General features: G+C 42.1%; 2 protein-coding genes and 1 long non-coding RNA gene across 6 annotated transcripts in view; 2 read left to right on the forward strand and 1 right to left on the reverse strand.

Moving 5' to 3' along the window:
• LOC106578011 (uncharacterized) overlaps window positions 1-4,795 on the reverse strand; it is an 8,846-nt gene extending 4,051 nt beyond the window's left edge. The window contains exons 1-6 of one of the 2 annotated variants that reach the window (XM_014156540.3): window positions 4,397-4,795; window positions 3,326-3,423; window positions 942-2,786; window positions 506-742; window positions 207-431; window positions 1-33 (exon numbers count right to left, since the gene is read on the reverse strand). The exon at window positions 1-33 is cut by the window's left edge and continues 34 nt beyond it. In XM_014156540.3, the coding sequence (XP_014012015.2) occupies window positions 1-33; window positions 207-431; window positions 506-742; window positions 942-2,786; window positions 3,326-3,423; window positions 4,397-4,568 (2,610 nt within the window). In that variant the 5' untranslated portion in view covers window positions 4,569-4,795. Of the gene's footprint in view, window positions 34-206; window positions 432-505; window positions 743-941; window positions 2,787-3,310; window positions 3,424-4,396 lie in introns of both variants that reach the window. The other variant, XM_014156539.3, reaches the window with a different exon arrangement.
• A 24,065-nt stretch (window positions 4,796-28,860) lies between these two features.
• On the forward strand, window positions 28,861-30,649 carry LOC106578036 (uncharacterized). Of its 2 annotated transcripts, none has more exons than XR_001322311.3 (6): window positions 28,861-28,985; window positions 29,511-29,573; window positions 29,695-29,752; window positions 29,833-29,901; window positions 30,003-30,049; window positions 30,264-30,649. It is a non-coding gene; the product is annotated as an uncharacterized LOC106578036 (long non-coding RNA). The 2 variants fall into 2 exon arrangements; XR_001322312.3 differs by having other exon boundaries at window positions 28,868-28,993.
• Window positions 30,650-31,167: 518 nt separating this feature from the next.
• On the forward strand, window positions 31,168-44,669 carry LOC106578008 (uncharacterized). 2 transcript variants are annotated; one of them, XM_014156526.3, is made up of 7 exons: window positions 31,168-31,955; window positions 32,555-32,679; window positions 33,021-34,487; window positions 34,652-34,888; window positions 35,047-35,271; window positions 35,448-35,514; window positions 37,246-44,669. In XM_014156526.3, the coding sequence occupies exons 1-7, from the start codon at window positions 31,784-31,786 to the stop codon at window positions 38,406-38,408; spliced, it is 3,456 nt and encodes a 1,151-aa protein (XP_014012001.3). In that variant the 5' UTR covers window positions 31,168-31,783; the 3' UTR covers window positions 38,409-44,669. The 2 variants fall into 2 exon arrangements, with proteins under 2 accessions (XP_014012001.3, XP_014012003.3); XM_014156528.3 differs by having other exon boundaries at window positions 31,176-31,308.
• The last annotated feature ends 22,544 nt before the right edge of the window (window positions 44,670-67,213 follow it).

A 67,213-nucleotide genomic window follows, 5' to 3' on the forward strand; every position in this document is an offset into this window, starting at 1 on the left:
GAGATGCAAAGCATTCTGGGCAGTCTGAAAAGCCTGTAGATTAGAACAAACAATACAACTGCAATGAAGGACTGTAACTTTATTGTTGAAAAAATGTGTAATTATGGATGTATGACAGTATTATAAAATGTCTTGGCTGAAACATATTGAAGTTAATGGACATTTTGTTTAATTCTTTGAGACCTTCTTTAAAAGTCTCTGCTCACCTTGGTAGAATCTCTGTCATTGGGATGGACGACAATGCGGACAAGGAAGGGAGTTCTGCTCGCTCGGTTCTGTTCATACCTATGGATCTCTTCTAGCAGAACCTGCGTTGCCACGATGTGAGGGAACTGGAGAACCACACCAGTTCCAACTACAGGGAAGGCAACGGAACAGAAGCCCCGGTTCTCACAAGAAGTCAGGATTTTCCTCACACCCTGCCTCAGAGCCTGAGACAGGACCAGAGGTCAAGGGTTAAAGGAGGTTCAAAGGTCATAACACACACACACACAAGCATACACACCTGTACTGCTGGTCCTTGGGGGTTGTTGTCCCAGTGTGCACAGCTGAGGAAGAAGACACGGCCAGAAATGAGACCAGACAGTTCCTCCACCAGAACGTTGTCACCAGGTGCAGTCCGTCTCCCTGATTCCCTCAGAAAAGCTGTCATCAGCGCCGGTCCAGCTGCCTCCATCAAGGCATTACCCACTCGGGAGGAGAGAGGGTCACTACCAACCATGGGGGACACCAGGGCATCCACCTTCAGAGAGATAGAGACAGAAAGACGGACGGACAGAGAGAGCAGGAAAAAGAGATACAGAAATTAAGTAAAAGGGTAAGAGAAAAAGGAAGAGAAAGTGTAAAAGAGAAATGGAACATTGAGTCAGTATGAAGTCAACCTAATTCACAGAATGTTGTTGAATCAAGGCTGTGGCCATGTCAGTGTGTCTCTCTCTCACCTGCTGCTTCTCTATGGTTCCCTGGATGATCTCCACCTGGACACAGACCTCTGGAGCAGCAGTTCCCCTGGCGGAGGTAGCAGTGGTGTCTCTCTGAGGAGCATGTGTAGTGGTAGTGGTGGTCCTGGACTCTACCTCCCACCCTGAAAACTCCCTCTTACCCTGTAACAGCCTATCACAGGCCTCCTGCATGGCTCTCACTGCCTCTCCACTCACATCAATCAGAGTGACCTTGGTAAGGATGCGCTGTTCCCTCCCAAAGTCCCTCACAGCAGAGACTATGGCCTCAGAACACACCTTCAGAGGAACGCCGAATATCCCCGAGCTGATGCAGGGCATGGCCAGGGTCTGGAGCTCCAGGGTCTCTGCCAGATCCAGGGCTGCCTTTACTGTCTTCTCCAGCAGAGGACGCTCATTCCCACCTACGCCGCCCCCTACTGGTCCAACTGCATGCAGCAGCATCATACAAGGCAGCTTCCCTCCTGTGGTCTCTACCACTGTACCTGTGGGTACTCTCCCGATCTGCCTAACCAGATCTATGCTGGCCCGCTGTACCTCAGGCCCCCCCGCCTGGCTCAGAGCTGCAGCCACGCCCCCAGCGTGATCCAGATCCTCATTCGCTGAGTTCACCAGTGCGTCTGCCCATTCCTTAGTGATGTCACCTTGACAAACCACTACCTGCAGCCCCCCCTGGAGGCGATAGCTGGTGGCTGCGACCGTCTCCTCACTTCTTGGTCCAGCGCTTGCTTCGACTGCGACATGGTTCTGTTGAGGGCGTCCCAAGACTCTTACATTGGATTGGTCTCTCAGAAAGGCCCCAATCTCCTCCCTCAGCTCCTGAACCTGCTTCAGGTGGCCCAGCAGCTGCACTCTACACCCAGGACCATACCTGGCTACCACCCTGCGTCTGCTCTGGTTCATCTCCTTCACCTTCTTCTCAAGTTTGGACTTCAGTTCAGCCTGGAAGGCACCTTTGGGCACGTCAATCTTCTCCTCCCCAAACTCCCCCAGCAGATCATTCTCAGCCTGGTCCAGTTTCCCAGAGGAGAGGGAGAACAGACGGAGCTCTGTATCCCCCAGCTCTACCTCCACATGGAGTCCCAACCCCAGCAGACTGCTCAGGTTCCCAGGCCTCCCATACTCCTCCCTCAGGAAGGACAGGAGGTGGAGGGACACCTCAGGCACCATCCGCTCCAGCACCAGAGAGATTGTATCTGTAACTAACTGTCTGGCTGTCCAGACTTCACTTGCTGAACCCTCCAGCACCAGCTGAGATGAGTCCCTGTGCGTGACCTTCACCCCTGGAACAGCCTCACCTACATCCTTCTCTATAACTTTCCCTAGAAGACGGAGCTTGGACTGTCCAAGTTGACAGGTGGTGCTGATCTTCTCCTGCTGCACGGAGCTCAGACCCTGAGCCTGGAAGGCCTCCAGCTCCTTCAGCTTGGCCTGGACCTCGGGCCCCTCCCCAACCACCACCGCAAACCCTTCCCCTGCCTCGCAGTAAACCCTCACATCCTCCGAACCCAGGGTACTTCTCAGCAGCAGAGACTGGAGCATACATGGGTCTACCTCATAGTGACATTGGTACCGCTCATGGAGATGTTTGAACAGTTTCTCTACCTGTGATTTCCATGGTTCCAACCCAACCCTGACTCCACATAACCCAGGTTGGTCTGTATCTCTGACCACTGCCCTCCCATCCTCTGGGTAGAGGTGGACAGAGCAGCCCAGAGAGGACAGCTGCTGATGCAGGTCTCTTCCAGCTCCAGGGCTCTCCTTCAGGTATCGCAGGAGGTAGGAGTCTAGATGGAGTTCATGCTCTAGGCCACCGGGTGGCGATGTCTGGACAGGGAGGGAGGGATGGAATGGTCAGTCAGTCAGAGAAAAAAGGTATTTCCTGGGGAATTCCACTCTTAATGATTATTATGTCTGTATTTATCTACGTTTATTATTCATTTATTATTGTAGGTTGACCGTACAGTTGCGTCTGGATTATCTGATAAATCTAGCAACTGGTTTGGCATTTGTCCATTTAGTTTAGTACAGATTTGTTTTGCTAAAATGTATGTTCTTGTCATTCCTCATATTGTAAATTATGTTACTTATTATAATATCACATAAATCAAACATGCAATAAAATCAGACTTTTTTGACCTCATTTGAAGGGATAATAAAGTTATTACCTGACAGACAGATCCATGATATATGACTAAACCTTATGTTTACTGGGATGTAAATACAACAACAGTCCATTGACATCTGTGTGTTTTAACCGCATGTTATGGAAAAGAAATGTCGTATCTAACAGGTTACGTCACTCAGCCTGTAATCTATACTGTAGTTGTGTCTGTATAGTCTGGGCTCACCGCCTGACTGCTTACTGGGGAGCTTGTCTCCAGGCTGTCTCTCAGAGTGAGGGAGAGAGGTCCTCCAGGCATCTCCAACACATGATGAGCTTTCTGAAGTACCCTCTCCTGGACTGGAAAAGATACAGAGTCATAATGAGTTGTTGTTGTCATGTAGTAGTAAGAACAATAACAGCAACAATAATAATAATATATGTTAACTGTATTCATTAAGCCTTTTAAATTCACTCCAGGACTTGAAGAGTTAAAGGATAAATAGGCTAGAGGGGTAAATTAATACACTGTATGTACAGTACATCTATAGTTATTAATTCATATTAAAAGTTATTAAAACAATGTGTCTTCCTGTTAAGATTGATAAATTACTCTACAGTTAATCAATATGATGAAATATAAAGTAATGCATGTGTCCATGGCTATGTGAAAGTGAAACTTAAGCCCATAACAGATGTATTGCATATATGTCAGTCATCACTAGTTACCGCAGCCACAAAGTCAATGTTGTTTACCTTTATTTAAGTCATTTAAGAACACATTCTTATTTTCAATGACAGCCTAGGAACAGTGGGTTAACTGCCTTGTTCAGGGGCAGAACGACAGTTTTTTACCTTGTCAGCTCGGGTATTCGATCTTGCAACCTTTCGCTCTAACCACTAGGTTACCTACCGCCCCATGGTTAATTCTACATTTTATTTTCTTAATTAAAATCAGATTTTTAAACCTAACCCTAACCTTAACCTTAACCACAATATTAACATTATGCCCAACCCTAACCTTAAATCAAGCAATGTTTTCATGAATGTTGATGATAGCCAACTTTGACATGTGTGGCTGTGGTAACTAGTGAAAACCGCATATCTAACAAACTTTCTGATTCAACAAATCCCCCTAGAAAGTTTAAATAGTGTTTTACCAAAATGTAGGTCTATATAGATAATAATCAAATGGGCCATAGAATAAAACATATATTGAAAAAACAAACTTTGATTTATGAACCGACATTGGCACAGTAGGCTATATTGTGTGTGTATATATATATATATAAGGCTCTCAATATCCTGTCAGTTCGCCTTAACTTTGTCATACCTGTCCGGTAAATAAACGCAATCTTGTAAACTTTGTCACCAACTGATTCTACTGGTCCACAATCTCCGCCACCGGATTTACGTCGAATTTCAAAATACTTTTTTATCTTCTCTTTCTGTGATGTGTCCAGAGTCTGGCACTCGAAGAAAACAGGGTATTTGTAAACGTCCATATTATAAAGTAGCCTGGCTATTAGTCAGTCGATCGAGGAGAATAACTACATTGCTGCCACCACATACACCCACGCTTGGGCACGAATTCATATTCTTTGATCAGATTTGCATAACTTGATGAACTATAGAGATCGCCTAGTCGTCTATTATTGGTTCAGATTTAGTCCGTCCGGCCCGTACGGAAAATCAACGTCTGTGTTCACGCGCTGCTCGTTGTGGGGATTCGGTTGATCTGGCCCGGTCGCCCAGGTTTGCCGATTTTGCACCGGGTGAAAGCTGATTGCATTCGTTTTGGAACAGGGCTGCCTCCTGGCCCGGTTCAAAGCCCACAGTGATGTCGGCTCAAATCAAAAGTGGTGTAATTAAACATGCGGGGTAATGAGAAGGATTTTTTGTTTTCACATGCAAAAGTGATTGCTTTTGATACATATTAACACTTTATCTGCCTTTCCGATGAAAACTAGTTTGAAAATTCAAATATATATTGTATGGAAAATAGATTTTCTATGTTTCCGGATGATACATCATGCAGCAATGTTGACAACATGACCAAGTGACAGATTGCTATTCGATTTGAACCACGCTTGCCGGTTCAAATCGGCTCAGCATAATCGAATCCGCCCAATGGTAGAGGGAAAGGCTCCATACAGTGAGGTGCTCCACTGCCACTGTTGGGCTGACCTGAGAACCATAAATGCATTTTTTTGTTGCCGTATACTGCAGGGTGTATGTTTAGGCTAAGTGATTAGCTATTGAGTCCAATGTTTACCATAGCATATACTGTGGGTGTGTATGTAGGCTACATACACATCATTATTGCTGAATTCAGGTGCTTTTCAGAAATCAGACATTTCTGACTTGCGAGTTGATTGAATGCAGCACATTGAATGAAATAATATCCACAATATTGCTATATTTAAAACAAGCCAGAGAAAGTTGGTTGCAATCTCAGTATATTCCACCAGAAAACACAGAACAAATAATACAACCAATATTATGTTTAATTCAAATATACTAAACAATATTTTGTGAGTAAAAAATTAGAATATATAATCTTTGAAAATTATATCATAAATAGTACTGTTGGAGTTGTCACACATGCAGTTTACCAAAATATATGGAAATGTCTGCTCTACCCAAAGTAGAACGGGGGAAAAGTAAGGAACTTCTGTCACCCTGCAATAAAGAACAAAGTTGGTTAAAGAAAAATGTGATGAATAAAAAAGTATACCAGGTTAAGTTAAGTACCAAAAAAGTTACAACTGTGCCATATAGACTGCAAAATAGTTGGGAATAGATTTTCGATGTACCGATTCCATGGCACATGGTTTATGAACTGATACACAAAACAACTCCACAGTCAATCGATCAATAATATAATAATACTTTTAGCAAAAATGTTTATCTTTGATTTACAATCAGTAGAAACTATGAGAATTGAAAGGTTCAGAACTTTTGTGAAATGCCACATCACTGTAAAAAATATATGGCAAATAGAAACTTGATGGTCTTCAGACGTGGATGAGAGGGGTTGAGTGTAGCTGAAGGATGGGATTAAAACAAACAAAAGATATATATTACACACGCACACAACACACAAAACCCTCAGGTAGCCTAGCGGTTCAGAGTGTTGGGTCAGTAACCCAAAGGTAGCTGGTTTGAATCCCGACCTAGCAAGGTGGAAGAAATCGACAACTTCCCCTATGACATCGATTAAGGCAGTACCTCTCTGATTCAGATGGGTTGGGTTAAATGCGGGGGAAAAAAATGTTGGTTGAATGCATTCAATTGTGCAACACACTAGGTATCCCCTTTGCCTTCTCTCTCTCAGAGAATGGATATAAATGGCCAATTGATTGTACTTTTTCACAAGGGTAATCAATTTTATATTAAAAAAATTATAACTGGAAATAAATCCTGGAATGTGTTGTCAAAACAACCACATAGACTACAGTCGGGAAGCCCGCAATTTGGGAACCAGGAGAAAAATATAAATTGGAGTGGCTGCAGTTTAGAATTATCTCGAAGCCTCTTCCAGAAATGTGTGAAATTCTCAAGTTAATGCACAGGCCGTGTCCGAAATCTGGCTTGCCTACTACTTACTTAAACTGCATACTGTTTACTAATCAAGCATACTATTTAGAATGTACAGTTTAGTCAAAACTAATGCTGTAGGCTAAACGTCTCAGCATAGTAGGCTCAACCTACTGAGAATGCACCATCTAATGCGCATTCACCTAATGGCTTGTCACCTAAAACCCTCACAAACTTTTACAGATGCACAATTGAGAGCATCCTGTCGGGCTGCATCACCACCTGGTACGGCAACTACACCGCCCACAACCGTAGGGCTGTCTAGTGGGTGGTGCGGTCTGCACAACGCATCAACGGGGGGTAAACTACCTGCCCTCCAGGACACCTACAACACCCGATGTCACAGGAAGGACAAAAAGATCATGAAGGACAACAACCACCTGAGCCACTGCCTGTTCACCCCGCTATCATCCAGAAGGTGAGGTCAGTACAGGTGCATCAAAGCTGGGACTGAGAGACTGAAAAAGAGCTTATATCTCAAGGCCATCAGACTGTTAAATAGCCATCACTGGCACAGAGAGGCTGCTGCCTACTTACACAGACTTGAAATCATTGGCACTTTAATAAAATGAAACACTAGTCACTTTTAACAATATCACTTTAATAATGTTTACATATCTTGCATTACTCATCTCATATGTATATACTGTATTCTATACTATTCTAATGTATCTTAGTCTATGCCGCTCTGACATTGCTCGTCCATATATTTATATTCTTAGTTCCATTCCTTACTTAGATTTTTGTGTATTAGGTATTTGTTGTGAAATTGTTAGATATTACTTGTTAGATATTGCTGCACTGTCTGAACTAGAAGCACAAGCATTTCGCTACACCAGCAATAACATCTGCTAAACACGTCTATGTGACCAATACAATTTGATTTGAATTACGTTGATTCCCGCCGTTCGCCCATTTTGGTACATTATAAGTAGACATGCAAGCATAATTGACTGTAGAGCATATAAAGCACCCAAAGGTTACCAGTGGCTGAAAACACAATCATTACTGGATGAAGGAGCGATGAATTTCCTGCCAACGGTGGTCCATTTAAAAATCATTCCTGTCTCCCTCGCCCCTTGCCCTGCAAGTGTATACTCGTCAGACGTCATGAAATGTCATCAGAAGTGTCCACTTAATTTGAGGGCTGAGGGGATAGGGTGTGTCTTTTAAGTGTTTGGACCGCACCCTCGGTCTCAAAACACTATTCTCTTCCTCAATAGTGTGCAGCAAATTAAACTCAGAAAAAATAAAACGTCCTCTCACTGTCAACTGCGTTTATTTTCAGCAAACTTAACATGTGTAAATATTTGTATGAACATAACAAGATTCAACAACTGAGACATAAACTGAACAAGTTTCACAGACATGTGACTAACAGAAATTGAATAATGTGTCCCTGAACAAGGGGGGGGGGGGGGGGGGGGGTTAAAAGTAACAGTCAGTATCTGGTGTGGCCACCAGCTGCATTAAGTACTGCAGTGCATCTCCTCCTCACGGACTGCACCAGATTTGCCAGTTCTTACTGTGAGATGTTATCCCACTCTTCCACCAAGGCACCTGCAAGTTCCCAGACATTTCTGGGGGGAATGGCCCTAGCTCTCACCCTCCGATCCAACAGGTCCCAGATGTGCTCAATGGGATTGAGATCCGGGCTCTTTGCTGGCCATGGCAGAACACTGACATTCCTGTCTTGCAGGAAATCCCGCACAGAACGAGCAGTATGGCTGGTGGCATTGTCATGCTGGAGGGTCATGTCAGGATGAGCCTACAGGAAGGGTACCACATGAGGGAGGAGGATGTCTTCCCTGTAACGCACAGCGTTGAGATTGCCTGCAATGACAACAAGCTCAGTCCGATGATGCTGTGACACACCGCACCAGACCATGACAGACCCTCCACCTCCAAATCGATCCAGCTCCAGAGGACAGACCTCGGTGTAACGCTCATTCCTTCAACAATAAACACGAATCCGACCATCACCCCTGGTGAGACAAAACCGCGACTCGTCAGTGAAGGGCACTTTTTGCCGGTCCTGTCTGTCTTACAACTACAAGCCCTCAGTCCAGCATCTCTCAGCCTATTGCAGACAGTCTGAGCACTGATGGAGGGATTGTGCATTCCTGGTGTAACTCGGGCAGTTGTTGTTGCCATCCTGTACCTGTCCCGCAGGTGTGATGTTTGGGATGTACCGATCCTGTGCAGGTGTTGTTACACGTGGTCTGCCACTGCGAGGACGAACAGCTGTCCATCCTGTGTCCCTGTAGCGCTGTCTTAGGCATCTCACAGTACGGACAATGCAATTTACTGCCCTGGCCACATCTGCAGTCCTCCTTGTAGCATGCCTAAGGCACGTTCACGCAGATGAGCAGAGACCATGGGCATCTTTCTTTTGGTGTTTTCAGAGTCAGTAGAAAGGCCTCTTTAGTGTCCTAAGTTTTCATAACTGGGACCTTAATTGCCTACCGTCTGTAAGCTGTTAGTGTCTTAACGACCGTTCCACAGGTGCATGTTCATTAATTGTTTATGGGAAACAGTATTTAAACCCTTTACAATGAAGATTTGTGAAGTTATTTGGATTTTTACGAATTATCTTTGAAAGACAGGGTCCTGAAAAAGGGACGTTTCTTTTTTTGCTGAGTTTATATATGAAAACCGAAACGAGTATGCCATTCTGGCATTTAAAGCACGTTCAATTTTCAAAGTTGTACATACTATTGTTGTTGGGGTGTGGGGGTTTGCCTTTTAAAATGCCAGTGTTTCCAGGTGCCAGCAGATATATTTAGACGTGTACAGGTTGGCGTACCTGGGGAGGATGAGAGCGGTGAATGTGTCTTCAGTCCAAATTCCAGTGTGGCAACCTGGTTGCCTAATCTTAAGTATGTGTTGTTCAGCCGAACTGCTCTCCTTCTGCCTACGACACCCCTCCCGCAACAATGCACTTTGTTTGTATGCTCTTATTATATCAAGCTAATAATTACTCTGCGAGTGACAGAGCTGAAGATTGTGTTATATTTACAGTGGGGGGAAAAAGTATTTGATCCCCTGCTGATTTTGTACGTTTGCCCACTTACAAAGAAATGATCAGTCTATAATTTTAATAGTAGGTTTATTTGAACAGTGAGAGACAGAATAACAACAACAAAAATCCAGAAAAACGCATGTCAAAAATGTTATAAAATGATTTGCATTTTAATGAGGGAAATAAGTATTTGACCCCTCTGCAAAACATGACTTAGTACTTGGTGGCAAAACCCTTGTTGGCAATCACAGAGGTCAGACGTTTCTTGTAGTTGGCCACCAGGTTTGCACACATCTCAGGAGGGATTTTGTCCCACTCCTCTTTGCAGATCTTCTCCAAGTCATTAAGGTTTCGAGGCTGACGTTTGGCAACTCGAACCTTCAGCTCCATCCACAGATTTTCTATGGGATTAAGGTCTGGAGACTGGCTAGGCACTTAATGTGCTTCTTCTTGAGCCACTCCTTTGTTGCCTTGGCCGTGTGTTTTGGGTCATTGTCATGTTGGAATACCCATCCACGACCCATTTTCAATGCCCTGGCTGAGGGAAGGAGGTTCTCACCCAAGATTTGACAGTACATGGCCCTGTCCATCGTCCCTTTGATGCGGTGAAGTTGTCCTGTCCCCTTAGCAGAAAAACACCCCCAAAGCATAATGTTTCCACCTCCATGTTTGACGGTGGAGATGGTGTTCTTGGGGTCACAGGCAGCATTCCTCCTCCTCCAAACACAGCGAGTTGAGTTGATGTCAAAGAGCTCCATTTTGGTCTCATCTGACCCCAACACTTTCGCCAGTTGTCCTCTGAGTCATTCAGATGTTCATTGGCAAACTTCAGACGGGCATGTATATGTATTCTTGAGCAGGGGGACCTTGCGGGCGCTGCAGGATTTCAGTCCTTCACGGCGTAGTGTGCTACCAATTGTTTTCTTGGTGACTATGGTCCCAGCTGCCTTGAGATCATTGACAAGATCCTCCCGTGTAGTTCTGGCATGATTCCTCACCGTTCTCATGATCATTGCAACTCCACGAGGTGAGATCTTGCATGGAGCCTCAGGCCGAGGGAGATTGACAGTTCTTTTGTGTTTCTTCCATTTGCGAATAATCGCACGAAATATTGTCACCTTCTCACCAAGCTGCTTGGCGATGGTCTTGTAGCCCATTCCAGCCTTGTGTAGGTCTACAATCTTGTCCCTGACATCCTTGGAGAGCTCTTTCGTCTTGGCCATGGTGGAGAGTTTGGAATCTGATTGATTGATTGCTTCTGTGGACAGGTGCCTTTTTTACAGGTAACAAGCTGCGGTTAGGAGCACTCCCTTTAAGAGTGTGCTCCTAATCTCAGCTCGTTACCTGTATAAAAGACACCTGGGAGCCAGAAATCTTTCTGATTGAGAGGGGGTCAAATACTTATTTCCCTCATTAAAATGCAAATCAATTTATAACATTTCTGACATGCATTTTTCTGGATATTTCGTTGTTATTCTGTCTCACTGTTCAAATAAACCTACCATTAAAATTATAGACTGATCATTTCTTTGTCAGTGGACAAACGTACAAAATCAGCAGGGGATCAAATACTTTTTTCCCTCACTGTATATGCAGACCATACAAATCTATTGAATGTACGAACTGAAACTATGCTGCTGCAGAAAAAAGGGTGTCTATTTACAACTTTATTTTCTATCACATATTTTCCATTATCCACCCCTTTTGGTAAAGAACCTGTGATATTATAAATAGTTGATATAGTGTTTGGTAATTATCAGAGGACCTCACCTCTATAAAAAAGTTACCATAGATCGGCTACTTACTCAGCGCTACACTCGTATTTTGTGGCCTAAGCATAAATTGGAGAAAAACACATCGAACTCCACCGCATACTTGTATCTTGAACAAACTGTTCTATGGTATATTAACAATCTTAAATAAGGAAACATGTAGATTTAATATATTTAAAAATTAAACGAGCACTTTAAAGTTGTACATAGTTTACTTTATATATTACTACAGCTCCGCTAGCCTCTCTATGCCTGTAACCTTTCAGTCCTGGAGAGAGTAGTTCAGAACCCTAATCATGTATTTCTCTGAGAGGCAGCCTGGGTTCTCCACCCACAACAACCTCCACAGTTAGCAGTGAGCCCAGAATACACAGACACAACTTTACATTTAGCTCTTGTCCAAATCAACTAGGGTTTAACTACCCTGCTCAAGAGCACATTGACAGACTGATCACCTAGTCGGCTCAGGGATTCAAACACGTTACTGGCCAAATGCGCTTAACCACTAGGATACCTGCCGCTATTGTGAATTTTTCAGTACATATGTGGCAATTATTTATTTCTGAAGGAGCCAGCAAAACTAGTGTATGTGCTCTTGGTCATTTGACACCATTAGACATGCACGTGGTTATTCTTGTAACTGTTATGGCCAACTATGGTTACACCTCTTGGGTTTTTTTCCAGAACAGGGGTTCTCCTTTCAGTGGAGTCAGCAGGATGTCATGTATTGGTTAATCCTGTAGAGTGCCAATGTCTGTTGCTATGGTCCTATATGTTTGAAACTATTTCTGTGACTCTACAGGTTACATGTCCTAATATGAAGGCAATATGATAACGTTGGCTAAATGCCAGAGGTGATGAGCCATTAAGAGGAGTTACTATGAGTATGACGTAAGGAGGACAATTGTATAAAGTATTCTGTGCCAAGACTGGAAGGCAGTTGTATTCATGATCCAGCTCGGCTTTTATAATGAAGTAATACAAAGTCTATTTGAATTCACATGCTCCTGTATTTGTGAAATATGATTGACCAAATATTTCCACGACACCGCCTATAAACTATACTGAACAAAACTATAAACACAACATGCGTCAATTTCAACGATTTTGCTGAGTTGCAGTTCATATAAGAATATCAGTCAACAGGGATGTAGACAAATGTGTGCACAAAACTTGAGAGAAACAAGCTTTTTGTGCGTATCGAAACTTTTCTGGGGTCTTTATTTCAGCTCATGAAACATGGGACCAACACTTTACATGTTGCGTTTATATTTTTGTTTAGTGTACATGCTGAGTCACAGTTCATGCAGTACATGCTGAGTCACATAACCTGTTAGATAAGACATTTATTTTCCATAACATGAGGTCCAAATACACAGACGTCAATGCACTGTTGTTATATTTGCGTCTTAGGAAACATAAAGCTTAGTCATGGATCGTGGATCTTTCTATCAGGTAATATCCCTTCAAATAAGGCCAAAGTAGTCTGATTTTCTTGCATGTTGTGATTTTAAGTGATAATATAATAAGTAGCCTAATATAATAATTTATGAGGAATGACAAGAACATAAATTCTAACTAAAAACAGCTGTCCTTAAAAAAATAGTTAAACGTTAAACTGCAGGTAGCCTAGTGGTTAGAGCATTGGGCCACTAACCGTAAGGTTGCTGGATTGAATCCCTGAGCTGACAAGGTAAAACAAACTGGCGTTCTGCCCCTGAACAAGGCACTTAACCCACTGTTCCCCTGTAGGCTGTCATTGTAAATAAGAATTTGTTATTAACTGACTTGCCTAGTTAAAGGTAAAAAAATACTCGATTTTTTCAGATGACGCAGCTATATGGTCGACCTTCAATAATAAACGTAGATAAGGTGTTTTCTAGTGACATTTATTTGGACACATCCATAAGGAGCTAATGAGGCGCGATTTCGCCTGGCATAGAAAATGTGCTCTCTCGTCAGGACACTGTTGTTCAGAGGAGCTAGCCAACAACACAGCTAACACAATCACTTCAAACTGAAGCTGGAAAGACTGCTAACTAGCTGCATTTAGTTTCGTTTGACCTTTTTTTCAATTGACATTTCTTTGTATACACCGCATGCACAATTATTAGGCAAATTGTATTCCTCTGGATTCATTTTATTGTTGAACAAACGCAATGCTCTCAGTCAATCCAAAATGTTATTGAACCTCAAACCTGAATGTTTAACAAAGGAAAAGTGAGTTTTGTCTTTCTCAGGTAAATATGTAAGTGTGCACAATTATATATATATATATATATATTTTTTTTTTTTGTCATTTAGCAGACACTCTTATCCAGAGCAACTTACAGTAGTGAATGCATACACTTCATACATTTTTTTTTCTTTTTTTTCCCATACTGGTCCCCCGTGGGAAACAAACCCACAACCCTGGCGTTGCAAACACCATGCTCTACCAACTGAGCCACAGTTGGCAACTATTGGTGTGCAGAATTATTAGGCAACTAAATTACAAAAATAATTTCTCTCAGCTCACTTGTTTATTCTCAATTTTTAGAGTAAGTGTAACAGATAAGTAACACAAAATTACAATTATATAACATTTTTGGCCTTTCAAAAATATTCAGTGACCAATATAGCCACCCTTATTTTCAATAACTGCCATGAGCCTTCCATCCATGGAGTCTGTCAGTTTCTTGATCTGTTCACGATCAATTTTTGCTGAAGCAGCAACCACAGCCTCCCAAATGCTGTTCAAAAAGGTGTATTGTCTTCCATCACTGTAAATCTCACATTTGAGAAGGGCCCACAAGTTCTCAATAGGATTTAAGTCAGGTGAGGAAGGGGGCCAGATCATTATTCAGGCATCTTTGAGGCCCTTGCTGGCTAGCCAAGCAGTGGAGTACTTGGATGCATGTGATGGAGCATTGTCCTGCATAAAGATCATGGCCTTCTAGAATGCTGAGGACTTCTTCCTGTACCACTGTTTGACGAAAGAATCTTCCAGAAACTGGCAGTAGGTTTGGGAGTTGAGTTTCAGTCCATCTTCAACCCGATAAGGTCCAACTACCTCATCCTTAATGATAGCAGCCCATACCAGTACCCCTCCTTCACCTTGCTGGCACCTGACTCAAAGTGGTGCCCTGTGTCCATTACTGATCCAGCCACGGGCCCATCCATTTGGTCCATCAAGAGTCACTTTCATTTCATCTCTCCATAAAACCTTTGAAAAATCTGTCTTCAGGTATTTCCTTGCCCAATCTTGACGCTTCAACTTGTGAATCTTATTCAGTGGTGGTCTTGTTTCAGTTTTCTTGACCTTGGCCATGTCTCTGAGCACTTGACACCTTGTACTTCTGAACACTCCAGGTAGGTTGCAGTTCTGGAATACGGTGGCACTGGAGGATAATGGGTTGCTGGTAGTTTGACGTTTAATTCTTCTCAAGTCTTTTGCAGTTAATTTGCGCCTTTTCTTCCCCATGCGTTTTTTGTGCCCCAGTTGACTATTTGCAACAAAACGTTTGAATGTCCGGTGGTCACACCTCAATAGTTTAGCTATTTAAAGAGTGTCGCATCCGTCTGAAAGGCATTTTACATTTTTGGCCCATTTTACCTGAGGTAATGAGGCTGCCTAATAATAATGCACACCTTGATATAAGGTGTTATTCACTTTCGCCACACCCTCCCTCATTACACAAATACATATCACCTGAAAATGATTAAATCCAATAAGCATTCAAGTTTATATGGTTTGGAGTTCGAAAATGTGAATAGAAACAATGATTAGATCAGAATACTCACTTGCCTAATAATTGTGCATGCAGTGTATATCCATAAAAATGATACCAGCCAATTCATGATTTCAACTGGCTGAAAAACACTGCCTGCCTGTCTCATCCTGACTCCTGGCATGTTCACTACTATGGGACAGCTGGAGATCAAATTTGAATATTGAAACAATGTTACAAATGTCGGAGATACAGACAGCAAGGTTATTGCATATCTCCGCTGTTGAAAACTAAATGTCAGTCTAAAAGAAATGCGAGATAACGTCTAGTTGCTTTTTATAGTGGATATCAAGTTTATAAATTGCTTGGCTGTGCTGATGAGACAGTGGATTGCACACTCAGATGAAACAGAGTAAATTGGCATTTTAACGTGTATATTTTGGCCGGTGGTAATTTGTGGAATAGACACCGGCTGGAATGCGGTTCTAACCAACCAGCATTCAGGATTAGACCCCCCCGTTGTATAAAAACACATTAAATAACAGATTGACCCCCCAGAAAATCTAAAGAAAGTTTGTTCCGAAGTGTCTGTCCTATATCTGTGTCACGTGTCGTCGTAGTAGAGAGAATGGGACCAAAGCGCAGACGGAATGTGGATACTCATCTTTTTAATAAAACACGAGCAAAGCATCCACAGGAAAAAACAATAAACAATACTCACGACAGGCTAAACAAAAGCAGTGCTAACAAACAACTACCCACAACCACAAAGAAAAACACACACCTGTTTATAGGACTCCCAATCAGAGGCAACTAGAAACACCTGCCTCCAATTGAGAGTCCAGCACCCAACCTACACATAGAAAACCTACCTAGAACATACACACAACACAAACCCTCTGCCACATCCTGACCAAAACTAATACAATTACTCCCTCTGCTGGTCAGGACGTGACAATCTGAGAGATATACATGTTTCTTGATCTTTCTAAAGTATGTTTTTTTACATTTCTATTCTTGATATGTATTTAAACCCTTATTTTTTTACATTAAATTGTCTCCTAATATACTTCCATTCATTTTTTTCAACTGGTACCTGGGGACATTCAGACGAGTCAAAACAACTGACATGCACGTGTTCAGGGCAGTCTCACCTTTCCACAGTGGGATCATATTAGTGTGCAGCTCAAACCTGTCTGACGCTACAGACAAAAGTTGGCAGATCGGCTGTGCCGACTTCAGACAAGTTCCAAGACGCTTGTGGGGTTGGCTTGCCAGTAAGTGCTGTTGCAGGATCCTATGTCCCCATCAGTGGCCTTCTGTGAGCTTCACGCTGAGACACAATATATTGAATCCTGAGTGTTTGCTAATCATTTTACAGTACTTTAATTCAACATGCTTAGTTCAAGTTGCAACTTGAACTTTGTCTTGTCCAATGACCTTTTAAAAACAGAATAACAAAGTTATCTATTAGGATATTTAGAGTACACAATCTTAATTTAACATAATAATACAAAACATTACAGGAAACACAAAGGTGGTCTTACCTGTTAGACAGTACCCTATCTGGATTAGGAGCAGGCTTACAACTCCTATTGCAATTAATGAATTCCTGAGGTACTATAGTGAAACAGTGGTAATATGATCAGTTGTTCTGTGAATGTTGTGGTGGAGTGTGGGGAATATGAGAAAGGAAAGGAAAGCAACATTGGTTGTCATTGTAAACAATTCCATTTAAATTCCAGTCACTACAGAAAGACAAGCTTCAATGCCATACAACTCTCCTTCCGTGGCCTCCAACTGCTCCTAAATACAAGTAAAACTAAATGCATGCTCTTCAACCGATCGCTGCCTGCACCTGCCCGCCTGTCCTGCATCACTACTCTGGACGGTTCTGACTTAGAATATGTGGACAACTACAAATACCTAGGTGTCTGGTTAGACTGTAAACTCTCCTTCCAGACTCACATCAAACATCTCCAATCCAAAGTTAAATCTAGAATTGGCTTCCTATTTCGCAACAAAGCATCCTTCACTCATGCTGCCAAACATACCCTCGTAAAACTGACCATCCTACCGATCCTCGACTTTGGCGATGTCATTTACAAAATAGCCTCCAATACCCTACTCAACAAACTGGATGCAGTCTATCACAGTGCCATCCGTTTTGTCACCAAAGCCCCATATACTACCCACCACTGCGACCTGTACGCTCTCGTTGGCTGGCCTTCGCTTCATAATCATCGCCAAACCCACTGGCTCCAGGTCATCTACAAGACCCTGCTAGGTAAAGTCCCCCCTTATCTCCGCTCACTGGTCACCATAGCAGCACCCACTTGTAGCACGCGCTCCAGCAGGTATATCTCTCTGGTCACCCCCAAAGCCAATTCCTCATTTGGCCGTCTCTCTTTCCAGTTCTCTGCTGCCAATGATTGGAACGAACTACAAAAATCTCTGAAACTGGAAACGCTTATCTCCCTCACTAGCTTTAAGCACCAGCTGTCAGATCAGCTCACAGATCACTGCACCTGTACATAGCCCATCTATAATTTAGCCCAAACAATTACCTCTTCCCCTACTGTATTTATTTATTTTATTTTGCTCCTTTGCACCCCATTATCTCTTTCTACTTTGCACTTTCTTCTACTACAAATCTACCATTCCAGTGTTTTACTTGCTACATTGTATTTACTTTGCCACCATGGACTTTTTTTGCCATTACCTCCCTTATCTCACCTCATTTGCTCACATTGTACATAGACTTATTTTTTTACTGTATTATTCACTGTATATTTGTTTTACTCCATGTGTAACTCTGTGTTGTTGTATGTTGTCGAACTGCTTTGCTTTATCTTGGCCAGGTCGCAATTGTAAATGAGAACTTGTTCTCAACTTGTCTACCTGGTTAAATAAAGGTGAAATAAATAAAATAAATAAATAAGTAAAAAGACTGTTCTCTCCGCAAGGGGTACTGATGCACCAAGTCTGGAACCAACAGGACCCTGGACAGTTTCTACCCCCAAGCCATAAGACTGATAAATATTTAGTTAAATAGTTAACCAAATAGCTTCTATCTGCAGTGACCCTTTTTGCAACTTCAGTTTATGTTGCCTTAGCAACATGTAGATCATAGGGAATAGGATGCAATTCTGGAGGCACTTCCTAGTCTGCCATTACATTGCATTACGGGCACGTCAGCGTCTGTTACCAATTAAACAAAACAGAGACATTTCACTATTGAAATTAGTGAGGGAAAAAAGTATTTGATCCCTTGCTGATTTTGTACGTTTGCCCACTGACAAAGAAATTATCAGTCTATAATTTTAATGGTAGGTTTATTTGAACAGTGAGAGACAGAATAACAACAAAAAAATCCAGAAAAACGCATGTCAAAAATGTTGTAAATTGATTTGCATTTTAATGAATGAAATAAGTATTTGACTCCCTCTCAATCAGAATGATTTCTGGCTCCCAGGTGTCTTTTATTCAGGTAACGAGCTGAGATTAGAAGCACACTCTTAAAGGGAGTGCTCCTAATCTCACCTTGTTACCTGTATAAAAGACACCTGTCCACAGAAGCAATCAATCAATCAGATTCCAAACTCTCCACCATGGCCAAGACCAAAGAGCTCTCCAAGGATGTCAGGGACAAGATTGTAGACCCACACAAGGCTGGAATGGGCTACAAGACCATCGCCAAGCAGCTTGGTGAGAAGGTGACAACAGTTGGTGCGATTATTCGCAAATGGAAGAAACACAAAAGAACTGTCAATCTCCCTCGGCCTGGGATTCCATGCAAGATCTCACCTCGTACTAAGTCATGTTTTGCAGAGGGGTCAAATATGTATTTCTCTCATTAAAATGCAAGTCAATTTATAACATTTTTTACATGCGTTTTTCAGGATTTTTTTGTTGTTATTCTGTCTCTCACTGTACAAATAAATCTACCATTAAAATTATAGACTGATCATTTCTTTGTCAGTGGGCAAATGAACAAAATCAGCAGGGGATCAAATACTTTTTTCCCTCACTGTACCTATTCAAGCCGAAATCACACGGATAAGACACTGTCAACAGTGTCAAAATTTGCGGGCGAGAATAGAGAGCCACAAAACCTGCCTCATGTTATGTTTGCTCACAAATGTGAGGCGAGTTGTAGCTAATACACCCGAGCAATTTATAAAGAATTTAGCTAGTCTCCCTTCTACATAACAGTATTCTGTCTTGAACAGAGTTCCTCGAGTTTCCCAGCCGTAGCCTGCCTACGCTATACAGTGCATTCGGAAAGTATTCAGATCCCTTCACTTTTTCAACATTTTGTTACGTTACAGCCTTATTCTAAAATGTATTTTATTTTAAATAAATCCCTCAATCTACACACAATACCCCATAATGACAAAGCAGCTAGTGGTGACTTTGCAAATGTATTAAAAAAAAACAACGTAAATATTACATTTACATTTACATTTAAGTCATTTAGCAGACGCTCTTATCCAGAGCGACTTACAAAATGGTGCATTCACCTTATGATATCCAGTGGAACAACCACTTTACAATAGTGCATCTAAATCTTTTAAGGGGGGGGGGGGGGTTAGAAGGATTACTTTATCCTATCCTAGGTATTCCTTAAAGAGGTGGGGTTTCAGGTGTCTCCGGAAGGTGGTGATTGACTCCGCTGTCCTGGCGTCGTGAGGGAGCTTGTTCCACCATTGGGGTGCCAGAGCAGCGAACAGTTTTGACTGGGCTGAGCGGGAACTGTGCTTCCTCAGAGGTAGGGGGGCCAGCAGGCCAGTGGTGGATGAACGCAGTGCCCTTGTTTGGGTGTAGGGCCTGATCAGAGCCTGAAGGTATGGAGGTGCCGTTCCCTTCACAGCTCCGTAGGCAATCACCATGGTCTTGTAGCGGATGCGAGCTTCAACTGGAAGCCAGTGGAGAGAGCGGAGGAGCGGGGTGACGTGAGAGAACTTGGGAAGGTTGAACACCAGACGGGCTGCGGCGTTCTGGATGAGTTGTAGGGGTTTAATGGCACAGGCAGGGAGCCCAGCCAACAGCGAGTTGCAGTAATCCAGACGGGAGATGACAAGTGCCTGGATTAGGACCTGCGCCGCTTCCTGTGTGAGGCAGGGTCGTACTCTGCGAATGTTGTAGAGCACGAACCTACAGGATCGGGTCACCACCTTGATGTTAGTGGAGAACGACAGGGTGTTGTCCAGGATCACGCCAAGGTTCTTAGCACTCTGGGAGGAGGACACAAGGGAGTTGTCAACCGTGATGGCTTTATCATGGAACGGGCAGTCCTTCCCCGGGAGGAAGAGCAGCTCCGTCTTGCCGAGGTTCAGCTTGAGCTGGTGATCCGTCATCCACACTGATATGTCTGACAGACATGCAGAGATGCGATTCGCCGCCTGGTTATCAGAAGGGGGAAAGGAGAAGATTAATTGTGTGTCGTCTGCATAGCAATGATAGGAGAGACCATGTGAGGATATGACAGAGCCAAGTGACTTGGTGTATAGCGAGAATAGGAGAGGGCCTAGAACAGAGCCCTGGGGGACACCAGTGGTGAGAGCGCATGGTGCGGAGACAGATTCTCGCCACGCCACCTGGTAGGAGCGACCTGTCAGGTAGGACGCAATCCAAGCGTGGGCCGCGCCGGAGATGCCCAACTCGGAGAGGGTGGAGAGGAGGATCTGATGGTTCACAGTATCAAAGGCAGCAGATAGGTCTAGAAGGATGAGAGCAGAGGAGAGAGAGTTAGCTTTAGCAGTGCGGAGAGCCTCCGTGACACAGAGAAGAGCAGTCTCAGTTGAATGCCCAGTCTTGAAACCTGACTGATTAGGATCAAGAAGGTCATTCTGAGAGAGATAGCAGGAGAGCTGGCCAAGGACGGCACGTTCAAGAGTTTTGGAGAGAAAAGAAAGAAGGGATACTGGTCTGTAGTTGTTGACATCGGAGGGATCGAGTGTAGGTTTTTTCAGAAGGGGTGCAACTCTCGCTCTCTTGAAGACGGAAGGGACGTAGCCAGCGGTCAAGGATGAGTTGATGAGCGAGGTGAGGAAGGGGAGAAGGTCTCCGGAAATGGTCTGGAGAAGAGAGGAGGGGATAGGCTCAAGTGGGCAGGTTGTTGGGCGGCCGGCCGTCACAAGACGCGAGATTTCATCTGGAGAGAGAGGGGAGAAAGAGGTCAAAGCACAGGGTAGGGCAGTGTGAGCAGGACCAGCGGTGTCGTTTGACTTAGCAAACGAGGATCGGATATCGTCAACCTTCTTTTCAAAATGGTTGACGAAGTCATCCGCAGAGAGGGAGGAGGGGGGGGGAGGGGGAGGAGGATTCAGGAGGGAGGAGAAGGTAGCAAAGAGCTTCCTAGGGTTAGAGGCAGATGCTTGGAATTTAGAGTGGTAGAAAGTGGCTTTAGCAGCAGAGACAGAAGAGGAGAATGTAGAGAGGAGTGAGTGAAAGGATGCCAGGTCCGCAGGGAGGCGAGTTTTCCTCCATTTCCGCTCGGCTGCCCGGAGCCTTGTTCTGTGAGCTCGTAGTGAGTCGTCGAGCCACGGAGCAGGAGGGGAGGACCGAGCCGGCCTGGAGAATAGGGGACAGAGAAAATCAAAGGATGCAGAAAGGGAGGAGAGGAGGGTTGAGGAGGCAGAATCAGGAGATAGGTTGGAGAAGGTTTGAGCAGAGGGAAGAGATGATATGATGGAAGAGGAGAGAGTAGCGGGAGAGAGAGAGCGAAGGTTGGGACGGCGCAATACCATCCGAGTAGGGGCAGAGTGAGAAGTGTTGGATGAGAGCAAGAGGGAAAAGGATACAAGGTAGTGGTCGGAGATTTGGAGGGGAGTTGCAATGAGATTAGTGGAAGAACAGCATCTAGTAAAGATGAGGTCAAGCGTATTGCCTGCCTTGTGAGTAGGGGGGGAAGGTCAGAGGGTGAGGTCAAAAGAGGAGAGGAGTGGAAAGAAGGAGGCAGAGAGGAATGAGTCAAAGGTAGACGTGGGGAGGTTAAAGTCACCCAGAACTGTGAGAGGTGAGCCATCCTCAGGAAAGGAACTTATCAAGGCGTCAAGCTCATTGATGAACTCTCCAAGGGAACCTGGAGGGCGATAAATGATAAGGATGTTAAGCTTGAAAGGGCTGGTAACTGTGACAGCATGGAATTCAAATGAGGAGATAGACAGATGGGTCAGGGGAGAAAGAGAGAATGTCCACTTGGGAGAGATGAGGATTCCAGTGCCACCACCCCGCTGGCTCGATGCTCTAGGGGTATGCGAGAACACGTGGGCAGACGAAGAGAGAGCAGTAGGAGTAGCAGTGTTATCTGTGGTAATCCATGTTTCCGTCAGCGCCAGGAAGTCTAGGGACTGGAGGGTAGCATAGGCTGAGATGAACTCAGCCTTGTTGGCTGCAGACCGGCAGTTCCAGAGGCTGCCGGAGACCTGGAACTCCACGTGGGTCGTGCGCGCTGGGACCACCAGGTTAGAGTGGCAGCGGCCACGCGGTGTGAAGCGTTTGTATGGCCTGTGCAGAGAGGAGAGAACAGGGATAGACAGACACATAGTTGACAAGCTACAGAAGTGTTGTTTCTTGTATTATTGTCTCCTGTGTCTTTAGAGAACTGTTTCACTTTGATATCCTTTTTCTTCTGTCCTGATTTTCTCTTTCTTTTCTTCTGTTAACTAGATATTCTTTGTTGTTCTTCGTTAGCTAGCTAGCTTCTTCCAAAAGAGTCCCTAGCAACTGCTTCGCAACTGGTAAACAATTCAGCTTGCTAAGATAACTACAATTTTATGAAAAATAGTTATTTTTCAAAAGCCTATCTTCTTTGTTTGTTGCTTGTTTTTTCTCCTATTCAGTCTTGCAGTTTTCTTTTGCTTTTTTCCGATGTACTTCACTCTAAAAACCATGTAAATTTCAAATATAACATTTACATAAGTATTCAGGCCCTTTACTCAGTACTTTGTTGAAGAACCTTTGGCAGCGATTACAGCCTCGAGTCGTCTTGGGTATGATGTTACTAGTTTCTCCCATTATTCTCTGCAGATCCTCTCAAGCTCTGTCCTGTATTTGGGGAGTTTCCACCATTATTCTCTGCAGATCCTCTCAAGCTCTGTCAGGTTGGATGGGGAGCATCGCTGCACAGCTATTTTCAGGTCTCTACAGAGATGTTCGATCGGGTTCAAGTCCGGGCTCTGGCTAGTCAACTCAAGGACATTTAGAGACTTGGCCCGAAGCCACTCCTGCATTGTCTTGTCTGTGTGCTTAGGGTCGTTGCTCTGTTGAAAGGTGAACCTTAGCCCCAGACTGATAACCTGCTCCAGAGCGCTCAGGACTTCATCAAGGATCTTTCTGTACTTTGCACCGTTCGCATTTCCCTCGATCCCGGTTCCCAGTCCCTGCCGCTGAAAAACATCCCCACAGCATGATTCTGCCACCACCATGCTTCACCATAGGGATGGTATTGGCAAGGTTTTGAGTGGTGCCTGGTTTCCTTCAGATGTGACACTTGGCATTCAGGCCAAAGAGTTCAATCTTGGTTTTATCAAACCAGAGAATCTTGTTTCTTATGGTCTGAGAGTCCTTTAGGTGCCTTTTGGCAAACTCCAAGTGGGCTGTAATGTGCCTTTTACTGAGGGGTGGCTTTCTTCTGGCCACTCTACAGTAAAGGCCTGATTGGTGTAGTGCTGTAGAGATGATTGTCCTTCTGGAATTTTCTCCTATCTCCACAGAGGAACGCTGGAGCTCTGTCAGAGTGACCATCGGATTCTTGGTCAACTCCCAGACCAAGGCCTTTGCTCAGTTTGGCCAGGTGGCTAGCTCTAGGAAGAGTCTTGGTGGTTCCAAACGTCTTCCATTTAAGAATGATGGAGGCCACTGTGTTCTTGGGGACCTTTAATGCTGCAGAAATGTTTTGCCACAGGTAGACTTCAATTAAGTTGTAGAAACATCTCAAGGATGATCAATGGAAACAGGATTCACCTGAGCTCATTTTCGAGCCTCAATACAAATGGTCTCAATACTTATGTAAATAAGGTATTTCAAATATGGATTATTTGCACTCGTAGCTAAACTTATAAACACTAAATAGACACCTAACTATACAAGTCACAATTCCAGACGTAACAATGCACAGTCTATTTTCAGGCAATTTATCCGCTCACTTTACCAGCATTGCTTTCAGTAGATTTGAAGTGTTTATACTCAAGGCTCATCTGTTTTCTGTCATTCACTGCCATGCATTCTAATTCCAGTGTATACATGTTCGTTCACGTGTGTAAATTACATGTTTTGTTTGATTTGGGCTTAACCAGTTCAAAGAATCTCATCTTTTAGTGTATGTTGTTGGATCTCAGCCTTAAGCCTAAACATACATAGCATATGGTAAAAAATTGCCTTCATGGTGTTGGATTCTGGGGTAAACTTTGAACATTATACTCAGAGTATAGGAACATTAGTTACAAAGGAGACATGAGGGGTGCCATAATGAAGTTTGGTAGGGGCTGAGTGCAGGGAAAACAATCACATGTGACAGTACTGATAAGGGGAGAAACCGTTGAAGGCACTTAGCTCCCTGCTTAGCAAGAAGGATGCAATGTTTAGCGATAAGGAGGAGACTCCACCCACAGTGGGGTATGAATACCACCATGAGGGAAGCCATGTCGGTGTCTGAATTACAGCTGTAACGACCCTTTGGGAAGAATTAAACTTGGTTAAGCTTCTCTAGAGTCCGTGAGTTATTTACTCTGAAAAATAAGAACCTAACAATGGTTCACACATCAGCACAACAGTGTGAGTGGAGTATGGAACCAGATAGTTGCCAAAAGGTTGAACGTACGTATCGTTAGTATAGTAAGAAAATCCATGCGTACATTTTTAGGATTGTAAGAAAAGCCATGCGTACATTTTTAGGATTGTAAGAAAAGCCATGCGTACATTTTTAGGATCGTACGAAAAGCCATGCGTGAAACATGAAACGTAAATGTGAAATTTCATCTGTGAACATACGAACACGATTACGGACTAATATTTTAGGCGTGAACATTTGTTACAATTCTGACGTACAATAATAGCTTTCAGAGTTATGGCAGTTTCATCTCACCAACAAAAAAAACATACACCAAATGGCCTGTGAGGCGTGCTACCAGAACAATCATAACACATCATAAAAAAAAACAGAAGTCAGGGAAACCGGAAAGAGGTATCCTGCACGTTTTCATGTTAAAAGTCTCCATTCTCTATTACTCCTCAGTTGAGTTTACTTCACATTTAGGAAGCTAATGTCATGGATTAGTTTGCCAGCCCAAGTCTAGTTAGAACTAGCTGTATTATGCCGACAACAGTGAAGTTTCCGTCCGCTATGTGTATCTCTACTGCATGGGCATATCTCTGGGTGACGTGGACATCCCCATGCATGCACCTTGTCTATTATTATTCTATGTTTCATTCATCCTGGTGTATACTACTGGTCATAATTGCAGACAAAGCCCAGAGAATGGGATGGTGCAATATTTAATTATTCATATTTTGATGTTTGGTTAATCTATGAACTATGTATGACCACTGGAGTCTTTGCCACTCAAAATACGTTTTTATAGAATATTTAGAAATCTATTTCATCACTCATAATCATACCAAGGCATATTCTGTAAGAGGGGTTAATATGAATTAAAAATAATTTGACATGATTTATATGAATCGGGTCATGAACATATGGACTTTAGGATCGGTGTCCCGCTAGTGGGACAACTTCCGGTGAAACTGGAGGGCGTGTAATTCAAATAAATAATCATAAATATTATGGATTTTAAACATTTATGGACATATAAGTGTCTTATATCGGCTGAAAGCGTAAATTCTTGTTAATCTAACTGCACTCTCCGAATTACAGTAGCTATTACAGCGAAAACATGCCATGCGATTGTTTGAGGACGGCGCCCCACATCAAAATATTTTTCCACCGGCACAGGTTTCATACATTCACATATAACAATTAAACGTTCCCTAACTTTTTGAAAATCATCCTCTGATTTGTCATCCAAAGGGTCCCAGCTATAACATGTATTGTTGTTTTGTTAGATAAAATCCTTCTTTATATCCCAAAAAGTCTGTTTAGTTGGCGCCATCGATTTGAGTAATCCACTTGTTCAACTTGCAGAGAAAGGAATCCGAAAGTCTACCCTTAAACTTTGTTTCAACAAGTCAAAATAAGTTTCGATTTACTCTTCAGATACCCTAAAGTGTAATCATACTATAATATTTATTTCGGAAAGAATAATGTTCAATGGGAATCTGATTTTTGCAGGTACGTAATGTCTTCATGGCGCACGCAAACACGAATTTCCAAGACTGTGTCCCTGTACTAAAACTGTTATTTCTTATTCGATTTTGATGCTACAAGCCTGAACCCTTCAACATAGACTGTGGAAGCCATAGGAATTGCATCCAGGGAGCTATTTTCAATATGACATTTCTCTTGCATTTCTAAGAGGATGGTTGGTTTTTCTTTGGATTTTCTCCTACCATATCTATTGTGTTATACTCTCCTACAATATTTTTACATTTCTACAAACTTCAAAGTGTTTTCTTTCCAATGGTACCAATTATATGCATATCCTGGCTTCAGGGCCTGAGCTACAGGCAGTTTACTTTGGGCACATCATTCAGGCAGGAAGTGGAGAAAAAAGGGGCCTAGCCCTAAGAAGTTTTAAATGTAGGCTAAATCTGGCATAAGCTTATTTCCACACTTTACAATAACTCTGTTGCAGTGGTCTCCGTATGGGCTATTCCCTCCATCGCCACACTGCTACCCAGTTGAAGAGCTTGTGATATTCTAGAGGCATGAAGCCATAGAGTCATTATACTCTAATGTAGGCCTATTTGCCTACTAGCCAAATAAAGTACAGAGCATGTATGATACGTGCAACTCATCATTCCAACATATTTGAACATTTAATTCATCCTTCATTTAGTTCAGTCAGTCAGTATGTCATCCATTCTGTTATTTGTCTGAGTTGCAATAGGAATTAAATCAAAGAGAATAGAACAGTCTTATCCATTTGTTTATTGAAATTCATGTGTGTATTCAAAATTATCTAAATTCTCCAAAGTTCTTTAGGCTATCACTTTAATAATTCAATGTTTAATTTAGGTCTATCAAAATAAAAAAAAATGGCTATAAACTTGTAGGCATTACAATTTAGGCTATAATTTTGTGTACTGGTGTGTTGCAGAATAATTTTAGAACTCTATTTGTGTTTTATAACTGTTTTTATTATAGACCTCCCCTTAAAAAGAGACCCTAACTTACAGGCCTCTAAATACGTTTTCAACAAAATAGTTGAAGAAGCACATGCAATGGCTGATAGGGAAGCAGATCTTGCAATAAGAATAGGCTATAAATAGTCTTGACCATTTGGGACCCCTTGGCTATTTCACTCAGGACAGGTTATAGCCAAGACTTAGTCAATATTTTGTTTTGTCGCATTTGTTTATATGGATAAGGCCTCTGCGTGATGGGGTTGTGCAATGCAAATGGCTATAAGAAGCCTACATACTGAGTGGAATTGGGAAAATACAACAGTCAAAATGCCTAATATAAGGCCTACAGTCCGTGCTCCCAAATACTGGAAAAAGTGTGATTCATTAGGTTACATGATCACCACAGCAGCCCACACGGCTACACAAATAAATTATGCAATTATATGGCCATTAAATAACACACAACTGCATGGCATATTTATATAGTGGAATAGGCCTATCCTAAATCATATTTACTTCATATTTTGCAGCTCAGGTGGTTATTCTATCCAATGTTCTTCTGTCTTTATAGCATCATTCTCACACAAGTCATTTGCTGAAGGCCCAAGCCTATACTACGCCGTCTACTGGTATAACGTCGTTATCGAATGACGTTGTAAAAATAGCTCTAGCATGCGGTCCAAACACTTAAAAGACACATCCTATCCCCTCAGCCCTCAGACACTTCTGATGACGTATCATTACGTTTTATGAGTATACACTTGCAGGGCAAGGAGCGAGGGAGGAAGGAATGATTTTTAAATGGACCCCCCTTGGATGGAAATTCATCACTCGTTCATCCCGCAATGATTGTGTTTTCAGCCACCGGTGGCTTGTGGGTGCTTTATATGGGCTACATTCAATTATGATTGCACATCTACTTATATTAAGTATATCATTATTAATATACGCCTACTGTATGATAGCTAGCAAATTAATTAGCTAACTAATGTTAGCCTGCCTAGCTGGAACTTCTGAAGAAGGAAAATGTTTTATTTCTACAATTCCAAAAGATAACCAAACAAAAACATATGTACTTTTTACGTAGTAGCAAAATGTCTAACTTATTTGCATTCTCCATTGATGTTGTTTTTAAGTTTTCACTGACTTTTCTTAGCGGATGTATAATCATCGCAAATTGAATTATGGGGAGTTTCAGGCCCGGAGTGAACATAATTGTACACTCGCAAAGCCGACTAAAAACGAGGGCTGAGGGGCTTACCTTGCAAACTTCCCTTGCTTGGCTAATCATTTGGACCACCCACCAAGATGGTGACGGGGATTCCACCAAGGGCACAAGGCGAGGGTAAGTGGATGAGGGTGTGTCTTTTAAGTGTTTGGACCGTTGCCCTAGACTTTTTGAGAAGCCTCTGACTGCAGTGTGAAGCTTGGCGCCGGGCTCAATGTGGGCGGAGTCAAGCATGTTTAACCCGAACCCTTCCCGTCTCCTTCAAGGTCATCCAAGTTGAGGTTGAAGTCGAAGGTATCCACATCAACGAAAGCGAATTCTAACCTACATGGATAGAAATGGTAAGATGGTAAGATGCTGGCTATTCAGTATATTATAGTATATTATATTAGTCCTATTTTCTGTTATAACAATAAATAAAGGTATTATTATTTCTGTGCTTGCAGCATGCAAAGCACACTATTGTTATTGCTCATACTTTTTCTTGTTTATTATTCTTGACACTTATTGGGACCTATTTCCTACAGTTTTTACACTACATACACAAGTCATACATCAAATTCCTGCAGAGCTGGATGCTGATGTGACATGCTGTGACTTCTTGGGTTGGGGGGGGGGGGGGTCTTCTACATCCTAAAATATATTCCTGGGGGGGTATTATTATTATTTACTATTATCATTATTGTTATTATCATAACTATCAAACTTAACAAGCTACTCTTTCTTAACATACACTACGCTGTGCACATTGCAATGGAAGCACAGTGTGATTTCACTGAGGTATGTATAAATGATGAGATTCTCATCGCTAGTGGATATAAGTTTTTTGGGATAGCCATCCGATTGTGTGATTTTATTTTTCAAAGGAAAACATGCAGCACATTAGGCGATGGTGGTAACCAAGTTCTCCTGCAGAACTATCCCATGCCGTAAGTCTTTTATGAAAACGTTTCATTTGCATCCTTAAAATCACTTGTTTCACTGTAGCCAGACTGAGCTGAATATATTTTCATATTGAATGTATGTCATGTATGTCATTCACTCACTAAGGTCAGAAGAAGAGAGGTTGAAAAATTGAAAAAGGCTGTGAAAACAAAACACACTGCAGGTAGGAGGTGTCATATGATGAGTGGTATAGTCTTAAAACAATGTTTAAAAACTTAAACCACCCCCTCCAATATATTTCAGGATGATGTAGAAGACTTCCCCCCAAGAAGTCACAGTATGTCACATCAGCATCCAGCTCTGCAGGATCAGGTACTGTATAGGCTATTAGCTAAAGTAAGGTGCATTCTTGTACACACATCCCTAGAGGTTCCCTTACATTACTTAATGACCACCATCTGTTTTCTGTCTAGACGATACAGAAAACAAAATGCACGGCGAACTGGGAGCTGTGAACTGGGTATGTAGTCTACTGTGTGTAATACTGAAGGCTTGATGCTTGGCAAGATATAATAGTTGTAATGACTTGTTGAGTAGTTCTAGATATCACTGAAAACCCCTTTAGTAATAGTGGCTTTTACTTTGCATGGTGGTATTGTGAAAGTGGGGTGTAATTTGACTTGATCACCCAATGAGACAATACTCTTAATATTTATTCTTCCTTTTTCTTCAAGGAAGCAGATGTTCTTCTAAGGGACACCCGAGAGGCAGCAAGGTGGTGTGAACTCCAAACATTTAAAGTCACTGTTTCCCTCCCTAGTGTAATTGGGATGGAGGGGGAAGACCACATTACAACCCTTAAAGAACAACGGTTGTATGATGGCCTGGATCAAGAGGAAAATATTTTCCTCAAGGAACCATTCATGTTCCAGTTCCAGTTCCAGAGAGATTATGAGATATTCTATGTGGAGGCAGTTGACAACAAGAAAATTACTGTCTTCTTGAGGAGCAGGAATGAAGCCATTTTTGAGGAGTGGTCAAGCCTTGTTTTTCTCTGCTGTGTTAATTGTTTCAATTGTTAATTGTGTTATGCTGTTTAGTAAAGATGACATAGAAGTCACCCGAGTCTCTGATCTCTTTACTGGAGCTGGTATAACTTAATGTACAGAGCACATTCAGCTTGTCAGTATGTCTACATGGTATAGTCTGTCTCCATTCTCATGAGGAAAGTAAATAGCATTATAAATCAGGATAGGTAGTAACTGTATATATATATGCTCAATGAAATAATATAATTACAAAGTTATAACATTTATCAACACAATTTTAACAGTACATGACATACATAACAAGTCTGTTCACTGCAACAATATCAGTATCTTGTCTCAAATATAGCATGAAGCAAAAAGTGTAACACATGTGCTGGTACCACTTTATACAATATTTCTTATGATGTTCAAAAATGAAATATGTTTGTATTCAACGTCAAACCTCAGATGGACAAAAAAAACTAAAACGGTGGGCGGGGTCAAACGTCTGATTCCGTCCACATTGAGCCCGGCCCCGATGTTTGACTACGCCCACATTGAGCCAGCCGAACTGCACACTGCAGTCAGGGGTACTTGAACTTTTTTGCGCAACCCTTGACTTTCTTTTTGGGAGAAATGAAACCGGAAGTTGCAAAGCAACACTCACGTCTGGGCTCGAGATACTATGTAACTTCGACTGGCTACTTTCGGTTCATGTCCTTTGCTGATGCCACATTCCTGACAAAAGTTTGTACGTATAAAAAAGATCTGTAAACGAGTAAAGGCAGACATAAAGTAAGAATTTAACGTGTAAATGTTCATTTTTAGTCGTACGTTTACAGATGAAATTTAACGGTTACGTTTCATGTTTCACGCATCGCTTTTCTTACAATCCTAACAATTTCCGTATGGACAATCTACTTGCACCCGCTGCAAAACACTCCTATCTGAGCGCCCGGGACATATTAATCGAATCCCCTCAAGAGTGTCGCAAATCCATGGAAGTTGATTTGGGGATGATCTGGACAGACAAAATCTGGACCAATAATAGACGTCTATTTTTGGGCCACCTCAAGGCCAGGGCGGACCATATCTAAAATTCAAGCAAATATGATCCAAATAGAGGAGTCCGTGCTTGCATGCAGTGTAGTCTACTTATTCTCGATCGACTGATTTGCTCTTTCTATTAGGGTCAACGACAAATAATAGCCAGGCTACTTTATAATATGGAAGTTTTCAAATACCCTGTTTTCTTCGAGTGCCAGACTCTGGACACATCACAGAAAGAGAAGATAAAAAGGTACTTCGGAATTAAACGTAAATCCGGTGGCGGAGATTGTGGACCAGTAGAATCAGTTGGTGACAAAGTTTACAAGATCGCATTTACTTACCAGACAGGTACGAAAATGTTTCGGCTAAGTAATTGAATATGGAGTGCCGTATTACCATTTAGCCTAGTCTTGCCAAAGTCGGTTCATAAGTGAAAGTTTGTTTTTCAATATGTTATTCTACTTGTTTAATATGTATTATTTGAATAGGGCTACACTTGGGTAAAACAATAATATTTAAACATTGCAGTAGGATTTGTTGAATCAGAATGTTTTTCAGACATATACAACAAATAAATATGATATAGGCGTAAGTTTCACTTTACCATAGCCAGGCTACGCTTATGCAGACTGGCATGCGCAAATGCATTACTTTGGCTTTTCATTATATTGATTAATTCTACAGTACTTTATCAATCTAAAAAGGAAGAAACTTGTTGTTTTAATAGCTTGTAAGATTATTTAATAACTTTATAGATATACATACAGTATATTACTTAATAGGTTATAGCACAACTCCTCCAGCCGATGTAGCCAATGCCTTTAACTCTTCGTCCTGGAGTGAATGTAAAAGGCTTAATAAATAGTACTACTTATTATTATTGTTGGTATTGTTATTACTAGTACTACATACAACAACAACTAATTATGATGCTGAAACTCTTTCAGTCCAGGAGAGGGTACTTCAGAAAGCTCATTATGTGTTGGAGATGCCTGGAGGACCTCTCTCACTCACTCTGAGAGACAGCCTGGAGCCTCCACCCACAACAACCTCCCCAGTCAGCAGTCAGGAGGTGAGCCCAGACTATACAGACACACCTATACAGAGTCACATATCACCATGACCACAATGCACTGTTGTTGTATTTGCACTGTTAGCCCACACTTGGATGTTTGCCAGTTTGTGAGGTATAAATGTGTGGTTTTGTAATATTGAGGGAATAGTCATTTTAACTAAATAGAACCATGTTAAAGTAAACTGAAAAATACCACCCCGCTAGAATGGAGAATCATCAGATATCCCAGAAGCAGTTGTACGGTTGAACTGCAATAATAAATAGAAAGATAATAAAATATTGTTGTCATTACCACAGTGAAATTACCCTGCAATGACTCACTTGTTTTCCAAATCTAGAGGTACCACTCCCTCCCAGTCCAGACATCTCCACCTGGTGGTCAAGAATATGTACTCCATCGTCTGAGCACAGGGAAGCAGGAGAAGATCAGCACCACCTGTCATCTGGGACAGGTCCAGCTCCGTCTTCTAGGCGAAGTGATAGAGAAGGATCTAGGTGAGGTTGTTCCAGGGTTGAAGGTGACACGTCTTGACTCAGCTCAGCTGGTTCTGCACGGCTATGCAAATGAAGTCCAGACAGCCAGACAGTTGGTTACAGATAAGATCTCTCTGGTGCTGGAGCGGGTGGTGCCTGAGGTGTCCCCCCACCTCCTGTCCTTCCTGAGAGATGAGTATGGGAGGCCTGGGAACCTGAGCAGTCTGCTGGGGTTGGGACTCCATGTGGAGGTAGAGCTGGGGGACACAGAGCTCCGTCTGTTCTCCCTCTCCTCTGGGGAACTGGACCAGGCTGAGAAAGATCTGCTGGGGGAGTTTGGGGAGGAGAAGATCGACGTGCCCAACGGTGCCCTCCTGGCTGAACTGAAGTCCAAACTTGAGACGAAGGAGATGAACCAGAGCAGACGCAGGGTGGTAGCCAGGTACAGTCCTGGGTGTAGAGTGCAGCTGCTGGGCCACATGAAGGAGGTTCAGGAGCTGAGGGAGGAGATCAGGGCCTTTCTGTTAGACCAGTCCAGTGTGAGAGTCATGAGACACCCTCAACAGAATCAGGATGGCGTAGTCAACGAAGCAGGCACCGGATCAATACGGGAGGAGACGGTCGCAGCCACCAGCTATCGCCTCCGGCTGGGGCTGCATGTAGTGGTTTGTCAGGGTGACATCACCAAGGAACGGGCGGACGCCCTGGTAAATGCATCCAATGAGGACCTGGATCATGCTGGGGGCGTGGCTGCAGCTCTGAGCAAGGCGGGGGGGCCTGAGGTACAGCAGGCCAGCAGGGATCTGGTTAGGCAGATAGGGAGAGTACCCACAGGTACAGTGGTAGAGACCACAGGAGGGAATCTGCCTTGTAAGATGCTGCTGCATGCAGTGGGACCAGTAGGTGGCAGCGTAGGTGGGAATGAGCGTCCTCTGCTGGAGAAGACAGTAAAGGCAGCCCTGGATCTGGCAGAGACCATGGAACTCCAGACTCTGGCCATGCCCTGCATCAGCTCGGGGATATTTGGCGTTCCTCTGAAGGTGTGTTCTGAGGCCATAGTCTCTGCAGTGAGGGACTTTGGGAGGGAACAGCGCATCCTTACCAAGGTCACTCTGATTGATGTGAGTGGAGAGGCAGTGAGAGCCATGCAGGAGGCCTGTGATAGGCTGTTACAGGGTAAGAGGGAGTTTTCTGGGTGGGAGGTAGAGTCCAGCACCACCACTACACATGCTCCTCAGAGAGACACCACTGCTGCCTCCGCCAGGGGAACAGCTGCTCCAGAGGTCTGTGTCCAGGTGGAGGTCATCCAGGGAACCATAGAGAAGCAGGAGGTAAGAGAGAGACACACTGACATGGCCACAGCCTTGATTCAACAACATTCTGTGAATTATGTTGACTTCATACTGACTCAATGTTCCCTTTCTCTTTATTTTCTTTTCTTTTTTCTTTGTCTCGCTCTCTGTCCGTCTGTCTTTCTGTCTCTCTCTCTCTGAAGGTGGATGCTCTGGTGTCACCCATGGTTGGTAGTGACCCTCTCTCCTCCCGAGTGGGTAATGTCTTGTTGGATGCAGCTGGACCGGCGCTGATGACAGCGTTTCTGAGGGAATCAGGGGGACGGACTGCACCTGGTGACAACGTTCTGGTGGAGGGACTGTCTGGTCTCAGCTCTGGCCGTGTCTTCTTCCTCAGCTGTGCACACTGGGACAACAACCCCCAAGGACCAGCAGTACAGGTGTGTCTGCTTGTGTGTGTGTGTGTGTGTGTGTGTGTGTGTGTGTGTGTGTGTGTGTGTGTGTGTGTGTGTGTCTGTGTGTCTGTGTGTGTGTGTGTGTGTGTGTGTGTTGTGACCTTTGATCCTCCATTAACCCTTGACCTCTGGTCCTCTCTCAGGCTCTGAGGCAGGGTGTGAGGAAAATCCTGACCTCTTGTGAGAACCGAGGCTTCCGTTCCGTTGCCTTCCCTGTAGTTGGAACTGGTGTGGTTCTGCAGTTCCCTGACAACGTGGTAGCACAGGTTCTGCTAGAAGAGATCCGTAGGTTTGAGCAGAACCGAGCGAGCAGAACCCCCTTCCATGTCCGCATCATTGTCCATCCAAATGACAGAGATTCTACCAAGGTGAGCAGGGACTTTTGAAGAAGGTCTCACTCAATGCATTGGGGAAAAAATCCTTTAACTTCAATATGTTTCAGCCAGCTATTTTATTATACTGTCATACATCCATAATTACACATTTTTTCAACAATAAAGTTACAGTCCTTCATTGCAGTTGTATTGTTTGTTCTAATCTACAGGCTTTTCAGATTGCCCAGAATGCTTTCCATCTCAGAGGGTTCGTATTAGGCACTCGACCAGAGCAAGGTGAGTTACAACACTTCACCCCCACCTTTAACTTCTATAGGAAAAGTGGGACGTGAGCGTCTCACTCTATTCAACAGCCAGTGGAACCACGCGGCGCGAAATTCAAAACCTCAGAAATGCTATAATTTCAATATTTCAAACATACGACTCTTTTACACCATTTGAAAGATAAGACTCTCGTTAATCTAACCACATTGTCCGATTTCAAAAAGGCTTTACAGCGAAAGCAAAACATTAGATTGTTAGGAGAGTACATAGCCAGAAATAACCACACAGCCATTTTTCAAGTAAGCATATATGTCACAAAAACCAAAAACACAGCTAAATGCAGCACTAACCTTTGATGATCTTCATCAAATGACACTCCTAGGACATTATGTTATACAATACATGCATGTTTTGTTCAATCAAGTTCATATTTATATCAAGAACCAGCTTTTTACATTAGCATGTGATGTTCAGAACTAGCATACCCACCGAAAACTTCCAGTGAATTTACTAAATTACTCATGATAAACGTTGACAAAATACAGAACACTTATTTTAAGAATTATAGATACAGCACTCCTTTATGCAATCGCGGAGTCAGATTTTAAAATAGCTTTTTGGCGAAAGCACATTTTGTAATATTCTGAGTACATAGCTCGGCCATCAAGGCTAGCTATTCAGACACCCGCCAACGTCGGGGCTCAGTAAACTCAGAATTACTATTAGAAAAATTTGATTACCTTTGCTGTTCTTCGTCAGAATGCACTCCCAGGACTTCTACTTCAACAACAAATGTTGTTTTGGTTCCAAATAATCCATAGTTATATCCAAATACCTCCGTTTTGTTCGTGCGTTCAGGTCGCTATCCAAAGGGTAACGCGCGAGCGCATTTCGTGACAAAAAAAATGTTCCTTTACCGTACTTAGAAGCATGTCAAACGCTGTTTAAAATAAATTTTTATGCTATTTTTCTTGTAAAATAGCGATAATATTCCAACCGGACAACGTTGTATTCATTTAAGAGGGAAAGAAAAAAATGGTGATGTCTCGTGAACGCGCATTTCCATTCCCTTTGTCCTCAGGCAGTCCACTAACAAACAGTGCTCCTATACTTTGCCCAGAGACAGGTGACCCCCCAATCCACTTTCTGGCGGCTTTAGGGAGCCAATGGAAGCCTTAGAAAGTGCAACATAACCCCACGGATACTGTAGTTTTGATAGACAAGCAAAAGCAGAACTACAAAATCGCAGACAGGGCACTTCCTGCTTGTAATCTTCTCAGGTTTTTGCCTGCCATATGAGTTCTGTTATACTCCAAATCTACTAATGATATGCATATTCTCGTTTCTGGGCAAGAGTAGTAACCAGTTTAAATCGGGTACGTTTTTTATCCGGCCGTGAAAATACTGCCCCCTAGCCCCAACAGGTTAAATAAAATACATTATTAGTATATGATTGATCCATTTCAAGTTATAATTATGAAGGGAAAAGGAAACCGCACACTGCTCTTGATAGTATCACTGATATTTAATAAGCTTACGTATCGGCCTCACGGTCTTCGTCAGTGCAAAAAGCATGAGTCCGATACGTAAGCTTATTAAATATCAGTGATACTATCAAGAGCAGTGTGCGGTTTCCTTTTCCCTTCATCTTGTTCTACTGTTGCTTTGCACCTGCAACAATGATTGCTCAGATGTGCGAGTGCCTTTGGAATTTTAAGTTATAATTATGAACCCTCCCTATAGATATCAGGATTGTGCTGCTGGGGAAAACCGGAGGAGGTAAAAGCAGTGCTGGAAACACCATCTTCGGACAAGATGATGTGTTCCTCGTAGACAGTTCTTCTACCTCCTCAACACAGAAATGTGAATCACAGACCAAGAACATCAAAGGGAGAAACATCACCCTGATTGACACACCTGGATTCTTTGACACTGACATCCCTGAAGAGGAGCTGAAACCTAAAATAGTCAAATGTATAACAGAGTGTGCTCCGGGGCCACATGCCTTTCTCATCATACTGAAAGTGGAACGGTACACAGTCCACGAGAACGAAACCGTAGCGAAAATTGAGAAATATTTTTCACCAGAGGCCTTCAAATATGCCACAGTCCTTTTCACTCATGGTGACCAGCTCAATGGTTTGACCATTGAGAAGTTTGTGCAACAGAATGCTGAACTGAACAAGCTTGTGGAGAAATGTGGAGGCCGCTATCACGTGATCGACAACAAATACTGGAACACCAATCAGCAGGGTCGGTACAGCAATCAGTATCAAGTAGCAGAGTTACTCAACAACATAGAGAAGATGGTGAGCGATAACGGAGGAGGGTTCTACACCAACGAGATGCTCCAAGAGGCAGAGAGATTAATACAAGCAGAGATAGAGAGTCTTAGGAAGGAGTTAAAAGGCCAGATGTCAGAGGAAGAGATGAGGAAACGGGCCAAGGAAAGAGCGAGGAGGAAACTCCTGATCAAATTGTCAGGGATAGCAACAGGTGCAGTGGTAGGAGCTCTACTTGGGGTTGCAATGGTGATGGGGATCCCACTTCCATTAGCTACAAAACCACTGGTTAATTTAGTCAAACGTCAGATGGTAGCTTCAATGACAATAGGGCCAGCAGTCGTGACAAAGGCAGTACGACCAGTACTTGCATCAAAGAACGGGGCGACCATGGGACTGGGTTCAAAGATAGGTACAGGGGTAGGCATAGCTGCAGGAGTTGTCGTTGGGATGGCCGCAACAGCAGGAGCAATAAGAGGAGGGATAGTAGGAGCTACTGCAGCAGAGGAGGCAGAGACAGTACAGGAGGCAGCAGAGAAAGCAGCCAATGCTGTCTACCATGAAGCTAAGGGTCTTTATGACCAGGCAGGACAACTTCTGCTAAGGTACAGTAACTCTAAGTAGATGAGATATTATTATATATATTTTTTTACCTTTATTTAACTAGGCAAGTCAGTTAAGAACAAATTCTTATTTTCAATGACGGCCTAGGAACAGTGGGTTCGTAGAACAGTGGGGAGTACGTTATCACTCGAATAGCGAATAGAAGCCGCTTTCCTGACAGTATTTATTTTATTTTTTTAACTCATGAGGTAGGCTACTCGGTTATTTCACCTCACACATCAACCACTAAACAGTTGAGCTGCGCGACAGCTGATATTCTGCCCAAACTCTGTATGCTATGGGCTCTCCAACCCTGTTCCTGCAGCTAACAAGTGCTTAATTTGGCCAACCAAGTTAAATCTGTTCGGAAAATTGATAGTAACATGTTTTAACAACGAAAGATAATTCATTAAACTGTTGACAGCCCCTCTCTCAGCTCGCTCCAATAAGGAATGAAGGAGAGATGGAGATGGAAATGCATGGTGGTGAGATAGTCAGTTGCTAAAGTTAATGTGTCACTCTATTAGTTATGAAAGAAAAGCCCTATTACTAGGCTATTCAAAATCATGTACAAATGATCTATAATTGTTGGCTAACTGAATTTGTATAGGATAGACCAATTATGTACCAAAGACATCTTAAATCATTTTTTTAAATGTTTTTCTGACATGCATAATATGTGGTAGGCTATGTGTTGAATAATGGCACAATCATTATTTAAATGCAGGTTTTTTGGGGGGCTTGGCCTCATATATATGAAAATTGTGTATGCATAAGCTCTAATATGTGTGTTTTTGAATTAATCATCACCTTAGCACTGTCCATTTCGTTGTTAGGCTTTGAAACGACATCCACATCCATGTTTTCCATTTAGTTTCAACCTGTCGTTGAACTTCTTTCTTCAAAGTGATCAATCACAGTGAGATGAGTTTTAAAAGCACATACTGTTTTGATGATTTTTTTAAAATGTGATTTTCGATTGCTTTTGTATTGATGTCAGAGTGGTTAGAGGGACAATAGAGTGATCTGATGATAAATTAGTATTCTGATGACCATTAGCGAGTTGGGTACTACCAGACCGCACAAAGGGAGATTACCATGACTCAAAGGTCACATGGAATCTTACTGCGTTCATGACTCATGACAGCCAGTGTGGTGGTAATATAGTCACCACAACAGCCCTAGAAAATGATTCTATATTTTTTCTGGGCCATGACCATCCATAGGTTTATGGTTCACACACCTGAATTTTTTTATTCTTTTTATTTCACCTTTATTTAACCAGGTAGGCCAGTTGAGAACAAGTTCTCATTTACAACTGCGAACTGGCCAAGATAAAGCAAAGCGGTGCAGCACCAACAACAACACAGTTGTTACACATGGAATAAACAAATGTACAGTCAGTAACACAATAGGAAAAAAATCTATATACAGTGTGTGCAAATGAGGTAAGATTAGGGCGGTAAGGCAATAAGTAGGCCGTAGTGGCGAAGTAATTACAATTTAGCAATTAAACACTGGAGTGATAGATGTGCAGAAGATGAATGTGCAGGTAGAGATACTGGGGTGCAAAGGAGAAAAAAAAATACTAATAAATAACAATATGGGGATGAGGTAGTTGGATGGGCTATTTACAGATGGGCTATGTACAGGTGCAGTGATCTGTGAGCTACTCTGACAGCTGATGCTTAAAGCTAGTGAAGGAGATATGAGTCTCCAGCTTCAGTGATTTTTGCAATTCATTTCAGTCATTGGCAGCAGAGAACTGGAAGGAAAGGTGGCCAAAGTAGGAATAGGCTTTGGGGGTGACCAGTGAAATATACTTGCTGGAGCGCGTGCTATGGGTGGGTGCTGCTATGGTGACCAGTGAGCTGAGATAAGGCGAGGCTATACCTAGCAAAGATTTATAGATGATTAGGGATTAGGATTATGGACACATGGGTTTTTTACTCTTTGCCTTCATTGAAATTATTATTACATCAAAGTAATAAAATATGACCTAATCATTGGACACAGATAGTACATTTTCTTAACATTTCTTTTACTTTGCAGTAATGTAATTTCTGTAAAACATGCATATTTCAATTTGATATATTAGAGAGAATACAGTTGAACACAAACCGTCTAAAGTGATTGTTGACCTATTTTATGTGTCACGTGGTTATGCCCATATGTGTACATCCAGTCCTGACATTCTCACGCTATCGAGTGAGTGCTTATATAACCTGATAGTGCATCTGTTTAGGGTAAAGCATGTTGTAAATTACAGTATATTTGATAATATGTTTAATCATTTTCATGTTGTAAATTACAGTATTTGTGTTTGATATTGAACACTAACATAAAATTATGGTCATGACATGTTTGAGAAGTATTATTGAGAACCTACATTAAATTAGAGTGATATTTTTTGTTATTTACTCTGTCAATTTTTAAGTGTGGTATTTCTATAATTACAATTATGTTTTTGTTGTATTATAATATTTGTATAGTTTTTTTTCTCGTAAGTAATAATTCATGTGTATTGATCATTATGGTTGTTGACTGTTTGTTACAGATTTGGTAAACCCAAAAACTAACACATGCATTACATAATTATTTTCTAGAAATGATAGGAGTAATTAAACAGTTGAAGTATATTTAAAATTGTGAAAGTGTATGTCATACCAATGAAATCTCATTCAACCTGTTTTCCGTTTTTGGTGATTATTACAAATAGTAATGTTTAGAACATGTTAAGAAAAGTTTAAGAAAATCAATGTTTGTGCAATATTTTTTATTTCTAAATACTTTCTTGTAATATTTCACTTTTTAAAATATAAAATCAATGCCTAAACAACCCTACGTTCTCTCCCTCCTGACATACATGTATATTAAGCATAGGTGATACTACAATGTAACTACAATGGTTAAATGTCACTATTTTGACATATTGTAATGCGACCATGTTGCTTATATATACAGTTGAAGTCGGAAGTTTACATACACCTTAGCCAAATACATTTAAACTCAGTTTTTCACAATTCCTGACATTTAATCCAAGTAAAAATGCCCTGTCTTAGGTCAGTTAGGATCACCACTTTCTTTTAAGAATGTGAAATGTCAGAATAATAGTAGAGAGAATGATTTATTTCAGCTTTTATTTCTTTCATCACATTCCCAGTGGGTCAGAAGTTTACATACACTCAATTAGTATTTGGTAGCATTGCCTTTAAATTGTTTAACTTGGGTCAAACGTTTCGGGTAGCCTTCCACAAGCTTCCCACAATAATTTGGGTGAATTTTGGCCCATTCCTCCAGACAGAACTGGTGTAACTGAGTCCGGTTTGTAGGCTTCCTTGCTCGCACACACTTTTTTCAGTTCTGCCCACTAATTTTCTATAGGATTGAGGTCAGGGCTTTGTGATGGCCACTCCAATACCTTGACTTTGTTGTCCTTAAGCCATTTTGCCACAACTTTGGAAGTATGCTTGGGGTCATTGTCTATTTGGAAGACCCAATTGTGACCAAGCTTTAACTTCCTGACTAATGTCTTGAGATGTTGCCTCAATATACCCACATCATTTTCCTTGCTCATGAAGCCATCTATTTTGTGAAGTGCATCAGTGCCTCCTGCAGAAAAGAACCCACACAACATGATGCTGCCACCCCCGTGCTTCATGGTTGGGATGGTGTTCTTCGGCTTGCAAGCCTCCCCCTTTTTCCTCCAAACATTATGATGGTCATTATGTCCAAACAGTTCTATTTTTGTTTCATCAGACCAGAGGACATTTCTCCAAAAAGTACTATCTCTGGCTTTTTTATGGAGGTTTTGGAGCAGTGGCTTCCTCTTTGCTGAGCAGCCTTCCAGGTTATGTCGATATTAGACTCGTTTTACTGTGGATATAGATACTTTTGTACCTGTTTCCTCCAGTATCTTCACAAGGTCCTTTGCTGTTGTTCTGGGACTGATTTGCGCTTTTCGCACCAAAGTGCGTTCATCTCTTGGAGACAGAACGCGTCTCCTTCCTGAGCAGTATGACGGCTGCGTGGTCCCATGGTGTTTATACTTGCGTACTATTGTTTGTACAGATGAACGTGGTACCTTCAGGCATTTGGAAATTGCTCCAAAGGATGAACCAGACTTGTGGAGGTCTACAATTTTTTTTCTGAGGTCTTTGCTGATTTCTTTTGATTTTCCCATGATGTCAAGCAAAGAGGTACTGAGTTTGAAGATAGGCCTTGAAATACATCCACAGGTACACCTCCAATTGACTCAAATGATGTCAATTAGCCTATCAGAAGCTTCTAAAGCCATGACATCATTTTCTGAAATTTTCAAAGCTGTTTAAAGGCACAGTCAACTTAGTGTATGTAAACTTCTGACCAACTGGAATTGTGATACAGTGAATTATAAGTGAAATAATCTGTCTGTAAACAATGTTTGGAAAAATGAGTGGTTGAAAAATGAGTTTCAATGACTCCAACCTAAGTGTATGTAAACTTCCGACTTCAACTGTATATATATATATATATATATATATACACACACACACACACACACACCCTTTAGTATTTTCAAAGCTTAAGACTCAAAATATAGATTACATAAATTGGCATTATTTGCTGAAGCTCAGATTCAGAACATTACATGGTTTCAGTTCAAACAATCAATATAAGAGAGAATACAGTAGACTGTTTGTGTTCAAAAGTGATTGATGACCTATTTTATGTGTCACGTGTTTATGCCCATATATGTGCATCCGGTCCTGACGTTTTCATGCTATGGAGTGAGTGCTTATGGAACCTGATTGTGCGTCTCTTTAGGGTAAAGCATGTGTTTGCATTGTCAAGGTGATTGATGTGTAGTGACCTTGTTGAACTGTGGAATGTGTTTGAACATTTGAAAGAGTAGGGTAAAGTTGTAGTGAGTTTATTTCTCTGCTGTTAAGTGATATTGTATATGAGGGGGGTAGGTGTCAAGATTCACCTAACTGTCATGATTTGGGGCTGTACAAATGTTTGATGTATTAGAATAATTGAATATGCTTATGTTATATTAATAGAAGGGGAAGGGTTATAAGACTCCTCCCTCCTTACATTTATAGGGTCCTAGACTACAGATTAACAATATATATATTGATTATATAGTTTTAGAATTGTTCCACAGTTGTCTCTCTCTCTCTCTCTCTCACACATAATGTGTGAATGAAACAGAACTCTGCAGGGGAGTGTGGGAGATAAGAGACTACTCAGACCTTCCACATTAAATCAACTTTGGGGAGGGGACATTTATTGCCTAGCTTTTAGATAAAAACTGAAACTCTATGTTTGTATAGCTATGGATGCAGGGTTTTGGTCTCAGGAGTAAAAAGGTAATGACGTAGTCAGTGACATCACTAAGGCGGGACTTCGGTTTAATAAAACAACTTGAGACCTTTTGTTTGATGCAGAACTTACTCAGAAACATGCATGCTATGTTCCTGTTTGTCAACTTCTGTCTGCAATTGCATTAATAAAGGTTTTTGAATGATTTAATTAAAGATATTGTCATAATGTTAATGTCACCAATGAACCAATGATTGACAAGGAAGGACGTAAGGAACAAACCCTAACATAGGCATTGGTTAGTATAAGTAAAGAGCTGTGAACACTCCGAGCGACAAGACACCTCAAGAGGGATACACCACAGAAGACTCTAAAGAATAAATAAATAAAACATGGATTTGTTAAGTACTGACACGCCCGTGACGACCTTAACATCGGAAGCAGGACCACGGATAAAACATAGAGAAAGGGATGAGTATAAATCAGCAATATATGATGCGCCAAAAAAGTGTTTTCTACATTTGTATAAAACCCAAATTCCTCCCGTAACTGTACTGAAAGATCAAGTGTTGATGTCTAATTGTCACGTTCTGACCAGTAAAGGGGTTATTTGTTATTGTAGTTTGGTCAGGACGTGGCAGGGGGTATTTGTTTTATGTGGTTCGGGGTGTGTGTTTATGTAGAGGGGTGTTTGGTTAGTGTTTTCCGGGATTTTTGGGCTATGTTCTATGTTAGTATATTTCTATGTTCTAGTCTTTTTAGTTGTATGTTTAGTTTATTGATTTGGCCTTCAATTGGAGGCAGCTGTTCCTCGTTGCCTCTGATTGAAGGTCCTATATAGAGGGGTGTGTTTTGTTTGGGTTTTGTGGGAAGTTGTTTTTGCACTGCTGTGTGTAGCCTGCAATACTGTGCATTTGTATGTTTTCTTGTTTTGTTAATTAAGTGTTCTAAATTAAAATTAAAATGAGCACTCAACCTACTGCGCCTTGGTCCATTTCATACGATGGCCGTTACACTAATGGACAACTATGGGGGTATATGTTTGATTACCCTGCCTGTAGAGTGAAACTCTATACCTTAGCCAGAGGAGAAGAATACACAGACCAGACCTTAGGAGTGGACTACAGGGTTGAAGACTGGCATGTGTTTCGCAAGGTGGTGTGTCCTGAACTGAGAGTTATCACAAAGGGTTATAGCTTGTTCACGGGCTACGAGGCCCATTGGGAAGGTGCCCCTGACTCCTCAGGAAGAATATTTCATAGGGTGAAAATACAAAGAAAGAATGGACTTCCATGTGGATGCTTGGAGTTCTATATCAGCAACGAGAAAATACGCAATGGTAACAAGCGTGATGGTGGACTGACTGGTGATTTCAGGTTACGTATGTTTATTCCTATTCAAATTTGGGATATAATGGAATTGAAAATGTTAGAGTTAGTGGATGCTGTTTTTGTACAGAGCCAACGCCGGCAAAGTATTGTTAAACTAAGGAAGTGCATTATACATATGAATCCTAAGGATTATGATTCAAAGGAACCCCAAGAAGGGTCATCCCCAAGAAGGGTCACCCCCTACATGTACTCAGCATGAGGATGTGTTTGATGGGGTGGTCAGTACTATTTTTGTGGATACCATCAAGGCCTCTGTAGCCGCACTTGTAGATGTGGCGATTGGAGAGTATATTAGAGAAAAATGTCCCGGTTGTGTGATCAATCACCCCAGCCAACAACAACATCCGTGTTTATATGACCCACCCAAGTACTACTTCTTCAACCACTTTGAGGAACTGGTGAAAAGACTGGTCCGGTCGTTTTATACCATCAATGGTCAGAGCCCTGGAGTCTATGGGTCTTGTACCATCTATTCCTAGGATTTTTTGGTGTAACAGAGGCTTTCCTACATGAACTGAAGGAGGCAATTTTCATCCATGAGAAACTCAAAGTAATCAGGCATGCACTGGTGGACGACAACAAATACAAGGAAGCTTTGGTGGCTGATGTGGTGACTTTCTGGCTCAATAAACCACAAGAGAACGAGTAACAATATATACTGCTCAAATTTATAAAGGGAACACTTAAACAACACATCCTAGATCTGAATGAAATAAATAATCTTATTAAATACTTTTTTCTTTACATAGTTGAATGTGCTGACAACAAAATCACACAAAAATAATCAATGGAAATCCATAATGGCAGTCAGGCTACCTCTGGCGAGCACATGGAGGGCTGTGCGGCCCCCCAAAGAAATGCCACCCCACACCATGACTGACCCACCGCCAAAACGGTCATGCTGGAGGATGTTGCAGGCAGCAGAACGTTCTCCACGGCGTCTCCAGACTCTGTCACGTGCTCAGTGTGAACCTGCTTTCATCTGTGAAGAACACAGGGCACTAGTGGCGAATTTGCCAATCTTGGTGTTCTCTGGCAAATGCCAAACGTCCTGCACGGTGTTGGGCTGTAAGCACAACCTCCACCTGTGGACGTCGGGCCCTCATACCACCCTCATGGAGTCTGTTTCTGACCGTTTGAGCAGACACATGCACATTTGTGGCCTGCTGGAGGTCATTTTGCAGGGCTCTGGCAGTGCGTCTCCTGCTCCTCCTTGCACAAAGGCGGAGGTAGTGGTCCTGCTGCTGGGTTGTTGCCCTCCTACGGCCTTCTCCACGTCTCCTGATGTACTGGCCTATCTCCTGGTAGCGCCTCCATGCTCTGGACACTACGCTAACAGACACAGCAAACCTTCTTGCCACAGCTCGCATTGATGTGCCATCCTGGATGAGCTGCACTACCTGAGCCACTTGTGTGGGTTGTAGACTCCGTCTCATGCTACCACTAGAGTGAAAGCACCGCCAGCATTCAAAAGTGACCAAAACATCAGCCAGGAAGCATAGGATCTGAGAAGTGGTCTGTGGTCCCCACCTGCAGAACCACTCCTTTATTGGGGGTGTCTTGCTAATTGCCTATAATTTCCACCTGTTGTCTATTCCATTTGCACAACAGCATGTGAAATGTATTGTCAATCAGTGTTGCTTCCTAAGTGGACAGTTTGATTTCACAGAAGTGTGATTGACTTGGAGTTACATTGTGTTGTTGAAGTGTTCCCTTTATTTTTTTGAGCAGTGTATATTTTTTATGTAGATATAAAGCAATGGGTAACTATTTGCATACGATGTTAGAGAGAATAAATCATTTTTTTCTTTTGAGAGAATTTACAAATGTTATGCACCAAATTATTGAAAATAAAGTGAAATATCGCTCTATAAAATATCGCTCTACACAACCCACAATACATGGGTTAATGCAGAGTTTGTGTTAAAAATTGTTTAAATCATGAGTCATGTAAGACATGTAAGACTCTACAATGGTTACAACTTTTTATTTATTTCACCTTTAATTAACCAGGTAGGCAATTCTCATTTACAATTGCGACCTGGCCAAGATAAAGCAAAGCAGTTTGACACATACAACAACACAGAGTTACACATGGAATAAAACAAACATACAGTCAATAATACAGTAGAAAAATAAGTCTATATACAATGTGAGCAAATGAGGTGAGATAAGGTGAGGTAAAGGCAAAAAAATGCCATTGTGGCAAAGTAAACACAATATAGCAAGTAAAACACTGGAATGGTAGATTTGCAGTGGGAGAAAGTGCAAAGTAGAAATATAAATAATGGGGTGCAAATGAGCAAAATAAATAAATAAATATAGTAGGGGAAGAGGTAGTTGTTTGGGCTAAATTATAGATGGGCGATGTACAGGTGCAGTGATCTGTGAGCTGCTCTGACAGCTGGTGCTTAAAGCTAGTGAGGGAGATAAGTGTTTCCAGTTTCAGAGATTTTTGTAGTTCGTTCCAGTCATTGGCAGCAGAGAACTGGAATGAGAGACGGCCAAAGGAGGAATTAGCTTTGGGGGTGACCAGAGAGATATACCTGCTGGAGCGCGTGTTACAGGTGGGTGCTGCTATGTTGACCAGTGAGCGGAGATAAGGGGGGACTTTACCTAGCAGGGTCTTGTAGATGACCTGGAGCCAGTGGGTTTGGCGATGAGTATGAAGCGAGGGCCAGCCAACGAGAGCGTACAGGTCGCAGTGGTGGGTAGTATATGGGGCTTTGGTCACAAAACGAATGGCACTGTGATAGACTGCATCCAGTTTTTTGAGGAGGGTATTGGAGGCTATTTTGTAAATAGCATCGCCGAAGTCGAGGATCGGTAGGATGGTCAGTTTTACGAGGGTATGTTTGGCAGCATGAGTGAAGGATGCTTTGTTGCGAAATAGGAAGCCAATTCTAGATTTAACTTTGGATTGGAGATGTTTGATGTGAGTCTGGAAGGAGAGTTTACAGTCTAACCAGACACCTAGGTATTTGTAGTCCACATATTCTAAGTCAGAACCGTCCAGAGTAGTGATGCTGGACGGGCGGGCAGGTGCAGGCAGCGATTGGTTGAAGAGCATGCATTTAGTTTTACTTGTATTTAAGAGCAGTTGGAGGCCACGGAAGGAGAGTTGTATGGCATTGAAGCTCGTCTGGAGGGTTGTTAACACAGTGTCCAAAGAAGGGCCAGAAGTATACAGAATGGTGTCGTCTGTGTAGAGGTGGATCAGAGACTCACCAGCAGCAAGAGCGACATCATTGATGTATACAGAGAAAAGAGTTGGCCCAAGAATTGAATCCTGTGGCACCCCCATAGAGACTACCAGAGGCCCGGACAACAGGCCATCCGATTTGACACATTGAACTCTATCAGAGAAGTAGTTGGTGAACCAGGCGAGGCAATCATTTGAGAAACCAAGGCTATTGAGTCTGCCGATGAGGATGTGGTGATTGACAGAGTCGAAAGCCTTGGCCAGGTCAATGAATACGGCAGCACAGTATTGTTTCTTATCGATGGCGGTTACGATATCGTTTAGCACCTTGAGCGTGGCTGAGGTGCACCCATGACCAGCTCTGAAACCGGATTGGTATCACGTCTTGTGGATGATTCTGAAGAACTAGAAACATCCTTGTCTAAGATTTTAGTTTATTTGTTTGAACCATCAATTAATTGTAACATGTATCATATTTTTTGTTTATATACATATATAACGTATGTATATGTTTCTAAAATTCAGCGATATAAGTCTGTAAATGTAAACCAAGTATACCATGTGTTGCATGCATGGGTCATTGAGAAAATGGGTACTATTATCTTGCTACGTATCCTGAATTGTATGGATACGTAATACTTAAAAAATGTATGCAAAAATAACATGCAAAAATAAAATGAAATGTTCTCGTTATTTAAACGGGGCTCATTAATGTTATTGTACATCAGAGATTCAAGAAGGATGGCGGAGCAGATTATGAAAAACATTTATTATACCAACTCTAACCAAGGGTCTTATGGGGGGAAGGAGCGGTTCCAGAGAGCTATAGCTGAAGAAACAGGTAGCAGGTTAGGCGATGCTCAAGTGAATGATTGGCTAGCAGAGCAGGATGCTTACACTCTGCATAAACCTGTGCGAAAAAATTTCCACAAAATATAGTTTTTTCTACTCATCCCTTGTCCCAGTTTCAGGCGGATCTATGTGACATGCAGGCCCTTGCAGATAAAAATGATGGAAATCGATACATGCTAACGGTTATAGATATTTTCTCGAAAATAGCATTAGTAAGGGTCTTAAAAAAATAGTGGGGCAGAGGTGACCCAGCCTTTGACTCTATCTTGGAGGAAGGAGGAGCACCCAAGAAAGTGCAGACTGATAGCGGTAAATCATTTTTTAATAATACTTTTCAGAAACTCATGAAGAAGCACAATATCATACATTTTGCCACAGGTTCAGGTTTGAAAGCTTCAGTTGTTGAACGCTTTAACTTCCCTGGGCTAAGCGTCCCACCCTAGTCAACAGCCAGTGGAATCGTGTGGCGCGAAATACAAATACCTCAAAAATGCTATAACTTCAATTTCTCAAACATATGACTATTTTACACCATTTTAAAGACAAGACTCTCATTAATCTAACCACATTGTCCGATTTCAAAAAGGCTTTACAGCGAAAGCAAAACATTAGATTATGTCAGGAGAGTACCCTGCCAAAAATAATCACACAGCCATTTTCAAAGCAAGCATATATGTCACAAAAACCAAAACCACAGCTAAATGCAGCACTAACCTTTGATGATCTTCATCAGATGACACTCCTAGGACATTATGTTATACAATACATGCATGCTTTGTTCAATCAAGTTCATATTTATATCAAAAACCAGCTTTTTACATTAGCATGTGATGTTCAGAACTAGCATACCCACCGCAAACTTCCGGTGAATTTACTAAATTACTCACGATAAACGTTCACAAAATACATAACAATTATTTTAAGAATTATAGATACAGAACTCCTTTATGCAATCGCGGTGTCAGATTTTAAAATAGATTTTCGGCGAAAGCACATTTTGCAAAATTCTGAGTACATAGCCCGGCCATCACGGCAAGCTATTTTGACACCCACCAAGTTTGGGACAACCTAAACTCAGTATTACTATTAGAAAAATTGGATTACCTTTGCTGTTCTTCGTCAGAATGCACTCCCAGGACTTCTACTTCAACAACAAATGCTGTTTTGGTTCCAAATAATCCATAGTTATATTGAAATAGCTCCGTTTTGTTCGTGCATTCAGGTCACTATACGAAGGGTGACGCGCGAGTGCATTTCGTGACAAAAAATTTCTAAATATTCCATTACCGTACTTAGAAGCATGTCAAACGCTGTTTAAAATAAATTTGTATGCTATTTTTCTCGTAAAATTGCGATAATATTCCAACCGGGCAACGTTGTATTCATTCAAAGGCTGAAAGAAAAAATTGAGAATTCTCATGAACGCGCATCTCCAGTGTCACTGTCCCCAGGCTGACCACTCACAAATTCTCCTGCTGTTCTTCGCCCAGAGACAGCAGACACCCCATTCCACTTTCTGGCGCCTTCTGAGAGCCAATGGGAGCCTTAGAAAGTGTCACGTTACAGCACAGATGCTGTATTTTTGATAGAGATGCAACAGAAGGACAACAAATTGTCAGACAGGGCACTTCCTGTATGGAATCTTCTCAGGTTTTGGCCTGCCATATGAGTTCTGTTATACTCACAGACACCATTCAAACAGTTTTAGAAATGTTAGAGTGTTTTCTACCCAAATCTACTAATTATATGCATATTCTCGTTTCTGGGCAGGAGTTTAAATCGGGTACGTTTTTTATCCGGCCGTGCAAATACTGCCCACTAGCCCCTACAGGTTAACAGAACTTTGAAGGAGAGGATGTGGAAATACTTTATGGCTCACCACACCCATAGATATGTGGATATAGTTCAAGATTTAGTAAAGGGTTATAACTACAGCTACCATAAGACATCCACCGAAGTCGGTCCCTCTCCTTGTTCGGGCGGCGTTCGGCGGTCGACTTTGCCGGTCTTCTAGCCATCGCCGCTCCACCTTTCATTTTCCATTTGTTTTGTTTTGGTTTTCCGCACAGCTGGTTCACATTCCCTCATCTGACTAAATATATATTACCCTCTGTTCCCCCCATGTCTGTGTGTGGAATTGTTTGTTTGTTACGTGTGGTTCGCATCAGGCTGGTTTGCGCCGGGTATGTTTCTGACCCGTGTGTTTTGTTTATTGTACCGTTTGTGTACTTTGGGCGTTATCGCTGTTTTCCTTGGGCATGAATAAAGTGCGCCTGTTCTCACCCATCTTTGCTCTCCTGCATCTGATTTACCTTCAACCAGTTGCGCACATCGTGACAAGAGTATAAGGATGAAACCCTCCGAGGTCTCTCCTGAAAACTATTTTCAAATCTTAAAAAATCTGTATTGTTTGTTCCCCCTTCGCCGTAACAAAAAAAATGATTTTAAATTCATAGTGGGGGCCATGGTACGTATATCCAAGTTGAGGGCTGTTTTCGCCAAAAAATATGAGCAAGGTTACAGCGATGAGCTGTTCACAGTTACCGAATGTCTACCACGTACACCTCCTGTCAACAGTTTAAAAGATTATGATAAGGGGGTTATAGAGGGTTCCTTTAATGAGAAGGAACTCCAGAAGGTAAAGATGGGTAAAGACAAAGTCTTTCACATGGAGGAGATTCTGGATCAAAGGAGAGAAAGGGGTAAAAATGGGTGTTGGTCCATTTGAAAAACTGTCCACAAAAGTTCAACAGTTGGGTATTAGAGGACGAGGTGGTGGAGGCGGGGGGGTTACCTTAAACCCTCATGTAGGATAAAAACACCTCCATTCGGATGTACACAGGAGTGCATCATGGAGCACAGTGGATTTTACCTGTCTCTCCCCAGTAATGCATCTGCAGATATATTTAGGAATAACAAAAGTTTGAATTATACAACCAATTTTCCAAAGCCTATAGAGTTATCAGAGGCCTGGGAAGTAGGACTCAGCAGGATTACATACCCACATAGTTGGTATAATATCAAGGATAAGGACCGTGATTTTCATTGTAAAAGGACATCTGAACCCCCAAAGCTTATAAAGGTTAAAAAAGGATTCTATAGAATTGTAGAGAGGATCATCTTTGAGTTGAACGGCCTCCTAACCCTGAACCATATGAAAATACTATTGAACTACAATCCTATTCATAAACGTGTACAAATCTCAGGGTTTGACGAGGGGTGTATAAAGACCGATGGTAATTTAGCCTACAGGTTGGGGATTAATCTCAATAAATGGACGTATGTGAAAGATAAATTATTCCCATTCCCTGCGGATATACATGCAGGGTTTTACAACATGTTTGTGTATACCGACATCATATCATATCAGAGGGTAGGAGACAGTTATGTAACCCTCCTGAGAACAGTTCATATAGATGGAAAGGATGGTGATGTAGTCACTGTTAACTATGACAAGCCACACTACATACCTGTAAGCAAGAAATATATTGAAAACATTCAGGTTGAGCTTAAAACGGATCAGAACGAAAATATAGAATTTACTTATGGTAAACGATTGTAAAACTCCACTTTAGACCCACCAAAGCTTCTCTACATATCTAATATATTATTAGTATTATATATATATTTTGCTTTTTAATAAACATAGTGCAAATAAATTAAAATGGTTATGGTACACAACCACCGTCTCGATCCTAACCGCATGTATCGCCTATGTTGATCAAGTGGGTAATGGATTACCCGGTTATCATGGAACCCCTACCATGTATGGTTCGGGGATAGGCGGGTTTATTTCGTAACCTCTTTAGGATGGTTTTACCGTTTATGAAGAGAGGCCTTAACATAGCCAAACTCCATTTAAAACCAGCAGCCAAAAATATAGTAAGTGAGGTGGTGGCTAATTCTATGACTAGACGGGCGTCATCAGATCCTGAGCATCAAGAAGGCTCAGGTCTTATGCTGTTGTCTCGAAGATCATAAAATAGACCTCTGGGTATAAGGAGTAGGCCGGCCCTTAAAAAGCGGAGGTTACCTGTTAGAAGAAAGTCAGTAAGTCAAAAACAACAGAAAGTGAGGAGGTCTCGACCAAAAACTGCAAAAAGAATACTCAGAAGCATTTTCTAAAAGAACAAGCAACATGTCTCTTTTACACCGCATGTCCTCTGAAGCTATAAAGACAGAGCTCAATCTTTTCACGGACCCCTTAACCCAATTTTCAATAGATAGCCCCACTCTCTGCCATTACAGACAATGGACCTATAGAGTTTTTCATCCCAGGCCATGGTGACAACTACCTGGACTACCTGGACCTCAACAACACCTTAGTACCCTCATCATACTCCTCCTCTGTTCCTCGGATGATGTGGAGGTAAACCCAGGCACTGCGTGTCCCCAGGAACCCTCATTTGTTGACTTCTGTGATCGAAAAAGCCTTGGTTTCATGCATGTCAACATCAGAAGCCTCCTCCCTAAGTTTGTTTTACTCACTGCTTTAGCACACTCCGCCAACCCTGATGTCCTTGCCGTGTCTGAATCCTGGCTTAGGAAGGCCACCAAAAATTCGGAGATTTCCATACCCAACTACAACATTTTCCGTCAAGATAGAACTGCCAAAGGGGGAGGAGTTGCAATCTACTGCAGAGATAGCCTGCAAAGTTCTGTCATACTTTCCAGGTCTGTGCCCAAACAGTTCAAACTTCTCATTTTAAAAATGAATCTCTCCATAAATAAGTCTCACTGTTGCTGCCTGCTATCGACCCCCCTCCGCTCCCAGCTGTGCCCTGGACACCATTTGTGAATTGATCACCCCTCATCTAGCCTCAGAGTTCGTTCTGTTAGGTGACCTAAACTGGGATATGCTTAACACCCCGGCAGTCCTACAATCTAAGCTAGATGCCCTCAATCTCACACAAATCATCAAGGAACCCACCAGGTACAACCCTAAATCCATAAACATGGGCACCCTCATCGACAGTATCCTGACCAACTTGCCCTCCAAATAGACCTCCGCTGTTTTCAATCAGGATCTCAGCGATCACTGCCTCATTGCCTGTATCCGCTATGGGTCTGCGGTCAAATGACCACCCCTCATCACTGTCAAACGCTCCCTAAAACACTTCTGCGAGCAGGCCTTTCTAATCGACCTGGCCCGGGTATCCTGGAAGGATATTGACCTCATCCCGTCAGTCGAGGATGCCTGGTCATTCTTTAAAAGTAATTTCCTCACAATCTTAGATAAGCATGCCCCGTTCAAAAAATGCAGAACTAAGAACAGATATAGCCCTTGGTTCATTCCAGACCTGACTGCCCTTGACCAGCACAAAAACATCCTGTGGCGGACTGCAATTGCATCGAATCGTCCCCGTGATATGCAACTGTTCAGGGAAGTCAGGAACCAATACACGCAGTCAGTCAGGAAAGCAAAGGCTAGCTTTTTCAAGTAGAGATTTGCATCCTGTAGCTCTAACTCCAAAACGTTTTGGGACACTGTAAAGTCCATGGAGAACAGCACCTCCTCCCAGCTGCCCACTGCACTGAGGCTAGGTAACACGGTCACCACCGATAAATCCATGGTAATAGAACATTTCAATAAGCATTTCTCAACGGCTGGCCATGCCTTCCTCCTGGCTACTCCAACCCCGGGCCAACAGCCGGAGTTGGTTTCTCTAATGACTGCCTCGCCTGGTTCACCAACTACTTTGCAGACAGAGTTCAGTGTGTCAAATCGGAGGGCATGTTGTCCGGACCTCTGGCAGACTCTATGGGGGTACCACAGGGTTCAATTCTCGGGCCGACTCTTTTCTCTGTATATATAAATGATGTCGCTCTGGCTGCGGGCGATTCCCTGATCCACCTCTATGCAGACGACACCATTCTGTATACTTCTGGCCCTTCCTTGGACACTGTGCTAACTAACCTCCAAACGAGCTTCAATGCCATACAACACTCCTTCCGTGGCCTCCAACTGCTCTTAAACGCTAGTAAAACCAAATGCATGCTTTTCAACTGTTCGCTGCCCGCACCCGCCCGCCCGACTAGCATCACCACCCTGGACGGTTCCGACCTAGAATATTTGGACAACTATAAATACCTAGGTGTCTGGTTAGACTGTAAACTCTCCTTCCAGACTCATATTAAACATCTCCAATCCAAAATCAATGTAGAATCGGCTTTCTATTTCGCAAGAAAGCCTCCTTCACTCATGCTGCCAAACTTACCCTAGTAAAACTGATTATCCTACCGATCCTCGACTTCAGCGATGTCATCTACAAAATAGCTTCCAATACTCTACTCAGCAAACTGGATGCAGTCTATCACAGTGCCATCTGTTTTGTTACCAAATCACCTTATACCACCCACCACTGTGACCTGTACGCTCTAGTCGGCTGGCCCTCGCTACATATTCGTTGCCAGACCCACTGGCTCCAGGTCATCTATAAGTCTATGCTTGGTAAACCTCCGCCTTATCTCAGTTCACTGGTCATGATAACTACACTCACCCGTAGCACATGTTCCAGCAGGTATATCTCACTGATTATCCCCAAAGCCAACACCTCATTTGGCCGCCTTTCCTTCCAGTTCTCTGCTGCCAGTGACTGGAACGAATTACAAAAATATTTTATTTCCCTCACCAACTTTAAACATCAGCTATCTGAGCAGCTAACCAATCGCTGCAGCTGGACATAGTCCATCTGTAAATTGCCCACCCAATCTACCTACCTCATCCCCATACTGTTTTTATTTTATTTACTTTTCTGCTCTTTTGCACACCAGTATCTCTACTTGCACATCATCATATGCTCATTTATCACTCCAGTGTTAATCTGCTAAATCGCTCCTATGGCCTATTTATTGCCTACCTCCTCATGCCTTTTGCACACACTGTATATAGACTTTCTTTTTTTCCTGCTGTGTCATTTACTTGTTTATTGTGTTTTTGGCTTGTTTATTGTTTACTCCATGTGTAACTCTGTGTTGTTGTCTGTGTCACACTGCTTTGCTTTATCTTGGCCAGGTCGCAGTTGTAAATGAGAACTTGTTCTCAACTAGCCTACCAGGTTAAATAAAGGTGAAATAAAATATAAAAAATAAAAAAATAAAAATTACATTTACGTCTCAAAGTGTTCAAAAGAGTTGGTACTAATATTGCAAATGATGCCAAGGTGAGCCTCATTAATTATCCCTTGGCGACCATCTTCTCCCAAGTGGATGTGACTTTGGGTGAACGACTTATCAGTCAAAGCAGTGCCACCTATCCTTATATCCTGGAATGTTTACTAAACTACTCCGAAGACACTCTGAAGACACAATTCAGCGCTGGTCTGTTTACCAAGGATACTGCAGGAGCATCTATGGAAGACATAGACCCCACCACAGGGGAAAACAAAGGACTGGAGGCACGTGCTCGCTACTGTGCAGAATCTCAAGAGTTTCATCTGCTAGGGCCTATACACTCTGACATTTTCTTTCAAGAGCGTTTACTCTTAAATTCAGTTGATTTATTAAGGCTAAAATTAACAAGGGCCAAGGATGAGTTTTGTCTGACGTCTGCCCAAGACGGTGACTTTAGTTTAAAAGTTTTGGGGGCTACGCTTTTTATTAAAAAAGTGTCTGTATCTCCGGCAGTTCGTCTGGGTCACACACAGGCTTTGATGAAAGGAAATGCCCTTTACCCTCTCCAAAGAATTACCATGAAAACATTCAGCATACCTGTGGGGAGTAGAATCTGCAGTCAAGAAAACCTGTTTTTAGGCCCGTTACCACGCTACATTGTTATAGGCTTGGTTGATCACGCCTCTAATACAGGCAGCTTACATAAAAAAAACGTACATTTTCAGCATTTCAATGCAGAGTATGTAGCTCTCTGTCAGGACAGACGTCAGGTCCCAGCTAAGGCTTTACAACGACAATTTAATAACAACATATCTGTGTGAGAATTTTACACTCTATTCCTGGCTACAGGGAGGCATCTAAATGATCTCTCTTTACCTATTGACAGACATTATTTTGTTGAGGGTTACACATTGTATGCTTTCAATTTATCATCGGATGATGGCACCTCAGGAAACCTGTCTGTGGTGTCCCAAGGTAACCTCAGGCTGGAAATGCGTTTCCGTACACCTTTAGCTTGTACAGTTAGTATGATTGTTTATGCATGCTTTGATTCAATCTTGGAAGTGAATGCCGAAGACAAGTCTTAGTGGATTATTATTAAGATATTAAGGATCGTTGAGCAAAAACATGAAAACCCAAGAGCTAGAAGGTCTCATGAGCCGCTTGATTGGAAAACAATTTTGTGGAGTATGGGCTTGTGACCTATTGAGAAATGGAAGGATCGACCGGGCATGTTTATTGTCAATACCCATCCTAAACACATGCCTGGTGAACATTGGCTAGCTGTGACATTAGAAGATGAAGGAGGTAGAAAAATCTCAACTTTTTGGACTCCTATGGATTTCACCCCAGTTTTTCCCATTTCCCCCATCTATTAAACAGTTTTTGAACAAAAATTGATCAAATATCTACTACAGCATCAAACAAGTACAAGATAACCTTTCTACTACATGTGGTCGACACTGTGTATTCTACCTGTGCCAAAGAGCCCGTGGAGTTTCTTTTGAAGATGTTATGTCTCTTTATAATTATGATTTAAGAAGTAATGATAGCATCGTACATTGTTTTGTTAGAAAATATCAAACATTTTTAAGTATGTGTCCTTTAAGACCCTATAATCAAGGTGTAGGCTCAAGTCAAATGTTTAAAGAATGTCACAAATGCTAAATTGTATCATTTTTTAAATAAGATGTATTGAATCTAATCAAAAGTCATTCAGCAGTCATTCAAAATTCTAACCACCCTGAGATATCAGGATTAAGAAAAGGTCCGGAGGCGTTCAGGGGTGAGGACTCATCCATAAATGAGTTATTATTAACCCATTCAAAAGGGGGAGGGTTCCAAGAACATCTTTAGGGGTGCTGTAGCTCTTTGAAGGGTTTTGTTTTAAAGTTTGAATCTGTTGGCGAAGCTTATAGTTTGGTACACCTGAGAGTGGAATGTTGAGGATTGCCAGGGCTTTAAGAAACTGATGCCACCCAGGAGGTCTTCTATCATCAGCAATCTTGTGGGCTGCTGTGGTACTTTTAAGCAAGTCCTTCATATGAGAACCCCTGACAACATCCCCCTGAAAGATAAACTCTCCTTTGTCATTCCAAGTAGTGGCCCCCTTTGAGTCTTTTATCTTGTTCATAATGTATCTAACATTTTTCCTGTTACTTGCCGGAACATGTGTCAGCATGTCATGCATAACATTATCTTCAACGTGCATTTGATCTTCAGCCGGTAAGATCGCAGGTACAGGCATTACAGGGGCATGGCTCTCTCTATGCTCTTCATCCTTTAACCTCTTAGTGACCCCTTAACACGTGAATCCCGTTAGCGGGATCGATTTGACCACAGCCAGTGAAAGAGCACAGCGCCAAATTCAAAAAACAAAAATCTCATAATTCAAATTTCTCACACATACAAGTATTACACATCATTTTAAAGATTAGATTCTCGTTAATCTAACCACAGTGTCCGATTTCAAAAAGGCTTTACGGCGAAAACAAAACATTAGATTATGTTAGGACATCACCTAAACAAGAAAAGCCAAAACAGCCCTTTTCCAAGTAAGGAGAGGCGTCACAAAAATCAGAAATACAGCTAAAATGAATTACTAACCTTTGATGATCTTCATCAGATGACACTCCCAGGACTCAATGTTACACAATACATGCATGTTTTGTTTGATAAAGTTCATATTTATATCCAAAAACCCCATTTTACATTGGCGCGTGATGTTCAGAAAATGTTTTGCCACCAAAACTCCCGGTGATTTAGCAGAGAGCCACATCAATTTACAGAAATACTCATCATAAATGTTGATAAAATATTCAACAGTTAATGAAATAATTATAGATAAACGTCTCCTTAAAAGTTTTACAACGAAGATCTGTGAAGTTATTTGGATTTTTAGGAATTATCTTTGAAAGACAGGGTCCTGAAAAAGGGACATTTATTTTTTTGCTGAGTTTATATGGCAAATAGAAACTTGATAGTCTTCAGAGGTGGATGGGAGGGGTTGAGGGTAGCTGAAGGATGGGATAAAACAAACAAAACATAACAATCGTAAAATACATTGTGTCTGTAAAATGTATATAGAATGTATAATCTGTAGAAGCCTAAATATTGTTGTCCTCCAATTAGGGGATGGGTGGTAGGGTTAGGGGAAAATAATAAAAGGAAATATGTTTACCCAAAAAATTAATGGGGGACTGGAAATTATGCAGACAATTACATTGATGGAAGCCACAATTTATTTCCAATATTATAGCTAATCAACCCCCCCAAAAAATATACAACTTTGTACAATGCACACTTTTATTTCCTTGAAAATTAATAGTTACTCAATACAATATTGTAACATAATATCAATAATATTCACATTGTTCATTACATACATTAATAAAGTGGTATCTATTCCAACTTCTGGATTTGCATAGCTTTTGACGAACTCATGCTCAACATGCATTGAAAAATACAACAGAACACATGAACAGGAATGAGGTATTCTCTAATGGGTGGCCCCCCAAAAAAGAAACATCTTAAAGCCACATCCCTACTAAGCCACGCCTCCACTCCAGGCTTCCCCCAGGAACCAGTTGCTACATTGAACCAAAAAAGCAGGGGTGTCGAACTCATTCCATGGAGCGCCTAGTGTCTGTAGGTTTTAGTTTTTTCCTTTCAATTAAGCCCTAGGCAACCAGGTGTTGGGAATTCAAATCAAATTGTATTTGTCACATGTGCCAAATACAACAGGTGTAGACCTTACCGTGAAATGCTTACTTACAAGCCCTTAACCAACAATGCAGATTTAAGAAAATAAGAGTTAAGAAAATATTTACTAAATAAACTAAAGTAAAAAAAGTAACACAATAAAATAACAATAATGATGCTATATACAGAGGATACCGGTATCGAGTCAATGTGCAGGGGTAGAGGTTAGTCGAGGTAATTTAGGCAATACTGTATTATACATGTAGGTAAAGATAAAGTGACTATTCATAGATAATAAACAGCCAGTAGCAGCAGTGTAACAAAAAGGTGGGGGTCAATGCAAATAGTCCGGGTAGCCATTTGATTAATTGTTCAGCAGTCATGACTTGGGGGTAGAAGCTGTTAATTAAGGAATCTTTTGGACCTAGACTTGGCGCTCCAGTTCCACTTGCCATGCAGTAGCAGAGAGAACAGTCTATGACTGGAGTCTTTGACAATTGTTTGGGATTCTTACTAATTAGTGACCTTAATTCATCAATCAAGTATAAGGGAGCAGTGAAAAGCCGCAAACACTCGGCCCTCCGTGGAATGACTTTTACACCTGTGCATTAAAGGTTCTTCAAAGAACCCCTCAACTAACCGAATGTGCAAATGTGATCTATTTACTAGCAGTAAATCAGGAGGAGAATGCCTGTAGAAAATTCAGTGACAACATTTACAAGATCACTTTTATTGACCAGGCAGGTATGGACATGTTGAAATTATTATTTAATACAGCACTTGGGTAAAACTAAGACAAGTAGCCTATATGTTCAAATGTTTTCCTGTCATATGAAGCGGCAAGTTTCACTTTCACATAATTTACATGCATGCACACACATACACCCAGGGCCATTGGCCTAGCCGATTGTTGAGTTGCGGCCGTCAGTGAAAAGCATATCAAATTTAGTTATCGAAATTCTTACCTCCAAATATGGGGAGAACAGTAGGCCTAGGCCTATATTTACACTAGGAGAGAGCATCGTACATATTCTCGGCGAGTGCTCATTCACTGTCTTTATCATTGGGCGAGTCAGCGCCACTGGAAAGCAGATTTTTCCTCCTCCAGGCCAGATTGACATATTGTACTGTAGGTGTCTCCCCTTTTCATAGGCCTAGATTAGATGGTTGCATTCAGATGAGGTCGTTTCTATTGGTATTTGTCAGTGTCAGCAGAGTATTATTTGTGTGATGTTGAAGCAACTTTCCATTGAAAATCTCACTTTTAAAAGTTAATTTAACTAACCCAAAGCCAAATAATGTTGTTGACTCATCCTATACTCATGTGACATGCGTCACCTAGATGCGATTGCCCCCAGGTGCGTCTCATTGTTGGGGTGTGGGGTTTGCCTTTTAAAATGCCAGTGTTTCCAGGTGCCAGCAGATATATTTAGACGTGTACAGGTTGGCGTACCTGGGGAGGATGAGACTGGTGAATGTGTCTTCAGTCCAAATTCCAGTGTGGCAACCTGGTTGCCTAATCTTAAGTATGTGCTGTTCAGCCGATCTGCTCTCCTCCCTACGGCACACATCCCTCAACAATGCACTTTGTTTGTATGCTCTTGTTATATCAAGCTAATAATTGTGCTAGAATGACTGCGAGTGACAGAGCTGAAGATTGTGTTATATTTATATGCAGACCATACAATTCTATTGAATCTACGAACTGAAACTATGCTTCTGCAGTTAAAAAGGGTGTCTATTTACAACTTTATTTTCTATCACATATTCTCCATGATCCACCCCTGTTGGTAAAGAACCTGTGAGATTATAAATTGTTGATATACCGTTTGGTAATTATTAGAGGACCTCACCTCTATAAAAGAAGTTGGTGTAGATCAACTACTTACTCAGTGCTACACTTGTATTTTGTGGCCAAAGCATAAATTGGAGAAAAACTTGGATCTTAAACAAACCGTTCTATAGTATATTAACAATCTTAAATAAGGAAACATGCAGATTTAATATATTTAAAAATTAAACGAGCACTTTAAAGTTGTACATAGTTTACTTTATATATTACTACAACTCCGCTAGCCTCTCTATGTCTGTAACCTTTCAGTCCTGGAGAGAGTAGTTCAGAACCCTAATCATGTATTTCTCTGAGAGGCAGCCTGGGTTCTCCACCCACAACAACCTCCACAGTTAGCAGTGAGCCCAGAATACACAGACACAACTTTACATTTAGCTCTTGCCAAGAGCAACTAGGGTTTAACTGCCCTGCTCAAGAGCACATTGACAGACTGATCAGCTAGTCGGCTCAGGGATTCAAACACATTACTGGCCCAATGCGCTTATTAACCACTAGGATACCTGCTGCCTGTAAACTATACTGAACATATATACTGCTCAAAAAAATAAAGGGAACACTTAAACAACACATCCTAGATCTGAATGAAAGAAATAATCTTATGAAATACTTTTTTCTTTGCATAGTTGAATGTGCTGACAACAAAATCACACAAAAATAATCAATGGAAATCCAATTTATCAACCCATGGAGGTCTTGATTTGGAGTCAAACTGAAAATTAAAGTGGAAAACCACACTACAGGCTGATCCAACTTTGATGTAATGTCCTTAAAACAAGTCAAAATGAGGCTCAGTAGTGTGTGTGGCCTCCACATGCCCGTATGACCTCCCTACAACGCCTGGGCATGCTCCTGATGAGGTGGCGGATGGTCTCCTGAGGGATCTCCTCCCAGACCTGGACTAAAGCATCCGCCAACTCCTGGACAGTCTGTGGTGCAACGTGGCGTTGGTGGATGGAGCGAGACATGATGTCCCAGATGTGCTCAATTGGATTCAGGTCTGGGGAACGGGCGGGCCAGTCCATAGCATCAATGCCTTCCTCTTGCAGGAACTGCTGACACACTCCAGCCACATGAGGTCTAGCATTGTCTTGCATTAGGAGGAACCCAGGGCCAACCGCACCAGCATATGGTCTCATAAGGGGTCTGAGGATCTCATCTCGGTACCTAATGGCAGTCAGGCTACCTCTGGCGAGCACATGGAGGGCTGTGCGGCCCCCCAAAGAAATGCCACCCCACACCATGACTGACCCGCCGCCAAACCGGTCATGCTGGAGGATGTTGCAGGCAGCAGAACGTTCTCCACGGCGTCTCCAGACTCTGTCACGTGCTCAGTGTGAACCTACTTTCATCTGTGAAGAGCACAGGGCGCCAGTGGCGAATTTGCCAATCTTGGTGTTCTCTGGCAAATGCCAAACGTCCTGCACGGTGTTGGGCTGTAAGCACAACCCCCACCTGTGGACGTCGGGCCCTCATACCACCCTCATGGAGTCTGTTTCTGACCGTTTGAGCAGACACATGCACATTTGTGGCCTGCTGGAGGTCATTTTGCAGGGCTCTGGCAGTGCTCCTCCTGCTCCTCCTTGCACAAAGGCGGAGGTAGCGGTCCTGCTGCTGGGTTGTTGCCCTCCTACGGCCTCCTCCACGTCTCCTGATGTACTGGCCTGTCTCCTGGTAGCGCCTCCATGCTCTGGACACTACGCTGACAGACACAGCAAACTTTCTTACAACAGCTCGCATTGATGTGCCATCCTGGATGAGCTGCACTACCTGAGCCACTTGTGTGGGTTGTAGACTCCGTCTCATGCTACCACTAGAGTGAAAGCACCGCCAGCATTCAAAAGTGACCAAAACATCAGCCAGGAAGCATAGGAACTGAGAAGTGGTCTGTGGTCCCCACCTGCAGAACCACTCCTTTATTGGGGTGTCTTGCTAATTGCCTATAATTTCCACCTGTTGTCTATTCCATTTGCAGCACAATCAGTGTTGCTTCCTAAGTGGACAGTTTGATTTCACAGAAGTGTGATTGACTTGGAGTTACATTGTGTTGTTTAAGTGTTCCCTTTATTTTTTTGAGCAGTGTATATAAACATAACATGCGAAAATTTCAACGATTTTGCTGAGTTGCAGTTCATATAAGAAATCAGTCAACAGGGATGTAGACAAATTTGTGCACGAAACTTGAGAGAAACAAGCTTTTTGTGCGTTTCAAAACTTTTCTGGGATCTTTATTTCAGCTCATGAAAAATGGGATCAACACTTTACATGTTGCGTTTATATTTTTGTTTAGTGTACATGCTGAGTCACAGTTCATGCAGTACATGCTGAGTCACATAACCTGTTAGATAAGACATTTATGTTCCATAACATGAGGTCCAAATACACAGACGTCAATGCACTGTTGTTATATTTGTGTCTCAGGAAACACAAAGCTTAGTCATATATCATGGCTCTGTCTGTCAGGTAATAACTTTATTATACCTTCAAATGATGCCAAAATAGTCTGCCCTGATTGTATTGCATGTTTAATTTTAAGTGATAATATAATAAATAGCCTAATATAATAACTTATGAGGAATGACAAAAATATGAATTCTAATTAAAAACAACTGTACTGAAGAAAATAGACAAATGCTAAATGGCAGGTAGCCTAGTGGTTAGAGCATTGGGCCAATAAGCGAAAGGTTGCTGGATCGAATCCCTGAGCTGACAAGGTAAAAATCTGTTGTTCTGCTCCTGAACAAGGAAGTTAACCCACTGTTCCCCAGCTGTCATTGTACATTTCAGTCATTTAGCAGGCGCTCTTATCCAGAGCGACTTACAGTAGTGAATACATACATTTCATTTTTTTGTACTGGCCCCCCGTGGGAATCGAACCCACAACCCTGGCGTTGCACACACCATGCTGGCATTGCAAGCACCATGCTCTACCAACTGAGCTCTACCTTTTTTCAATTGACATTTCTTTGTATATATCCATAAAAATGATACCAGCCAATTCATGATTTCAACTGGCTGAGAAACACTGCCTGCCTGTCTCATCCTGACTCCTGGCATGTTCACTACTATGGGACAGCTGGAGATCAAATTTGAATATTGAAACAATGTTACAAATGTCGGAGATACAGACAGCAAGGTTATTGCAAACTAAATGTTAGTCTAAAAGAAATGTGAGATAGCGTCTAGTTGCTTTTTATAGTGGAGATCAAGCAAATAAATTGCTTGGCTGTGCTGATGGGACAGTGGATTGCGCAGTCAGATGGAACAGAGTAAATTGGCATTTTAACGTTTTATATTTTGCTCGGTGGTAATTTGTGGAATAGACACCGGCTGGAATGCGGTTCTAACCAACCAGCATTTAGGATTAGACCCACCCGTTGTATAAAAACGCATTGAATAACAGATTCACCCCCCAAAAAATCTAAAGAAAGTTTGTTTTGAGGTGTCTGTCCTATGTCTGCGATATATAAGAAAGATCAAGAAACATTTATACATATTTTTTTTACATTTGTATTTTTGATATGTATTTAAACCCTTATTTGTTTTACATTAAATTGTCTCTAAATATACTTCCATTCATCTTTTTCAACTGGTACCTGGGGACATTCAGACGAGTCAAAACAACTGACATGCACGTGTTCGGGGCAGTCTCACCTTTCCACAGAGGGGTCATAATAGTGTGCAGCTCAAACCTTTCGGACGGTACAGACAAAAGTTGGCAGATTGGCTGTGCCGACTTCAGACAAGTTCCAAGAAGCTTGTGGGGTTGGCTTGCCAGTAAGTGCTGTTGCAGGTTCCTCTGTCCCCATCAGTGGCCTTCTGTGAGCTTCACGCTGAGACGCAATATATTGAATCCTGAGTGTTTGCTAATCATTTTACAGTACTTTAATTCAACATGCTTAGTTCAAGTTGCAACTTGAACTTTGTCTTGTCCAATGACCTTTTAAAAACAGAATAACAAAGTTATCTATTAGGATATTTAGAGTACACAAAATCTTAATTTAACATAATAATACAAAATATTACAGGAAACACACAGGTGGTCTTACCTGTTAGGGTACTGTCTATCTGGATTAGGAGCAGGCTTACAACTTCTATTACAATTAATGAATTCCTGAGGTACTATAGTGAAACAGTGGTAATATGATCAGTTGTCTTCTGATCCCTCCTGTCTCAGCCTCCAGTATTTATGCTGCAGTAGTTTATGTGTCGGGGGGCTAGGGTCAGTCTGTTACATCTGGAGTATTTCTCTTGTCTTATCCGGTGTCCTGTGTGTATTTAAATATGCTCTCTCTAATTCTCTCTTTCTCTCTTTCTGTCTTTCTCTCGGAGGACCTGAGCCCTAGGACCATGCCTCAGGACTACCTGGTATGATGACTCCTTGCTGTCCCCAGTCCACCTGGCCGTGCTGCTGCTCCAGTTTCAACTGTTCTGCCTGCGGCTATGGAACCCTGACCTGTTCACCGGACGTGCTTGTTGCACCCTCGACAACTACTATGATTATTATTATTTGACCATGCTGGTCATTTATGAACATTTTAACATTTTAACATTTTGACCATGTTCTGTTATAATATCCACCTGCACAGCCAGAAGAGGACTGGCCACCCCTCATAGCCTGGTTCCTCTCTAGGTTTCTTCCTAGGTTTTTGGCCTTTCTAGGGAGTTTTTCCTAGGGAGTTTTTCCTAGCCACCGTGCTTCTTTCACATGCTTTGCTTGCTGTTTGGGGTTTTAGGCTGGGTTTCTGTACAGCACTTTGAGAATATCAGCTGATGTACGAAGGGCTATATAAAAATAAATTTGATTTGATTTGATTTGTTCTGTGAATGTTGTGGTGGAGTGTGGGGTATATGAGAAAGGAAAGCAACATTGGTTGTCATTGGAAACAATTCCATTTAAATTCCAGTCACTACAGAAAGTCATAGACTGTTCTCTCTGCTACCGCACCGCAAGGGGTACCGATGCACAAGGTCTGGAACCAACAGAACCCTGAACAGCTTCTACCCCCCCCCCCCCCCCAAGCCATAAGACTGCTAAATAGTTAGTTAAATAGTTAACCAAATAGCTACTGTCTGCAGTGACCCTTTTTTACTACTATTACTCTGCAGCTACTGTTTAGTCTCGTTATTCCTAGTTATATGTACATATCTACCTCAATTACCTCATACCCCTGCAGCTCGGCACTGGTACCCGTGTATATAGCCAAGTTATCTTTACTCATTGCGTGTTAATTCTTACTATTATTACGTGTTATTACTTTTCAATTATTTCTCTATTTTCTCTCTCTCTACATTGTTGGGAAGGGGCCGTAAGTAAGCATTTCACTGTTAGTCTACACCTGCTGTTTACGAAGCGTGTGACAAATACAATTTGAATTGATTTGACACACACGCATACAAACCTTCACCC

The sequence above is a fragment of the Salmo salar genome, chromosome 18 (genome assembly GCF_965601325.2).
Source record: "Salmo salar chromosome 18, fSalSal1, whole genome shotgun sequence".
NCBI classification, from domain to species: Eukaryota; Metazoa; Chordata; class Actinopteri; order Salmoniformes; family Salmonidae; genus Salmo; species Salmo salar.

Excerpts from the sequence above, each read along its gene's own strand:
- LOC106578008 (XM_014156526.3), top strand. The coding sequence starts at position 31,784 with ATGGAAGTTTTCAAATACCCTGTTTTCTTCGAGTGCCAGACTCTGGAC. Across the intron at positions 34,889-35,046 it reads CCCAAGGACCAGCAGTACAG|GCTCTGAGGCAGGGTGTGAG; the intron begins GTGTGTCTGCTT and ends GTCCTCTCTCAG. Across the intron at positions 35,515-37,245 it reads AGGCACTCGACCAGAGCAAG|ATATCAGGATTGTGCTGCTG; the intron begins GTGAGTTACAAC and ends CCCTCCCTATAG.